We start from the raw sequence: 53,746 nt of genomic DNA on the forward strand, positions 1-53,746 counted from the left end.
AAGGATTTCCGACGCCATGTCCAAAGTGATATCCTTAAGGAAGCGTGGCATTTCAACACTCACTTTAAATGATTCGCCTGCACTTTTTCACACACTTAGCGTACTCCGTGCAGAGAGGCCTCGCATACTGTTTTCTCCAATAAAAAGGCCGGTCACACTCGATATTGCGTCAATTCAATCCAAACGAAACAAAAATCTAGTCCATTCTAATCAATACTTAATTTCCGGCGCTAGTGGCTATAAAGCGAAAGCATTAAGTGCCAAAATAAGAAACGGCCGTTTCGTTGCGTGAGTACGTGGACATCTCGAGGATGGCCGCATGTGGTGAACATCAGGCAACCACACATACGCTCTGAAGGAACCTGCGTCGAAGTGCGGCAAGATTAATGACGCAAGTGACACTCTTTCATGATTTGCTCGCTCACAATAGGAAACGCAAGACGCTCGCACTGCCCTGACACTGCGGGAAAATTCTGAAGTGCTATTAATGACAAATACCTTCAAAAAAGTTGAGACTTCTTCATTGGGGCATACATCTTCATTTGTGTACAAAATTGTCGCGTGTTTCTTTCTTTTGGAAAATTTCTTACTTTGATAATCTATATGTGATCCCCCACCCGCTTCCTAAAGCGGTGTTTGCATGTGCACGACACCGATTCGCCGGTTCCTAATTGAAAAGTTATTTCATTCACTCTTTAAATGCTGTGGATTCTCTGTGTCGGAACGCTCCATTCGGTTGACTTCCTTTTATTTCATCGAAAATTTGAAGAAAAACGCAATATATAAACTTAATCGAGTAAAATTTATAACATCCATACATTAAGGCACCCAATTTCATCGATTAATGGGGCAGCACTGCCCTGGAAAGGTTTCACGCGGAAGAATGAGTTCCTAGTTTTTATGGCACCGAACTGTATTCTTCATTTAGTTGAAAGCGTGCCAGTTTACTTTTGAGCCAGGGAGCGATACATTTCAATTCGATCCTCAACTATCTCTGGAATTCTACATTAGCGATAAGAGTTTTACTATGTTATTGGCACTTCGAGTGACCAGCTCAGGAGTCAAGTGTTCCTGCGGGTGTTGCACCCTGAGAACAGACCATTAAAGATGGCTTTATCGCGCCTAGAGGCCTGTCTAAAGGCATTTATTTCCGTAATGTATGTGTTTACTTTACCATGCGATGACGAAACTTGCTTTCGGAGTTCTCTTCATTTTTAGTTTTTGTTCTCGTATTTTTTTTCGTAGAAGTGTGTAGTGAACTTCACTAGAGCACTCGATTCACACAACCCCTGCAAGTCGTTCCCAACTTGCATGTCCCGACATGACAATGTGTTGGTGTTTCACTATCAGTAGACGAGCGAGTGATGAAGCCTATGACCGAAGACTCGATGCAAAAGTAGACGCCGAAGAACAACGATGCAAAGATGTTTGTTATGTGGCGCCTTCGTAAGGAGAAGAAAGTAAACGTCGTCTAAATTAGCGGTCGAGGTGCGAAACGAAGCCAAGAAGGGGGTAAGACAGTGTCGATGCGCTTTGACGCGTCTGCATCGCCCTGCAAAACGTTCCATGCCGCCTTTTCGTCTGTGATATCAGCCGGGAAACAACAGTATCGGCCACACGCGCAGGTGGTTTGATGTGTTCAATCGGCCTTGCATAATTTAACTTTAAACCTTTTCGTACGCGAGAGCATTACCTGGCTCATTGCGCGACCCCTCCGTCATTAAAAAAATAAGTTGCAGTTTCGCCCGAAAGGGGAAGCATCGATTGCGATAGCAAATTAGTGGACAGCTAGCTATACGAAGTAAGGATAGTAGGCTTATCGGCCGTATAAACTCGTAAACATATTCATACTAACTAAATTGGTGTCACACTCGCACAAGCAAACAAGAACACATCTCACTCAGTGACCGCGGAAACTCGCTGTCCAAACGCTGGAGTGAGGAAAGTGCGGCAGCAGCAGCGAGCGAATTGACATTCGTGCTGTGTCTCCTATCAACGCGAACTAAGCCGCGAAAATGCAGCGCGTGGCGGAGTTTGTCCCCATCGCAGATAGCTTTCAAAATACAGCATCCCGAAGTAGAACGCTGCCCCCCCCCCACCTTCGCTACCCAAGGCGGACCTTGTCCCCGTCGCAGATATGACTTTCAAGATACAGCGGCCCGGGAGGCTACGCGCGGCTTTCCGGGCCGCCCGGCGTAGAATGCACCCCCCTCCATACCCTCCCCCAGATCCTTGTGCGCGATGGAAAACGGCACGCTTCCACCTCGCTTTTTTTTTGTTTTCGAGCGCGAAATTGAGCCGCGATCGCCGACTCACCCTCGCACGCTTTCACTCGCACATACAGCATACGGCGCGCGGCGACGATATTATCGCCCTTGGACTTGATACGGAACCTCACGGCGACGCCGACGGCAGAGATGCGCCTGGAGTGTCCATATAGTTGCTATCGCAGTAAAAGCCGTGCCAGAAAAGCCATGGCGACTAGTAGATGCAAAGCGCTACAGGTACCCGTCGGACAACGACTATGACATCCTCCCAGAGTACTCCCAATATAGCGACAACACTGTGGTGCCACTCGAGAAAAAAAGAAAACTCTCATAACTGAGCAATGTGGTCTCGTCGTGCTGAAAAGTGGTGTCATCGGGAAAGAACACTCCACGCAATGTGCGTGAAACACTAATGAGAACTAGGCAAATAAAACTCAGCTGCGAGATCGCAATACGGCTTGTCTCTCGTCTTACGTTGTTGCGACCTCATAAGCAGCTACATTACACTCGGAAACATAACGCAGCAGCACTAAACTCAGCTACATTTTGCCGCATCGTGACACTCAGTAACATAACTCAGCGGCACACTGAGCGACAAGTAATCGTTTCGCATTTACACATCATAGGAATTGCACAGACGCACCCATAGTTTGTTTAGTTCGCAGCCGAGTTTCGCGAAATTGGTGCCGTTCGCAATGAGAGGGATCAGAGAGGCAAGATAGACGCCAGAGTCACTGGTAAAAGTGATTCAGGTAAACACCACCTGGTAAACCAGGTGGTGCTTAATATTGCGTCGTAGGGAGCGCCGGCGGTGGTGCCTCAGTACGCGTACTACTTCGCGCGGCCTCGCCAGTGCATGCGTAAAAAGCCAGAGAGCACTCGACCACCGGAGATGGGTGTAGTTGTGTAAACAAGAACGCTGTAAAACCTTCTTCGCACGAGGAAAGCATGGCATTCAGATGAACCCCCACACGATCGGCAGCGAGAACGCCAAGTTCAAATCACACCTAACGCTTAGACATTCGCGTTACCCGCTCGTAACAGTCCTGTGAGCTTTTTTTTTTCGTTTTGTAAACCACATCTGCGGTAACGTAGGACTATATCGAAAAAATAAAATATTCGAATTCACTAAATTTATTATATCTTCGATACGTCGAGAAGGATAAAACGTAAAATAGTGGGTACTTGTGCTGACTTTGCCGTAACCTTGATTAAGATAAATACCATATAGAAATGTCTCGCTTTTCCGCATTATACGAATTTCTAATTTCCCTACGAACTTTTCTCATTATGTAGTTAAATCTACATGAAATAATTCTCGTTTAAGAAAGACTATTTCTTGTGGCCAAATTTCATTGCCAATTCATTTGAAAATGCAATCTTGCTATGGAGAACAACCGGGGCCGTATTCGCAAAAACGTCTTACACTAGAATTGTTGGGGAGAGAAGATTTAAGCCAATGCTGATGACAGGCCTAATATTAATGAAGCCGGCTGGCCAATGGCAAATAGCATTTACAAACGAAAAGCTTCGCGAATTCGATCCCAGATTTTCTGTGGTGCTGAAATGTATGGAGCATGTCTTAGGAAACCGGCAAAAAACGAAGTGGTCAAAAACGCTGGCATTCATAGCGGACTGAAGGGTTTCTGACCTGCACAAGAAAGTTAGGTTACTTGCACCACATCAGCGCTAAAAGCTACACGTCAAACACTTAGCTCGGCCCCTCTAGGCTTAGTGACTCACCCTGCCATAAACAAAGAATAAAAGTGACTAATGTGGCGTCTGACCTAGAATGCTTTCTTTTCTCCTTTTATCGGTAGGGTGGACATTCCATAGGCTTAATTTCTCCGATGATACGAAAACGCTAATAAATTACAAACCTCGAAATTGCAGTTTTGATGCATTTCAATGATCACGCGAGAGACGACGCCAATCGAGTTCCAATTTACTCAGCGTCCTATACACAAATGCTGTAAGTGTGGCATATGAACTAAAAAAAAATCTCTAAGTCAAGCCTGCAGAATAATTGTGTTGCAATAGAACGCTGCTTCTTTTGTGCGCCTGCAAGAAAACGCGCCTCACGTGCGTCACAAATGCAACGCAGGTACAGCTGATAGTCAAAACTGCTTAAGATAACGTACACGCTTCATTTTAATTGGTTTCTCACGTCAAGTGTGTGGACTGGAATTGTGCTCGAGAAACACCACCTGAATACGCAACTAGCACCGAAGCCAAACTTAATCGACAAGTTCGTTATTAGGATTTATTTGTTCTATACTGCTCTCCCTCTTTTAACGAAACATATATAGCAATGGCTCTTTGAACGGTTCAGTAACGCTGACCTTGTCTTGTTTGGCGTCGATACTTGGTTGGTCCCTTTTTCCCTGAATTTTTTAAAAATGATCGTGTAGCGTATTATATTCCTCAATATCAACTGATTCGCCAATCTTCATTTTAACGTCTACTATGAGAGTCACGCGGCCCACGGCTCTTCGCTCTCCCCGATTCTCCGGCCAAGCTCTGCTCCGTGTCGAAACCGGGCACTTTGCCCATCTGACGCAGGGCCAGGCAGTTAAGTTAGATGGCACATGGCGGCGACAAGGGACGGGACGGCAGTGGCAGAGGCACTCACATCTCACCCCAGCTATAACGAGTTTACGGATAATTATACTCCCTTCTGATTGCATCCTTAATTGCTGACTGTCGCTTCTTTGCCCGTGTTTGTAGTGCAAAGAAGCTTCTTCGCCCGTGTTTGTAGTGCATGGGAGAGTCGAAGACGAAGTGATTCTTGCAGAGATCACTGCTCCTTCGCGGTGCAGTATTTTCGGCTTTTCCCCGTGTTTTACCGGGAGACGCCCCTCCCATTACCACGGCAATGGACATGACTGCTTCGGCAGGAACCAGCCAGAGGAAGATAAATTGCCCTCCTATTCAAGCTGATAGCGAGGGCACTGTGTTGTACTCCTGCTCGAGCGATGACGCCTCAGATGACGAAGGCATCGAAAGAGTGGTACACCGGAAGGCCAAGAGAAGAAACATCAGCGGACGGTCTTCGTAAATTAAGTTTACCGTAATGGCACAGCGAAGGCCATCGGCGCACACAATTTTTTTTTGTGCCGGCCACACCTGCCGACAACCTCAACCGCCTTAATCAACAAGCGATTTCCGTTTCTCTGGAGGCTCTTGTCCCAGGTGAAATAAAAGATGTCAGAATTAATACTCGAAAGAACGTCCTGGCTATTGATGTCCACAACCGAAGCGAAATGAATGCTTTGATGGAAGTAAAGCACCTTGGCAACATCAATGACCACTACCTCATTCCGCAGGACAAGGAAACCAGGGCTGGTGTTGTTTATGATATTGACCCATCGATTAGCGACAGCGACTTGCCAATTTAATCAAACCTGTGACAGATGGTGTCGCCTTACTACAAGCTCGGTGCCTTGGCAAGTCGACCGGTGTAAGGCTCGTGTTTAAAGGTGACTGCCTACCATCACATGTAAAGGTCGACCACTTTCGGCATGTTGTACTTATTACCTTTCGTGCCCAAACAACTTCAGTGCAGAAGGTGTCAAAGAATTGGACATGTGAGTGCTGTCTGCCGAAATACAACGATATGCTCACGATGTTCCGAACAACACGACACTGACACTTGCTGTACAACAGAGCTCAAGTACCCAAATTGTCAAGACTCGCACGCTGCATCCCCAAAAGCCTGTCCACAGCTAAAGAAAGAGCAGAAAATCTTGAGAAAAATGGCCAGAGTCGGATCATCACACAGAGATGCTTCTGCAACGATAAGGCGACATCGCTACCGCAAACGAAAGTCTACGAAATCATCTTTTGGTTCAAGGCGAATGTCTCGTCCGGCAACGCCGCCTCCTGTTCCGTCTCGAGTAACAGCACGAATGTCAACGAAAAAAGCGGCCATGCCATTCATGCTTCATCAAGTGAGGTGTGGCCAGCACTGCCGAAGACATGCCACGCGTCAGAGGCACAGCACATGACTCACCACTTAAAGTCAAATGTCACTTCAGTTTACCAAATGCGAGACAAGGATTCACAAGTGATTGCTATGCTGAAATCGCTCACAAATGTCATGCGTCTACTTCTGACAAACACGGACACTCCGAGTGCTCGTAGCGCACTGCACGTACTAGACGCACTGACTCCAGTACTTGAAAGCATCGCATAGCACCATAGCCCGTTCCTCGCGGCCCTTCCACAAGGCAATCAAGAAAGCATCTCTATTACTGTGGGATGCCCGTGGTCTCAAATCGAGAATTCAGATTTTAGATACTTTGTGTTCGAAAACCGTTTCCCCATCCTCGTAATTTGCAAACCGAACGTGCAGAATGTTATACACATTTCTGGCTTTGAGGCATTCATGTCGTCTACCTGTGGTGATGTGAGCAAGGCAACTGTATATATTAGATGTGATCTTACATACGTGTTGCACCCAGTCCCACCTCACGACGACAACCAGTACGTTTGTTTAATTGTGTAAACGAATAAGCTTACGTTCACACTCGTCGCTCTTTACATTGCTCCTTCAAGTGGCTTCGACTCTTAACGACTGCACAACGTGCTATCAGCGACACCTGGCCCTACAATTCTCTTAGGAAGAGAGAGAGAGAGAGAGAAAAGGGAAGGAAAGACAGGGAGGTTAGCCAGTGTAAATACCGGCTGGCTACCCTGTGCTGGGGAAGGGGGTAAAGAGAATTAAAGGAGAAGGAAGAGAGCAAATAACAAGAAAAATGCACACAGTAACGCGATGTTACGCGCAACAATAGTCAAAGGCGTTCGCACAATTCACATGTCCTTAAGACCTTGAGCAAAGCCCTTAAGGCCTTGAGGGCCGAAACCCGTCTGGACCAGTGTCCTAGAACTTTTTCTTCTGTGAAGGGGCGATTGTCCAGTTTTTCGAGCACGGTCACGAGCACTTTTCTTTGCACATTGTAACGTGGACAGTCACAGAGGAGGTGCGCGATAGTTTCTTCGCAGCCGCAGGTGTCGCAAGCAGGGCTGTCGGCCATTCCAATATGGAAGGAACAGGAGTTCGTGAATGCCACGCCGAGCCATAGGCGGCACAGAAGTGTTGCTTCCGCTCGTGGCAACCCTGGTGGAAGACGGAATTGCAAACTTGGATCCAATCTGTGAAGACGTGTGTTCGTGAATTCGCTGGTGTTCCACAGAGTTAGCGTAAGCTCGCGTGCGAGGGAGCGAAAACTTGTGGCTACATCTGTTCTTGACAGCGGTATGGGTACAATCTGGGCACCATCATGGGCCGACCGGGCAGCGTCATCCGCACTGTCATTTCCCGAAATTCCGCAGTGACCCGGTATCTACTGGTAGATGATGTTGTGTCCCTTGTCGATTGCGTAATGGTGGAGTAGTCGGATATCTGCGACTAATTGTACATTGTACAATTAGTCGCAGACATCCGACTAATTGTAATTGTAATTGTACAACCGTCCGTGTAAACGTGAGTGCGTTCGCTGTGTTTTTCATGTAAGAATGCAAGGACGGTTTGTTTGAGGGCGATAGATGACATTTCCGTTTTCTTTCTGATGCGGGGAATAACAAGAAGGACCTGGAGTGGATGCAGGCACCACAGCGGTAGAGATGGCCGTGCTGCATGTGTGAAGATTGACGGTAAACTTCCGTGGTTGGCGGCAATAATTCTGCTAAACGCTGGACGAGGTCGAGCGGCAGGAAGGGAGGCGAGACGATGCGATGGAAGTCGGGCAAAGTGCCTGATGTGCACCCGTAAGGAGTCGACATGAATATACGTATTGATAGGGTGGTCATGCGCGATGGCTATTGTTGCTGCCGTTGATACACACCTCGGAAGGCCAAGACAAATTCTCAGAGCTTGAGCTTGTACAGATTGGAGGGCTCGGAGGTTGGTCTTACCGGTCCCACCGAGTACAGGTAAGCTGTAGCGTAGGAGACCCAAGAACAGTGCGTTATAGAGTTGGAGCATTGCACTCACAGACGCACCCCATGACTTTCCTGCAAGAAATCTGAGCACGTCTGTTATCATCACTAGTTTCCTTTTTGGGTTAGAGACGTGAGGACTCCAGGAGAGGCCTCGATCTATTATTACTCCGTGAAAACGATGCATCTTCTTGTAGGCAATTTGCTGTTCATTAAATCTAACAACGTATTATCTCATTGCTTTGCGCGTGAAAGCGACCATAGAGCACTTCTGGGAGGACACCTCCAAACCTCGTGCTCGAAGATAGCTGGATGTTAGTGTGGCCGCTTATTGCAGTCTGGCGCGCACCTGTGGACGCGTCACTCCTGATGACCAAATGCATATATCGTCTGCATAGATCGACACATGGACGGATTGTGGAACGGTGTGAACCAGGTCGATGAGCACGAGGTTAAATAGAGTAGGACTCAAGACTCCGCCTTGTGGTACTCCGCGGTAGGTGCTGTGTTGTGATGATGCACCATCCTCTGTTTGCACAAAGAATGACCTATCTGTCAAGTATCTGAATATCCATCGAAACACAAGTCCCCCTAGGCCGACATCGCCCAAGGCGTCCAGGATGGCTCGATGTGTTACGTTGACATAAGCGCCTTTAACGTCCAGGAACATTGCCGCTGTCAGTCTCCTTTCTGAAAGTCCACTCTAATCCTGAACATCCGTGTTTTAATACCCTTAACGATATGACATATGGTACACTCTTTCGTAATCGTTCCTCTGCAAGACAGCCCTTCTCACTTCGTGTGAGGGAGCTTAGTATTGAAATGGATGTCCCAATCCTCAAACATCGCCTAATGCCTCCAGATAAGCTGCTACCACCTTGGGAGTGGCAGATGATACAATGCGATATATCTTTCATGCAAGTTACAAAACACGCTCCAGAGATTGAAATCCAAATGCATTTCCGGGAACTCCAATACAAACACTCCTGCATGGAGTTCTACACAGACGCATCGAAGTCATTCGAGGGGGTGTCCTATGCAGCCGTGGGCCCATCCTTCTCAGAATCCGATGTACTGCATCCGGAAACAAGCATCTTTACGGCTGAGGCCTACGCACTACTGTCGGCTGTAAAGCATATAAGGAAAACAAAACTCAAAAAATCTGTTATATATACGGACTCCCTAAGCGCTGTGAAGGCTTTGATGTCATTTTGTGAGCACAAAAATCCAGTAATCAATGAACTATATTCCGTCCTACGTAAAGCATATATATGTAACCAGCATGTCATAATATGCTGTGTGCCGGGTCATAGGGGCATCGAAGGTAACGTTCTCGCGGACCAGATGGCCACATCAATTGCATCGTATTCTGTTCATCCTACTGCTGCAGTCCCTGTCACAGATCTGAGGCCCTTCTTGCACAGGAAACTGCGAAACTACTGGCAACGCTTGTGGGACCTGGAAACAAATAATAAGCTGCATGTATTAAAGCCACAATTAGGTTTCTGGCCTCCTGTAACAAAATCACGCCGGACAGATGTCCTATTTTGTCGTCTAAGAATAGGACACACATTTGGCACACATAACTTTTTACTCACCGGAAACGACCCTCCAACCTGTGGCAGATGCGGGGAGAGGCTGACCGTGCTCCACGTCCTCCTGGAGTGTCGGAAAGCCGAATCTGAGAGAAGGAGACATTTTGCCTTAGCATACCGTCAACACATTCCTCTTCATCCTGTAATGTTTCTCGGTCCAGAACCGCTTTTTAATACTAACACAGTCCTAGGTTTCCTCAGAGATGTTCTCCTACACGTTATTAGTTCCATACAATCGTAGCGCTTCCTCTCTTGAGAGGATGCCGCTGTGATAGTCATAATGTATAGAGCATGCCTCCAGGCCCTTGTGTTTCAAGGGCTCTGGCGAGGTAGTAGTGCTCCAGGTAATTTTACCATCTTGCATATCTTTTATAATGCATCATTCTTTCACGATGGATTTCAAGGGGGTCATGTACGGGAAACGAGGATGGTAGACCCGCTACACTTAAACAGAAATCCTCCGCTACGTCGATCTCTCGGTGACCTTGACTGAGAACCAGGCATTTGAAGGGGTGGCGTTGTTGTGGTGATGTTCGGAGACCGCGCACCGTTCTCCATATATGTGATAGAGGTTTATGTGGATCAAGGGAATCTCAAAAAGTCTTCCATCTTACAGACTGCAGGGAGCTGATCCGACGTTGAATCTTCTGTATGCGTCTCGCCTCCCTTAGGTCGTAGATGGACTTGGTGCGCCTGTACCTCCGTTCCGCGCGACGGCGAATTGCTCGAAGCCGCTCCAATTCTGCTTCGAATTCAGAAAGTTTAGGAATAGGCCTAAAAACTCTTGTGGCTTCTCGAGCAGCGTCGTTAATGAGCTCCTCGATGTTGCCAGGTGGACATTGTTGGATATTTTGGCAATTCTTCTCCATGAGTAACTTGTATTTAGGCCAGTCGATGCGTTGAAGAACTGTGGTAGAGTGTGACTTGCGTATGCCATCGATTTTAACGTACGTTGGAACATGGTCACTACCATGTGTTTCGTTGTCCGGAAACCATTTCACACTGGCACTGAGGCATCTTGAAACAAAAGTTAAGTCCAGGGAGCTACTGTATGTCAATCCCCGCAGAAAAGTGGGACTGCCATCATTTAGGCAGCAGAGTTCATGGTCCGACGCGAAGGATAGTACACGTCTTCCTCGACAATCCATCTTCAAGCTTCCCCATAGCGGGTGATGCGCATTGAAATCGCCGGTAAGAATCCATGGCCCAGGTGTCGTTGCTGAAATTGTACTTAGTCTTGTGTTGTCAAATCGACTCGAAGGTGAAATATAGGCACCTACCAGCGTGAGTGAAACGTTCTTGCATTTTATAGTCAAACATACGTACTGATTGTCGTCATCAGCTGCCACTGGGTGTAAAAGATAAGTGAAATCGCATCTAACGTAGACGATGACTTTGCTGCGGTCGGTATAGGTGGCAGACATGAAAGCTTCATATTCTGATAGGCGGAAGGCGCTCTCAATGTTTGGCTCACAAATGACCATGATTGGAGATTTGTGCTTGAAAACAAATGGACGAAAGTCCGAAATGCGGGATTTAAGGCCTCTGGCATTCCACTGGAATAGGAACGCTTCCTTGAATTCTTTAAGGAAGTAGCGCTGAGAAGCAGCCATGGTGCTTCTCAAGACCGGACAGTACCGGATTCAGAGCATTCAGTATTTCAAGTGCACCTCGAGCCGCCGGAGTGTGTATGGCAGTCAGTAGTACTCGTAGCGTGTTCATAAGGACCCGGATCATGGTGACAACTTGTTTGTCGTCTTCTGCGCTGCTGCCAGAAGCTGAAGCATAATTTGGCGAGCGTGCTACATCTTGCTGCTCCGCTGGTTTGTCTAGCCTTGGAAACGGCGGCCACTCCTCGCATGAGGCAATGTTATTCGGGACTTCTCGCCGGAAATTTTTACTCTCACCATCCGCTTTGGGGGTGTTTGATGATGGACTCCAGGGGAAAGAGACAAGCATCCTTCGCCACACAGCACGACCTTTACTGCCTCAACGATGGTAGTCCGACATATTTACGCCGGCTTGCATACAGCAGCTGCCTAGACTTGACCCTGGTTTCTCGGCGTCTTGAAAGAAACGTGCAATGGTTTCCAGACATCGAATCACATCGAAGCGACCACATTCCGACGTACCTGAAGATCAAGGGACTATCTAAATGCTCCTCCACGACCCTCCGGCGAATTGACTGGTCGGCGTTTTGGTCGCACATGGAGGAAGTATGTCAGCAAGGAGCCATTCAAGTCTGGAACACGAAATTCAAAAAGCCATGCAAGAGGCTACGCGTGGTTTTCAGCCTTTCCCGAAATATGAAGAGTTTGAAGTCAAACTGCAGCGACTACGAGCAATTCGCCGGCGGGCTGAAAGAAGATACAGGAGAACTAAATCCATCCATGATCTCAGAGAGGCAAGGCGGATGCAAAAGAAGATTCAACGCCGCATTGATGCACTACAATCTCAAAGATGGAAACCTTTGTGTGAGTCGTCGGATCCGCGTGAGCGATTATCTCAGATATGGAGAACCGTGCGTAGACTTCGTGTGTCAACCCGACAGCGTGTTCCTTTCAAATCCCTCGCTTTGCACCAAGGTCGCAGCGAAATCGACATTGCTGAAGAATTTGCTCAAGACTTGCCAGCTTGCAGCTACAACGCACACTTACACCATGTGCCACTCCTTTGCCACGGGATTCTCGCATGGATGTAATGTTTTCGGTGGAAGATCTTGAAGCCGCTCTGGCGACTTGCAGGTGCGTTCTTCGTCACCTGGGTCGCGTGGCGTTACCTATACGGTGCTCGCCAATTTTGGGCAGAGAGCACGACTCATGCTGCTAAACCATTACAACGAGTCTTGGCGCAACGGTTTGGTTCCACGTGAATGGAAATGCAGCCACTTAGTTCCACTTCTCAAACCTGGTAAATCACCGTTAGATTTGTCATCGTACCGCCCCATCGCTCTGGCCAGTTGCATAGGGAAAATAATGGAAAGAGTGATTTTGACGCGCCTGAAACGGTACCTGGAAAATTACAACGCTTCCGGCGTGGACGCACATCCATAGATAATGTAGTCGATTTGGTCACGTTTGTTCAACATCAAAAACGTCTGAAACGACTCACTGCGGCATTATTCCTTCACATAAAAGGCACCTATGATAATATAGCACATTATGCCATTGTAGAGGCTCTGATTGAAGCTGGAATCGGTGGCCGCACTTTTCAGAGGCTCTGCAGTTATTTGACCGGCAGGCATTTCTTTATGATGACCGAGGATCAATGCTGCAGTCAATGCTGCGGTCAATGCTGCAGCTTTATAACGCCTTGTTCCTCGGTTTTGCAAGATACAGTCTCCCTGTGTTTGGTAACACGTGCAAAACAAACCTGCATGTACTCCAGGGACTACAAGCTCTAGCCTTGAGGACGTGTCTCGGTGTTCCGAGATGTGTTTCTACAGCGGCAGCGATCGTAATAGCTCGAGATCACCCAATATCAACGTACTTGACAACCGACGCTCTCAGGGCGCATATTCGGCACGTTGCCCGACTACGTTCTCACCATCTTGGCGATCTACCCGCAAGAAGGCCACACGTAACTTTAAGTCGTATAATTGCTGCCAATCGTACCTCATTGCCATCAAAATACATGCCTGCAGCAAAACCATCCTGTCCTTTATGGCGCCTGCACAGACCTGAAATACGCCTCACCATCCCAGGAATCTTGAAGAAAGCTAATATTCCGTCGTTTGCGCTGAGGCAGGCCACATTAGAACTTTTACATGAGGTGTACAGTGGCCGCGTACACGTTTATATCGATGGCTCAGTCAAACCTGCAAGTTCATCTGCTGCTGTGGTGATACCAACAAGATCCGTCAAAATACCCCTAAAACGTCACATGTATCATCAACGACAGCTGTTGAACCGGTAGCCCTGCGTGCGGCTCTTCATTTCATTCAGGAGGAACCACCCCATGCATGGTCAGTCTTCTGTGATTCCAAGGCAGCCCTACAGAGTGTACTCTCAACACTGCGCCATGGATCACAAGAGCAGCTCGTCGCAGAGATCAGAGAAGTCCACCATCGCATAGTTGACGAACGACACGATATGATATATCAATGGTTGACTAGGCACTGTGGCATACATGGCCATGATCGAGCAGACGTAGGTGCCCGATCTGCCCATGACGGCGTCAACTGCGCTGCCATTCCTCTTTCAAGAGCCGACGCAGCGAAAAACCCTTCCGGACTTGCGAGTGACCTGACATTAATTCAATGGAATTCGTCCGAGTTCACAAGTGCACGCCTTCATACCCTGAACCCTAATTTACAGCTCCGTATTCCGCCCGAGCTTCCACGACGTGACTGCACCCTTCTAGTCCGTCTATGGCTTGGAGTAGCATTTTCAAATCCATACTCTTTTCTTATCGGAATGGCCAACAGCTCACTTTGGGCCTTCTGCGGGTGCAATGAAACAATCGCGCGCCTTCTTTGTCAGTGCTCTCATTTCAACCCGGAAAGAGAATTTCTCTCAGCCACCCTAGACAAACTTGACAAGCGCCCAAAGACAAAAAACAAGATCCTTGGAAACTGGCCTACGCGAACATCAGCGCGATCCGCTATGAAGGCGCTGCTACGGTACTTAAATGACACGGGACTTTCTGAGAAATTGTGACTGTACACTGTATGACGTAGGATTGTATGGTCATCATCATCATCATCATCAGCCTGGATACGCCCACTGCAGGGCAAAGGCCTCGCCCATACTTCTCCAACAACCCCGGTCATGTACTAATTGTGGCCATGTCGTCCCTGCAAACTTCTTAATCTCATCCGCCCACCTAACTTTCTGCCGCACCCGCTACGCGTCCCTTCCCTTGGAATCCAGTCCGTTACCCTTAATGACCACTGGTTATCTTCCCTCCTCATTACATGTCCTGCCCATGCCCATTTCTTTCTCTTGATTTCAACTAAGATGTCATTAACTCGCGTTTGTTCCCTCACCCAATCTGCTCTTTTCTTATCCCTTAACGTTACACCCATCATTCTTCTTTCCATAGCTCGTTGCGTCGTCCTCAATTTAAGTAGAACCCTTTTCGTAAGCCTCCAGGTTTCTGCCCCGTAGGTGAGTACTGGTAAGATACAGCTATTACACACTTTTCTCTTGAGGGATAATGGCAACCTGCTGTTCATGATCTGAGAATGCCTGACAAATGCACCCCAGCCCATGTATGGTGACACTGCGTAACACTAGGAGCGCCTTTGCGGGCTGTGTGACAGTGCCCACAGAAGCAGTTCGTGTGTACGTACGTGCGTGTGTGTGTGTGCGTGTGTGCGTGTGTGTGTGTGTGTGTGTGTGTGTGTGTGTGTGTGTGTGTGTGTGTGTGTGTGTGTGTGTGTGTGTGTGTGTGTGTGTGTGTGTGTGTGTGTGTGTGTGTGTGTGTGTGTGTGTGTGTGTGTGTGTGTGTGTGTGTGTGTGTGTGTGTGTGTTTTATCCTTCTCTCTCTCACCTATCGCATCCCCTTGCCCCTCCTCCAGTACAGGGTAGCCAACCGGAGATAATCTCTGGTTAACCTTCCTGTCTTTCCTTTGCCTTTCTTTGTTTCTCTTTCTCTCTCTCTCTCTCTGTTGTAGTGCATGCTATAAGTAATAATACTGCAGATGTACCGACTTGCCCAGCTAGCTACCGTACTGGTTCCTGCACCTCTGTAACTCCAAAATGCGTTCTTCAGGATATACATGTGCGTTTCGTATTGTTTCTTCTTTTTATGCACTAATTATTGCGAAGCTAAGTTGACAGTTGGCAGTCGTAAAATATGTGCCCGAAATTTTAAGCTTGTGCCTTCTATTCATACCGGCGCTTTGAAAAAGGTGGCTCGTAAGTGCCTTGAGGTACAGTTTGAAAAACTTCTGTGGAATGTACCTATAGTTCTGCTTTTCTCGCGTTTGGAGGTTATAAAAGTACTTCTCGTTTGTAACTGTACGAATCGATAACGCTCGCTCAAGATAACAGCTGCGGCTTGAGTGCATCGGCTGTGGTGTTATGAAATTACAATATTTGATTACGATCTCATATGATTTAAGCACGTCCAGCGCAAGCGCGAAAGAATTCCGACAAAGCAAGACAATCCACGTACGAAAAAGGTAGCTGCAACTAAAACGCTCGCTTGTCAGGAACATGTGCGTATGGGTTGTTTACGAAAACGGAATTCCCTGAGACTCAGTCACAAAATAAAATTTTTGCTTAAGGGTAACTCGCACTCACTCACCAAAATTGTACTCAGCCAGGCTTATTGAAACTCAGGCTCACGCTTCGGTTTGATTCTCTGTGGGTCTGAGTGAGTCGGCTCTTAAGTGAGTTGGTCGCTCTATGGTTGTGTGTAAGCAGCCTGCTGTCACTTTGCGCTCAGGAAATAAAGGTACATATAAAATATATTCTGATAATACGACAGCAACTAAGTAAGTTTACGTAATGACAGTAAGCGAAATTGGCGTGTTTATTAATTCTCGAGCATGCTTAGAGAAAACTGTTTTTTTTTCTATTTTTCCGCAGCTCAGAGAGCGTCTTACTCCTGCCAGTCTAGGGGTTATGCTTGCGTTCCCTGGTATCGCTGCGCCCCAGGCTATTGGGTATTTGCAAGTGGATGCGGAATCGGATCCGTTTGCTGCAATCTCCGTAAGCCAGCCCTTTATATATTTCTTTTTACTTACCTCTACAACATTGCTCCACAATTGTAGGTCAGTGAAGGTATGAATTTTGTTCTCAGGCTTTCTGACTCTAAAAGTACATTTAAAATTTCTTTATCACAAAGAGAAAGCACCTGTGCGATAATCAAAGTATTCTAAGTATGTTTTATTTGCTGTATGCGTGCTGTAGCTGATCACGTTCTCTTTTGAGCGCTATCTATAGCACTCACATGGTACCCTTTGTTATTCGTGCCTATCCTCGGGTTGGGCTAGGAATTTATTATCATCGGTGAATATTTAGGCTCTGCACACCGTGCCGAACGCTGGCACCTAAAGCCCTGGCACCATCTCAAGCTCATCATGGCAAATCCTTTGAGATGTGTGCAGCAATCCCTTAGTGAGCTGTTGAACATAGGTGCGGGATTTGTTACATCATATACTATACAATGATACAAACTGATCGACGAGACGGCACAGAGGGTAAGAATGAGAACTGACAAGCCCAAACTTACAGCTGAGCATATTGGAAAACCTCGATAAAAAGCTTTAATAATACACGACCAGAGTGTCATGTTATTATCGCGCCTACAAACATACAAGTGCACGTAAGCAGCATCATGGTTCACATTCTTGAGTTATAGTGGACAACGAATAAGCTTGTTCCCTGTCTGAAAGCTTAAGTGAAAGGTAGCTAAAACACATCTCCCCTTTTTACTGGTAGGAAATGTTTCTATGGCACTACTCTCTATGAATCTTCTCACTCTTGACACAATTATTGTGTTCGTTAAATCTGGAGCGCATCCACACTATCGGCATTAAGCTCGCCGAGACCCGCAGTCTAGGCAATAACATGACGTTTTAGATGTGTACAAGTTAAAGCTCTTTTTTTATGTTTCAATAAATTAACATTCAAGTCCCCGCTGCTCTCTTTTCATTCTTACCTTTCCCGTCTTCTCGTGCAGTGTGTACCATTGCATCTGTACAAAATAGCCGAGCAATCAGAAACAATATTTTAATGCCCCCCTTATATCTATTGTCACGGTGCTCACATGCAGGCAAAAGGATAATATAATCCATTTACAACATACTACAAGCCTTTCTAAACAGCATGGCCGACCAACAACTCGTTCAGCGTCTTCTACTCTCTCGTCTTCTTCCCGCTGTGAGGTGCTGCTGCAAAGTCGGCTCGTTCATACGCACACGTCTCGTAACAGTACTATAATATGGCGAATCTAATAGTCTGGAGCTTTGAAAATAGTGCATTTGAGGAGAAAACACACAGCACTTGACATTTCACGCTTCGCAGAAAACTATTTGCAAACTGTCCTGTTGCTGAGAAGGCTGTGAGAAGGTTGTGAGAAGGCTGTGGGATCGTTCCCCACCTGCGGCAAGTTGTTTTTTTCATCCATTTTCATTTCCATTATTTCGTCGTTTCTTTATTTCATTTATTAAGCACAAGTAATTTCTTCTATGTTGTCCTTGGTGTCAGTGTTTGTTGGCTTCTTATGATATGACTAATAAAAATCGGTTCCCTCGGTTAACCCCCTTTCTTCTCATTTGTTGCGGATAACGTAAGACGGTGCTCTAGAATCTCCTACGCACGTTACTATCAAAGGTAAATGTGTCGTTTTCAAGGTAACTGTAGGTACAAACAAGCATCTTTGCCTCACACTACATGAAGCGATAAAAAAAGGAACAAGAATACGTGGCAAAATTACTACTTGTCATTATTACTTGTCATTGTGTTACTGTATGACTATAATGTTGACGCAGAAGCTGCATTTTCATGTGCCTAAAGATTGCCCCTCGTAACCAGCTATCGTCCCTCAGAGCTGTTTCCAGCTAACAGGAGATAAACATTCATATCTTCATACGATTTCGCTGGACGACAAGGCGACCTTCATCGTAGGGGGAAGATATATATTTGCAAGATATTTACAAATTGCGGATTTCTGGAGTATCTACAGACAGTCTGAACTAGCAGTTACCTTAAAGATTTTAAATGGTGGCTTGCGCGTGGCAAGGGTCAATGAGCAAGGTAATTCTTGTCGCAGTGTCTTCAAGAAGTCGGCGCAGTCCCTTGTTTTTCCGGCGCCGCTCGTCGGCTTCTCCGTGCAAACTGCTCCTCTCCGTTCAGTCGACGAGGTGCCATTCATGGCGCGATAATCTGGAGGAAGGAATTTCTTCACTTCGCCGTAAATGTTTCTCGGTATTTCGACTCGCCGCGCCTGGCAATGAAACGTACTGGGATCAACACACGGGTGTGGCTATTCTACACAAATGCAGGGAAAGACAACGAGCGTCGCGTCGGTGGTTGCAGAATCGCGCAATGTTCTCGTGCATGTTGGCTCGCCACTCCTGAGAACGGAACCGCTACGTGCGCCTCACGGTAGGATCAATGATACCTCACAAGAGGTTTGCAGGACAAAGATAGTCTAGGTGCTGGTTGTAGTCTCGCCCCGCTATGCAGAGTCGCCACCACAACCAGAAACTGAATCGATGAGTCTGTCTCACCGTTGAAGGCCTTGAAGCTTTTCCCCGTCGGGAAGGTGCCTCTAGCAACTGCCGCCAAAAACACAAGTCGAGGTACAATGTGTAGCAGGCGCGGCTCGACCAGCTCGACGGTTGCGACCGCGTGTGTTCTTTTAGTCGCGGTGAGCGTGCGAGTAAGTTGGTTAGGAGAGTTTGCTGTTAGGCTAGTTGGTACATCATTTCGAAATACAAAGACAGCGTCAAGGAATGGAACAATACTTGTACGTCTCACTTCCCTGTCCAGATTCCGGCCACTGTTGTTTAAATTTTGGTGAAGGTTTGTGCGCAAATACATTTATTTTGTCCGCTACGTGCTCCCATTACTTCTTCGAAAGCTACAGTGGCCGAGCACTGTTTAGAAGACTGCCGTGATCAGGCTGTGTTGACGTGGCCCATTGCCTGCTTCGTCTGGTAGAGGATGCGAACAATACACGAGGGCAAGGGGAGGACGTAAGGCCACACTTATCGTCCAACTTTCAGCTTCTTCTTATTGTCCTCGTTTGTTGTGTGCTACGGTCCCCCGCAAACGTTTACGAGAGGCGGGATTTGCGAAAGAGCCAAATTTCCGCGAAGCCTGTGCATGCAGCCTCTAATTAAAAGCTTTGATCCGTAGCAATTCTTGCGAACTTAGCTGTGATCCGTTAACTTAGAAGCGCTACGCCTTATCATGGCAGAAATCCGCATTTCTCGTGAAAGTCGTGCCCCGTAGACTTTTGCGGCTGGTTGTACGTCAGGTAAGGTCACCAGTCCATGCCCACGGCACTCATACGTCCTGCAGCAGCATCGTTGCTTTCCTAACAGAAGGAATGATAGCACCAGAAAATATAAACACTGATTCCTGAATGCTTAGTCACGCATTCTATGGCATCGCGTCGTGCTTGCTTTCGTCCGCGAATACTCGCACAGCGGCCGTCGTCTCACAACTCGAAGGGCGGTGCTGAAAAACCCACCTGGAAAAGCGCAACTGGAGAAGGTCCGTTCGGAAGACGCATGTATAGTTATCGGGCACACTGGTGTAAGCCGGCTTGATTCAAACTATCACTGATTTCGCTCCTAGCATTGTCCCTATTCCCGTTGAGTTCTAGTTTTCTTCCTTTTTTTTTTTCTTTCGGAGATATTGCTAACTCAATGAACATGTTTACCTTCCTCTACGCTAACGTGCTTGCCTGTCCGCCATCACCCGTCACTACAATGTGTACGACAGCTTATGGCCTGTATACGGCTGCCTCGTGGGGTCGAAGTGTCCTGCGAGGCAGGCGGGGCGACACAGGCAGGTGCGGCTATACTTGCTTTACGAGACGCACACAAACTAACGGTTTCAAAGCGTTTACAGTATAACTCTCACTTGAATAAATAAAATAACTTGCGAAAAATATGTGCCGCATGTTGCAATACACGGCGTAAGCTTTTTATCTTTTCTTTTAAAGAACGTGTGTATACTGTTGCAGAAATAGACCACTGCACGGCTGCGTATTGGCTTCTTGGTTTGATGTGCAAAACGTTTGTTTCAAGAACTCCACGAAACGTTTTATTGCGCTAGATTCAGCACGGGTTTTACACTTGACAAACTGTCGCCAAGTCCGTTGCCGAACTGCTTTTCATTTACGAATTCCTTGACTAGTCGCTAATCTTTCATAGATGCTTCGTAAATGGGAACATAAGCATTACTTCACAATGTCTCGAATTTCTTTGCACCATGCAGGATCCATGAACACCTGCTACGCAGCTGGCGGAACCTGCCGACGCAAATGCGATCGCTTTGTCAGCGCGAGGGGCAGATGCCTCTTTGGTCTGCAGTGCTGCACCGAAGTGCTCTTCTAGCAAGTTTCCACCAGCAATGTCCACCATGAATTTTTACCGAAGGCTGCTGTCGTGACGAGAAATTGCGTGTCCTCTCTTTTTCTATTACCACGCCAGAAATATAACTACGCCGCACAAAATGCGGACGCCTGTTCTTTAGAAGAAAAAAATTTTTTTACATACGCGGAGGACATTTTTTATTTCTATTTTACTTTATATAAGGAAACCTTAAAGGCCTCTAGGGAGGAATAGGGTAAGGGGGATCACGGTTACCGAAACTCAAAACAAGCCTGTTTCAAAACAATAAAAAAAAAGGCATTAGTTTAACAAAAGCACTTTTCGTACAACGAAATAACAAGCAGCGTCAAGTTGAATTGAACTGAACGTCAAATTGAAGCGAACTAAAAATTAAACAGGAGCAAATACGCGCATAATGAAACGTGTATATATTACATGCAATGTTTTTTTTGTTTTTTTTGCATTTACTGCAAAGCGAGGCCTACCAATAATAGTATCGTTTATTTTTCTCGATAACATGTGTAATTTGCATTGAAATAAAGACTGCACGTATGTAAATTATTAGGTGGCGGAAAGAGAATGTTTCATGAATAAAAACAACTTTCTTATAGCCCCATTCCACATATATAACAAATTTAAGTTGCGTTTTTTTTTTTTTTTTTTTTTTTTTTACGAGGAGTCTAACGTCCTGTATTCCTATTTGTGTATTCTGACGTCCGGTGATTCATAACAATCTCTGGTAAAAAAAAATAACGCAGAGAGACCATCAAGCCAGCAATAAAAAAATATCTATATTGCAAGAAAATAGAAAGTAACCAGAAATTCAGGATGTGGTAGAACGCGGTAGCATAAGAAATCGCCTAAAAATTTCAGCTCCAAAACTTATACATTCTAAAATAGCTCTGTTACTTGGCGTCTCCGCAGAGGTTCTCTATCGCGATAACATTCCTCTTAAACGGCCAAATATTTTACGGGAGTATAGGCCCCCCAACATGCAGGTGAATATGTTTGCAGTGGAAGGCCAACATCCACGCCGACACGTCGGACATTTTCTCCAGTTTCCAGAAGGGCCACAAGCCTTACGAGAACGTTTTGATCGATTTAGCACTTCCGTGGTGGTGTCCCGATCTGCCCAGAAAATAGCCGCGTCGTTCGCATAAGCTAAAAGCCGCAACCACGCACTGCGCTACTTCTTATGGCAACACACTGAAAGGCAACGGAGCGACATGATAGCCATGAGACACAGGGACCTGTACATGGATACGGGCTCTCACCAAGTTATTTATGATTGGCCGCGTCCTACAACCCCTGTACGTCATATTCACACCCTCTTTAATGATACTTCCTACGTTAACAGAGTCCAAACCACTGGTTAAAACATCATGCGACACAAACATTGACTGATGATTACGATACTCTCTAATGCGAAATTTGAGCGCAGCTCTACACGTGTTTTCATTTCGCGATATATTGGCTGGCATAGTGGGACTTAGTAAGGTTAGTTGGGCTTGTGATCGATAGGTTGTGGGGCGTCTATCGGCATTTATTGCTAGTCGATATACAACGAGTGTAACCTGCCGATGGAACACGCTGAGAAATCGAGACAGTTCGTCTCACCACGCAAAAAAAAAAAAGGTATTGAGCGAGCAATGTTTGCGCCTGCTAGATTACCCACACGCCCCGTCACTTATGGGAGCAGTCTCGTGAACTGAGGTGCGTTTGAGCCATCGAGTTCGTGCACCCCGGAATCACGCTCCGAAGTCGTCGTCGCAATGGCGCTACGAAGCGTAACAACGAGCACGCGGTTGTCCCAAACGCAGCGCCGTCCCCAAGCCAAGGAAGACACAAGCTTCTTTGGAGCCCGACTAACCACACCGTTATGTGCCGCTATGGCACTGGAACACCTCGCCCCTTCTTTCTCTTTTTTTTTCTTTAATAGAGTTCAACTACACTGACCTCTGCCTCCACACGTGCTATGCCCGGAAGCCGGATTCCAAGAGACGAGGGGTGCCATGCGAGAAAGACAACTATGCGAGAAAACAACACTTTACACTTTCCCGTTTCCACAAAGGTCAGAAGTTCCAATCCTCGCGGAACGCTTCCCAATGCGATCTCTATTGTTCTACAGTGCTGTTTCCCACTAGCTGTATTTCAAAGCGTATTTAAATCAATAGCAAAATTTGCGATTTTCTGTCCAACAAGCTATATTTACAAGGAACTTCATCAATCCCGAGAACGGAATTATGTTCACTAATTAGGAGCACGTAAGAAACGCAACAGAAATTCGCACATCGCGCTTCATCCACAAACACCGTGAACAATTTACTTTTGAAACAGGTCAGGCATCCAGAAAAAACTTAACGAAGGACTACAAGAACTTTCTAATGACTTCAACACAAACGGAAATATCAGACATACATGAAACATTTCCATAAGGACACGAGTACCAAAACTAACCGAAAGCCCACTTTCTTTATTTTAAAGATAAATTATTTCAGCGTTCTTAACACATATTTGTACTAAATCGCAGGCTCCTATGGGTGCTGGAATTTATTCTAAAATGACAAAAGGCCCCTGAGTCTTCGCTACGGGGTGAACAAACTTCAGCGACTGTTGGTGGTATTTTACGACATTTTTTTGGCGTAAATGCTCGTGGTGCAGCGGCTTAGAAATATTCTTAATCTATCGTTTTCATCACTTCAGTTTGTCAAAGCTAAAGGTTTGAGGATTACCTTTAACACATCGAGGACATTACAAACATCACAAGGTAAGTCGCGAAGCCACGAAAATTTCGTTGTGCGGCATAAGGTGCGACAGATTGGCTTCATCAAAACTGACAGCCGGGCGAGCTGGTGTGTTGCGAGTCAGCGCCTGTGCTTGTCGTTTCTTTGCTCGTCTACGTCTTTCTGACGCAGTTTTTTAATATATAAAAATAATAATTACTTCATAGGGCACTTAGACTTAGAATTGTATCGCTCAGCCCGTGTGAGCTGTGCGTATTAAGCCCGAGACAACCAACTGTTAGTGTCCTATAGTTAGCACCCTCTTAATTCGTAAAGAGAACGATTTAACCTTCAGTAGCCAGTGTGGCTGCGTGCCACAGTTTAAAAACCACGATCGTGAGTGAGATAGAGAGGAAAGGATAAATGAAATGCAGGGAGGTTAACCAGGACTAAGCGCACTTCACTACCCTGCAGAGGGAAATGGAAAAGAGAAGGGGAAGAAGATTAAAAATTATCGCGAGAGAAAACTGATAAAACTGCCCGAGAAATTCTAAAGCCTGTAGAAATCTTAAAGCTCCGATAAACCTGCATCAAGCGCCCCATCCGTTGTCTTATTGAACAAATAACTTCATTTCCAGCGCAGGTCTTGTAAATAATATTGGGCCACGTTCTATAGTAAACGTTGACGTAAACGTGGACTTCCTCTCATCAGCGTCCGCTTTAATCTCTTACCGTCAACGTGTAGTCCATATAACCAAGACAGTTCATTGCAGCGGGAGTGCCGATGAACCACGACTGCATTTTGCCGCTGCTGCCGATTCTGTACTGCCTCCCAGCCAGGAGCAAATCATAACTCTCTCTTCTACGGACATCACCAATGGCGACGTGTTAATCCCTCCTTACAGCCGCTGTCTTGCTCGTGGGATTGTCTTCGCTTCTTGCCTTGGGCGGTTCAAAGAAAGCTCTGCAATAATTGTCGCTTTAAACACGACCACTGAGACAAACCTCCTACCTCAAGACTGCAGTGACCTGTTATGTGGACACCCAACCAATCTCCCATCTTCCTCTGGCCGCCTCGCAAGCTCTACCTAAACAGGCCCACTCTGCTTCATCTGCCTTTGCTTCTGTAATAAGCCCTGACCTTACTGCTGCTCAGAGTGAAGCGTTTCTAAAATTGCTCACGAAGCATCAGGCCTCCTTTCATATGATATGATATGATATGATATGAATACTTCGTCACTCGGACAGACCTCCGTTGCTTCCCATCGTATGGACACCAATAGCCAGACTATTGTACGCCATCATCCGTACCGAGTCTCTTTGGCCGAACGCAAAATTATCGAGGAGAACGTCGCCGATATGCTGAAAAGAATCATCATACGTCCCTCCGCCAGTTCTTGGTCATCACCGGTCGTTTTAGTGCAGAAGAAGGATGGATCGGTACAATTTTGTGTTGACTACCGCGCACTCAGCAAGATCACCCGTAAGAATGTATACTCAATGCCCCGTATCGATGACGCCCTCGATTCTTTGCAAGGCGCGCAATACTTTTCCAGCGTTGATCTTCGCTCCGGATAGTGGCAAATTCCTATGCACAAAGCCGGCAAAGAAAAGACCGCCTTTTCTACTCCGCACGGTCTTTACGAGTTTAACGTAATGCATTTCGGTCTATGCAATGCTACCACTACATTTGAAAGAATGATCGACACTGTTCCTCGCGGCCTCAAGTGGAAAACTTGTCTATGTCACCTCGACGACATCGTCGTGTTTTCTTCGACTTTCGCTAGCACAAAGATTAAAGCCCTGGGTCATCTCGTTAGCAAAGATGGCATCCAGCCTGATCCGGACAAAATTTCCGCAGTGCTCAACTTTCCACGCTCACCTAGTGCAAAATAACTGCGCAGCTTCCTTGGACTTGCCTCATACTTTCGACGTTTTATTCGCAACTTCGCCAGTATTGTCTCGCCCCTTCACAAGCTCATTGCTAGTTCCAGTTCCTTCGACTGGAACGATCAGTGTGAAGCCGCGTTCCAAGAACTCAAGTGCTCACTACCATCCCCACCTGTTCTTTGTCATTTTGATGAAAAGGCGCCCACATTACTGCATACTGACGCTAGTGGTCAAGGAAATCCTGCCGTACTGCTGCAGTGCGACCACACATTTTCCGAAAAGGTTGTTGCATATGCAATCCGCGTTCTGACTTCCGCGGAAAAGAAGTACTCGGTAACCGAACAACAGTGTTTGGCTGTTGTCTGGTCCATTCAAGAATTTCATCCATACCTCCACGGTCGACATTTCACGGTTGTGACCATGCCCTATTTTGGTCGTCGACAATCAAAAACTTGTCTGGACGCCTTGGCTGCTGAATATCCCAATTACAAGCATACGATTTCGATGCAATATACAACTCCTGAAGGAAACACCAAGATACCGATGCTCTTTCACAATGTCCATTGCCACCATCATCGCACGGGGGACGCATCGTCTATTGCATCTGTTTCCTCCTTGATTCCATCAAACTACTCTTCACTGCTTTCCACTCACCAGCACGCCGATTCTTATTGCCATCGTATCATCAATCGCCTTAGCAGTGTTTCATCTCCACGCAATGCCAGGGTACGGAAACTGCTCACATTGTTCAAGTTTGAAGACGACGTGCTCTACCGGTACATTTTTCACCCGAAGGCCATCGATGGGTTCCCGTTCTACCGCGCTCTCTTCACACTGCAGTTCTTCAGGCCTCACACGATGACCCTACGACAGGCCACTTGGGTTACCGCAAAACACACGAGCGCATACACAGCCGATTCTTTTGGCCAGGTCTTTCCACGAGCATAGCTAGGTATGGTGCCTCGGGCATGCTTTGCCGACACTGTAAGCGACCTACTATTGCCCCGGTCGGGACGCTAAAACCACTTCCTTGCCCAGCAGAACCCTTCCCTATCGTCGTCCATTGACCTTTTCTGGCCACTCCCAGCTACTCCAGACGGCAACAGATGGATTGTCACTGATGTTTACCCCTTGACCCGGTACGCTGAAACAGCCTCAGTACGTTCAGGAGCTCAGAAGTAGCGGCCTTCTTCTTGCAGGCTATCCACTTACGTCCCGGGGCGCATCACGTTCTTTTGAGCGACCTAGGCAAGGCATTTCTTTCAAGCACTCTTAATCAAGTTCTGCAAGCGTCCAACACCGTGCACAAGACCACGACTAGCTACCCCCCCCCCAAACCAATGGCCTAACAGAGCGATTTCATCGCGGGCTGTGCGACATGATATCCATGTATATTCAACCTGAACATAGCAACTGGGATGTGATTCTCCCATTTGTAACATTTGCATACAATACGTCTGTTCAACGGACCACGAGATACTCTCCGTTTTTCTTAGTATACGGCCGCCACCGAACCTCATCACTCGACGTTTCTTTCTTCTCTGGCCCTGTCAACGCTTCACCGCTCATTTGCGAGCAGTTTGTGCTTCGTCTTGCCCAAAATCGTCGTCGCGGCCGTATAAACACAGAAGCAAGCCAAGAAGATCGCAAACATCTGTACGATGCCTCCCACCGCGTCGCTTCCTGCCACCCTGGTGACGATGTGCTCCTATGGACACCTGCACGAACACCCGGTTGATGTGAGAAGCTTGAGTACCGATATATTGGCCCCTACAAACTCATAGAGCAGACCTCGCCTGTGAACTATCGCGTTACACCTGTTGATGCCCCAACTGACCGACGCTGCCGCGGAACCAATATTGTGCACGTTTCCCGTCTAAAGTCCTTTGATCTCCGTTCCACTGTCTAATGTGCGGCCAGGCTGGCCGCTTCCGTTCACAGGGGAAATTAGTGGAAGCATTTATGTGGACTTCATCTTCATCTGTACGAAGTCATCATCAATCATCGGCTCGTGCTCGTTTTTAGCGTTGGCGTCATTTTTCCTTTTTGGAAGAAAGCGTCGTCTCGATCATGGTGTTTCACTATATATATATATATATATATATATATATATATATATATATATATATATATATATATATATATATATATAAATATATATATATATATATATATATATATGTGTATATATATATATATATATATACACGTGTGTGCATGTGCGTGTGAAAATGATGAAGCGCACAAACGGCAGTCTGTATATCTTTCTCCCCTCTGGAAAGCAACCAGCTTCGAACAAAATGTAAGATTTTTCAAAACGATAAGATGCTTTGAGCAGGCACACGTGGATAACGTCAGTAGTGCGACAGAAAGTGTGCCACTACTGAACGCACATGAGCAATGCAAATGTTTTGGCAAGCGTTTTCTCTACGAGAGCATCCAGGCCGTTGTATACATAAGGAAACTTCTCACACAGCCGAAGCAGTGCTGTGGCCTCATAGGGGCCACACATTTCCTTTGTGTGGACGATATAATACCACACGTCATTTTACATCGCAGCAACTTTCTGCCGGTCCTAGTGGTATTGGCAAGGGTGCGCAACGGACAGTAGTCAAGTAGTCCAGAATAGACATCGTCTAATACACAGCTATAGACTGAAAGGCAACGCCGAAAGGCAATTATAAATTTTCCGTCAAAGAGGAACAAAGAGATTTCACTACGTCAATTCTGAACGACTCAAATTCAGTGTCATACATCGAGATAAACAAAGCGGAGAATTTCCAGCTTTCAAGTGAAATTTTAACAATAACAAGGGCGATAGACAGTAGCAAATGGCGCAGTACTCGGTCATATATGCCCTCTAAGCTAACCTTTACTAAGTCTTAAAAAACCAGCCGTACGCTACGCCAATGCGAATCATTCAATAATGTTTCCTTTATTTTTGAGGAACCTATGCATTGCGTTAAACACAGGGCCTTCCATGCAGGGGTTGTAAGGACTATTTTTAAATCTGCAATTTACTTCTGTGCATGAAGACTGCTGTGGTTTTAATTTCTCGCTAAAACAAGCGCAATCGCGGAATAATATGTCCCAGGTTTACCAGCATGCCAACCTGAATACTGCTTCAAAAACGATTCACATTACGCGTTTTCCACGCACAAGATACATTTCTCGAGATACACAAGTATTAATTATCTAAAGTGCAAGCCTCCTTTAGAAGATGCCGAGCCAGCAAACCTGTGCTGTTCCAAATTTTTAGGTCCGACACACAGACGTTAAAGGTTGTCTGTCCTTCCTGAGGCGGCATCTAAATAGAGCCCGCTTATAAGGAAGCAACATCTCATCGCTGGTGCGCAGATGCTGCAGATCCTTTCACTGTTTTGCAAGCATAGGCCCTGGACGACTTCCGGTTTTGCCCGCTAAATCTAGCGAGAAAGAAAGGCATTGGCCGCTGTATCGAGTAGTAGTAGTGCGCTAAAATCTAAGCCCGCAGACTTTCAACACTTTTCCTCTCTACATAACGACAATTTTACAATTCAACATTACCGCAAGTTATAGGACAAATTTTATGTATTAGTATTAAGGCGTAATGCGCATGTCTTTTATCTCAAAACTTAAGAATATACTTTGCGCAAAGTGGAGCCTAAAAACACGCTCTGTGTTCTGGCGCAGCAGACTGATGAGGCCCGTGACCGCAAGTTCCTTGGGGCCGCTCTCTCGCTGCTGTTATCGCGCGAGTGAAACCGTCCATAGCGCTGGTTGTCTCCTATAGCTCCGGAATCTCGGGTTTCTGTATAAAAGATTGCACTATTGTTTATTGTGAACGCACATTCCTAAAGCAACAGCAGGTGCAACCGGCAGCTGAAGCTTGGCCGAACTATGCCCGCTTATACATGAGCTCAATTCGAACATGTCGATGTACCGGTACAGCGCTGTGTATAACATTGTCTCTGAAGTACGCAACGGCTACATAAATGTTTGTTTATGTGAAGCGTCAGCAACAAAATAAAAATTAGAGTACTGTAGTGAACATCTCTTAGCAAGGCTGTTTTACTGAGAGAGAAATACGGGTTATTTTTTTGTGCCAGGTTCATCGGTGCCAGTGAATGAGCGAACTCAAGGGCGCTTTTACTGGCCGTATCTTTTAGTGTCTATAATGCTGCCTGCCACAAAAAAACATTATGCTGTATGAAACCGTGAAGTATAAGGCATATCAACTGCAACAGCCGCAAATTCTAACTTGCCTATGTATGCTGCTTGCTTGACGAAAAGTTGGCTTCTGAAAGCTGCTCTACTCCGGATATGGGCAAGCGCTTGTGCCACAAAACTTGGTACCAAACATTCCGCAGCTACATACCGCGACAATAGGTAGTCACGACGCATAATGAATTCTTGAACATGTGTTGAGTGATTAGGAGTAGTTCACATTAAAAAAAATATTTTAAAAAGACACCAACAAATAGGTGCAAACTTGCCGAAGGTGCCATACTAGCATGATACAGGGCGTTTCCTTCTTTTTTTTTTAGCCGCACGAAATTGTTAAAACACTGTCTATGGCAGATAACACAATTCTAACCCTTGACCCACATTACTAGATTAGGGGGCATTGCTTCTACGAGAAATCAAAATGTACAACTGAATAGTGAATGCATTTACACTAATAAACTTTTCTTAATTAATTAGCCGCTGAGCTCGCACGGCATATCCACTTGGAAGGAATTATCTGGACAGCACCAGTTCCAAGATATTAATCTTCAAAATGTTCCTCGAAATGTATTGGTGTTCCAGTCACCTTGTTAAGAAACCGCTGTTTTATGCAATAAAGAACAAAAGTGACTGGAACAGCAATGCATTTCGACGGACACCTTGAAAATTAAATCTCGGAACGCCCTGCGAATTCAGCCGCTATATTTGGTAGATTGAAATATGTGGCGTAAAGTAACTAATTAAAAGCTTATTTAGTGTATTTACGTTAATTACTCAATCGTACATTTTTATTTCCCGTATATGGCCGCCTCTTCGAGTAATTTTATCAAGAGTTAGAATTGTGCTATCTGCCATAGGCAACCTACAAAACACTTGGTGTTGCTAAAAAAAATCCTCTGTAAGAGGAAGGTAAACATTTCTGCGCAATCTGAAGTCACATTTAAATGAATTCATCCATACCTTGCGGGATTACTAAAGTGAGGCGAGGAAGACCGTAAAATACAATCAGTCCCATTTGCTACAGATCGATACAAGTGCACAACAAGCCGAAAGCCACGAAAGCAAAATGCAAATGCCGGTCTGGTGCTACTGGATCGACGTACGTTCAAGAATACAAAGGCAGCGGTGAACATTGGGTCAGTTTTCCGCATTAATATGCTCTAGAAATGAGTCACTGGCCAGAAAATAGTCGTCAGATCTCGACTAATATTAAAAATAACTTTAAAACCCATAGTACTCGGAAGGAAAGGCGCAGGACTCCTCCAAAAATTTACTTTATTATACGAGGGCTATTCAGAAACTAATTCCTCTAAGCCCACTACTTTGCTAGTAGTACTGCAAAAATTTTGAACTCTTCATCATTAATGCACTGATATTCAAGCTATAGAATGTCACCTTACCTTCCTATCTCTTCTCGTTCCAGAGTAATCGAGCAATCCATGGCATCCAATGATGGCGTCCCGTTGAAACAGTGGGATGTAAATGAATTTCTGACTGCGGAAGTTTGTGCGCCCATCAACATTCATCGCCGTCTGACTGCAGTTTATGGGGATGCTTGCGTTAACGTCAGCACCGAGCGGAGGTGGACAAAGACTGTGAAGCACCAAAGTCCAGCCGCATCGAATCTCTAGGATCAGCCCCAAAGTGGGCGACCCGCAACGGCCTCTGATGAGGATCAGGTGGATGAGTTTATTCGGCGCAATAGAAGGATCAAGCAACACGACATCGCAACAACACTCGCGATTTCCGTTGGTTCAGTGAACCACATCATTAAGGAGCTCCTGCTTTGCAAAAAGATTTTCGCTCGTTAGATACGCTTCCTCGACTCTTTCCCGTCCGTCGTCAGTTGCCGTGGTGCCCAACGAGCGCAAATCTTGCAACGGAGGAGGCCCTTATTGATGTGGCTCACTGGAACCATGGAAATGGCGAGTGTTGCTGCCATGTCGTCTTGCTTTATCTTGCGATTCCGTAAAGTGTATGATGTACCCTAAGAATGCTACCGTAACTCATTCAAAATTCTCCAAACGTTGTTTACAGCAGACGGTCTGAAAGCTTTCTTCATAGTCTAGGGAGTTCACAATAAAAACGATATCAAATTCTACCTCAGTTTTGCGTGACTTGGTACCTTCGTTTTCCATTGCCTAAATGTATTACATATTCTTACGCGCATTCCAGATAATTCTATTATTTTTGCTTGCTCAGCTGACATAGTGTGCCACTTCATTAATTATCCAGCCTTATTTTCGTCTCCATCCTATAAAATTAGCATAATTCATGAAATTGCTGCAAAAGCACTAATGTCTTCATGCAATTACTACGACAGTATGACCACGCCCGAGAGCAAATGCGGTAATATCATTAAGTAGCGTACCCTGATGTTTGGCACGGCTGCTCAAGGATATTTGAAAGGCACGTGATGGGTAAATAATGAGGCGAGCCATATGGCTAGGATATTCTAGTGGAAAAAATTTTCCGATGAGTAAAGCTTTGTTAACAAAAAAAAAACATATGAACGATAGCTTCGCCTCTCATACTCGTTATCCAGGCATAGATTAAGTTTGAGTCCTTTCGTTTGTCCGCAAGGATATACTGTTCGCTCAAGACGACAGTGGTCTGATAAGTGATATATGCGGTTTTGTTTAGTTTTCTCTTTAATACAGCAATAGCAAGGGCGCGGAGATCGATTGTCTATAGTGCGAAGTGGCGAGGTCCGCAACCGCAAGGAGCAGTAAACATCCTTTTTTGTTACCCACCGCGGAAGCCCGGCTGCACCTATTATGCTGCGCTGCTGAGCGTGAGGTTGCTGGTTCGATTGGGGCCGAGACGGCCGCCTATTGATGGGGGCGCAGTGCAAGAACGCGTGGTACTTCGATTTCTGAAAGAAAAAAACTGACATCCGCCCGTGTGTGTAGACCGAAGGTACCAAGGAAACCCACGCGGCTTTCTGAGAAACATAGCTTCACAGTTGAAGGAAAAATTCGTGCTTGTCCGGGATTCGAACCCCGGGCAAAAGTCTTTTCGAGGGTGGTCACTCTACCATCAGGCCAGTAGAATGCACCGCGAAGGCGAATTAATCGACAACTCGAAGCAACAATGAATTAAAGATTCAAGTGCGGTGCTAAAGAAACTGAGGTGGTCAATATTAATCAGGCGTCGCACACTACGGCGTGCCTTATAATCCCATCGGAGTTATAGCGTGTAAAACTCCAGAAATAGCATTGTTTTTAAGTTTCTCTTCAATGTGCTTTCAATAATGCTTTCACCATTGTAGCTGAGCGCCGCTGTTTCCATCTTTATATACCAGGTGTTTTTGAGCGCCTGTCCACGCTCGTTCATATCGTGTTTCCTTTCTCTCTTTTTTTTTTTTGGCGCTGTAAGTACGTCAGAATACTGAAACCAACTAGCCAAGCTTCTTCTGTTTGCCATGAACAGAGCTAGTCGCATTGCTTAGAAATAGCGCGAGTGACTTTGGAGCAGTATCAAGTGTATTTGCTTGAACTAGCTCGGCTGGCGTTAGCTCTACATTACATCGGCCACGAACTGTGCTCTCAAATAAAGGATCGCTCTATTGTGCGTTCTTGTACCTCGTCACTGCAACTACTGGCTGAATGCACTTGAGGTTTGCGCAAGCTGTATTCGCCTCGACCAGAAGCGGTGGCAATCCCTCGTCCCATTTTCATTGCACAATGTGTTACACAACGCGCCGATTCCCCAGCGCTTTCTAGGCACCGTGGTGAAATTTTATTGTGAAGAAAAGAAAGGCTCCGAACAGACATTTCTTAGAGCTTCAGACCCTGTAATCATTACTGATATTGAGGATAGGTGCGACATATAATCGTGATGGTATCATTTCGTGTGCTATGCGCATTCTGCCTTGTCTCGGGCATTATCGGTGAGTGCAAACTATGTATTTGAAGGTGGAGGACCAAGAATTTTATTTTCTGTGAGGGGTGAAAGCTGCGCAGGAATAATGCGATGATTCTATCCTAGTTATTCTTTTAAATTAATACGGTTCGTCGGTGGTCAAATTGGCCTTTTGGTTTGTTATCGCCTGAATAGGGTTATTCTTAGTTGCGAGTGGTGTGAAAAGAATAGAATTGAACGAAATGAATCGTCACATTATATTGGTCCTAACTACCATGTTTGCTTGAGTCTGCAATGTTTTATTTTTGTTGATCATGTTGGACATATGCGTGTTTGCCGTGCTTAAAGAAACGTCTGACAGCATTATGTAAACGCAAGCGACTGCATTTGATGAGTTGCCTATATTGTCTAATACTTCTTTATTAGGGTAAAAAACACAGCATAAAATCTTTCTATATTATTTTATTTTTTGTTGTTTGCGTTAGAGATTTGTTTTCGGTGCCCAGAGAGCCACACGCGCGGACGGATGGATATTTCACGCAGCTAAACATAAGATGTTTGTTCTTTGCAACCCCTCTCTGCTCAATCAAAGCTGTTTGTCAAGCATGCTGCAGCGAAATACATCATTTGATATCAGTGTTGCTAGAAATTTTGTTCCTCCTACTTCAGAGATTTTTGCTAAAAAGGAATTACGGCCATGAAAAAGAAAATATTAACCTTTGCTGGCCTGAGATAGCACAAGTCCTGCTCTTAAGAGGGGCGTAGGAAGGTTCACCTAAGCCAAGACGGCAGCATCAGTAACAGCATGCCAATAACCGCATGACAAACGGCGAGAGCTTTACGATCATGACGACGATAACACTGGCTGCTGAGCCATGGATTATTGGTAGTGGATTCGTAGCATTACACTAGATACGTTCCACAAAGAATCAACGATTTGATAAAATCAGGAAACTGAAAAAGAACGCAATACTTACGACTGGTACATAGAAAACTTAGTGAGCACGCGTGAGCTTATTGCTGTAAAGAGCTCTCCAGAATTAGGTTCCAATTAAAATTCTCTCACACTTGCTTTCGAACATAGATACCGATGAATCAGGTGCATGCGACTAGGAAAATGTAGAAGAAAAGCATGCGAAGCACTAAAATGGTAAATGACAGAATATTAAGCGCGGTTACTTTTCCACTATTTCGTGCGGCATCAGTAGGAGGAAACACACGCAAATGCGTGTTGAACGCACGTTCGAGAAAGATAAGCAGACTTAATGCGCAATCCGCGACTGTCGTCGTATGGCGCCGACGTCTGAGCTATCATAAACATAGTCAGTCATTCTATGGGCGTTGTTGCCACGAGCGCGCTCACTGCAACCACAACGTGCACACCTCTAGGATGAACAGAGCTGAACAAGTCGCGACGCTCCAGGAAACTGCTGACATATTTAATGACAAACTGAATACTGCGTGCAGGAGGACCTCGTCCGGAAAACGGCACAGTAATCGCCACCCTTAACACAGCTCGAGGCTCCAACGTCACTCTTCTGCGGACATCAATGTCACTGTTCCGAAGATGACCGTCTCGAAATATTCGGCGCCTAATTTAACAAAAACAACACGGCAAGCGTATAATTGCACGAATTGAAGCGGCAATGGAAATCAGTGGTGGACCTTATTAAACGGTCACTCTATCGCGGCAGAGGTGCATTGACGCAGGTTGCACGACGGCTTACAGCAGCAGCTGCAGCCGTCACGATAAGTCACGGAGCCCCGCATTACGACCTGACGGCTGCCAACTAAAATGAATTCGGCAAACTGCACGGAGCGCGCGGTACATAATCTGGATCTGAGACCAACCGCCGGTCTACCAACACATACAAACACAGAACTTCGCAGACAATGCTGCTACCCATCCGTGCAAACCATGGTAACGACACACAATATTAACCACGAATACAAACTGGCAAACATGCAAAACGACAAGTTACTGCTATGCAGATTGTTTAGCATGGATTAGCCCCTACCAGAGGAGAAGCAACTACCTGCACCCTTAGATCAAATCCGCAAGACTAATCAGAGGTCATTCCCTACTAACAACCAAGACGAGCGGAAAAAAATACACCAGCAGGAAATATTATTTGACGCTCTAGAAAAGCACCAAAGAACAAAAGTTCATACTGAGACCGCCGAACCATATGAAACCCAGGCAAAATCTATACAGTTACCGTTTATTACAGAGAAAACGGGCAAGTTCAAAACATCGGTCACAGCGGCTACAGCCAGTGGACAGCCGCGGAATTCGAGACACAAGCAATCGATAACACCGTTCAAAAGCTCAAGCAGGAGGGGCGGCTCACATCTAAACCGGCAGTAAAGAGAAACCAGAGAAACCTACTGTCGATGCTACGCAACATTCAATGAAACCGAAGAAACCTGTTGTCATCTCCGAGATAATAGATTTGAATTCAAATTTACTGTATGTAATTACCAGAAATTTAAAGAAAACGTGGAGGTTAAGGCCGTTGACTGCATGAAAGAAGTTGGTCGTAGCAATAACTTGAAGCAGTACATTCCTCAAATGCAATCGAAAGGTTTTACGGTATAACCAATCTTAAAAAATTTATTAAAAACAAATACTTCGTGCTTACGTTGTCAGTACAAGTTATGAGAGTACAACTGTCAGCACAACAGTACATTTGGCAGTGGCGCTAACAAAGATATGCAGACACGGAGCTGCAATTCAAAAAAATGTTTGTAAGATGCCCGCCATAAAATGATTTTCAATTGGATACGGCACCCGGCTCGCCTGCGCGAGGTGCATGGTTCGATCCGCAGCGACCGACAGTCACCGTTAAGTAGGATGGGAACAAAAAGCGTCCAGCAAAGCATCCTCATGTCTGTGTATGCGTTGCTTGATAGATGTTGACACAGGCTGCAGTACCTACTGTACGAGAACTAAAACAAAGTAAGCAACCCACACATTTCCGAAAATGTACACAGTGTAATGAAGATAGCACAAGCGTCGCTGCGGCTGCATGCCTCCAGATATGAGAAAGGCAGACTAGAGGATCGGTGTCGCTGCTCTCCAGGCGCTGGAGCTTGGCTGGAATTGCTCGACTGCTCTCAGCGCTGGACCCGACGTGACTGGGATTCAAGCTAACCGTTAATAAAGCACCTAGCAACAGCAACATTTTTGACACACTAGCGTTAAGATCCCCGGAGGCGGAGGAAAAACTTCATTTTAGCAGGGCACTTATGACGTCCCAGGCTCCCTGAGTCCCCACACGATCCCGCTGGACTCAAACGTTCATGTTTAACAAATCCATGACGCTGACGGCACGGCGGGCGGCGATCTTCGGCCCTGCTGGGTCCGTGGTAGATCTCCGAGTGCTCCCAGGTTTGGAGTGGTACCGGCCCGCCGGGGGGAGGAGAAGCAGGGCAGGCCAGGAGTATATGGGTGACGTTTGCTTTCGGCGCATTGCACAGAGGGCAAGAGAGTGGGATAGGTCGGAAGTGGGAGAGGAGGGATGGGGTAGGTATGGTGCACGTTTGCAGATGGCGCCGAAAGTATTGCTCCCTGGTAGTGAGAAAAGCGGGGGGAGGGTATTCGCCTTTCGGCGCAAGAATCAGCGATGAGGTCAGCGAAGGTACAAGCAGGTTCCCTCAAGAAACCCCCCATGAGGTCCGCCTGTGCCCGGTCATCGACCCTCGGACTAAATAATCAGCGGTCTCATTGTTCCCGCGTGCGCGGGCACTCGGATGAGCTCAGCGCTGCGGGAGAAGTGAGAGTTCTGGGTCAGTATGTGGAAGGTGGGAGGGTGAACTCTGCCCCTAGCATAATTTATCAGTGCAGTTTTATAATCACTCAACACATAGGTTGCACTGGAGGTGCCGAGCGCTAGCGCTATAGTGATCTCCTCGGCTTCCCCTGGGTCTGTTCCCGGCAGTAGTTCCTTTATCAAGGAAGGGGTGTTCGCTCTGTAAGCAACTGCTGTGGTTCCGTGCGGATCACATGCATCATCTACCCAAATTGAACTATGTTCATCGCCGCACCGTTTATGAAGGTCTGCTGCTATGGCTTTCCGTCGCTCGCGGTTTTGGTCAGGGTGCATGTTACGGGGGAGCGGTCGAATGCGTAGCGTTTGACATGGGAAGTGCTTTTAGGGAATCATGATTAGTAGGGATGCGAATTTGGAGTTTAGACAGTACATGTCTTGTGGTAATTTCTACCAGAAAGCTCGCCTTCGTGCATAGCCTTCTCGGCCAGCACTCCCCGGTAAACATTACGGTTACATAAGCTGCAATTGCCGGGAAGCCTGAGAAGCAGTCAGGGATCTTCGAATGCTATCGCGTTCCGCTCATAAAAGCGAAGCTTAAGCGCCCTCCAATTTCTTTCCAAGTGGAATCCGGGGAACCACCTATTGAGTCGGGGACTCCCTAGGGTTGAATTGTTATCAAGGCGTTGAGGCCCTGTATTGGCCTAGCAATTTTTCGGGAGCGCGTTTGTGCCTATCTTACCGACAGTTGCCCAGCCGCCGCTCTCGTTGGTAGCGGCGGATACCGTACAGTAGGCCGTCGGTAGTTCAACAAAGGGCAATCGGAGACATGGAAATTTCTATAGGGCCCTTTTTCAAAATGAGAATCCCCACAAGTAGCCAAAAACGAGACCGGGTAACATGTGTATCAATTAGAAAACTAGAGTGTTTGTGGCAGTACCCTAGCTCGAGCACGACGTTATTTTGGGTTGGAACTTTCTTGCTATTAACCATGCCGTTGTTGACTGTGCGCGTGCCTAACTTGAGCTGTTGCTGATGTGTGACGCCTCATCTGACTAGCCACCTTCTTCTCGATTGGTCGTCACCGCGGATACTGACATACCTCCTTTGTCTTCTGTTCTTGTGCCACTTTCTTGCGGCAATGCTCCCTCTTCCACCGCCCTGTTTGCGCCCTCCGAAGCATTCACGTCTCGCAAAAACTTCCTGCTCCTTTTTGCAGTTCTGGCGGTCGGAAACTCTTGCTGTGCCATCTGTGTCACGAATCCGTTTTCTTCCACAGCAACCTTATTCCATGGCGAATGCATCGATTGGCTTTACGGTATTGATTCCTTCTACTCTACTCAACAGCCTGACGATACGTTAAGTCTTCTAGACAGCTGTCAGGTGTCTGACCAGCGCCAATTCGTCCTCCTTAGAGGCCTTCCTTCAGTCAATTGTCTCCGAACTTCCGCTTGCCCAGCGTACCCAACTCTTGGAAAGCTCGACCGCCTTCGGATGTCATTCGATCATAAGCAGTCTTCCTTGGGCTGCACATCCGCCATCGTTCACCACATAGACACCGACACTCATGCACCCCTTCGCCAGCGTCCATACCGACATTCTCACGCTGAACGCCGCTTCATTGATGAACAAATCAACGACATTCTTCATCGTGGCGTTATTCAGCCCCCACACAGCCCTTTCGCCTCCCCAGTTGTGCTCGTGAAGAAAAGGGAAGGTAGCATCAGATTTTGCGTTGATTATAGGTGCCTTAACAACATCACGTGCAAAGATGTCTATACGCTGCCCAGAATTGACGACGCTCTCGACTACTTGCAAGGAGCAGAGTTACTATTTAGACCTTCGATCTGGGTACTGGCAAGTCCCTATGAATGGAGCTAACCGTCCCAAGACTGCGTTTGTAACTCCAGACGGTCTATATGAGTTGAACGTGATGCCGTTCAGCCTTTGTAATGCGCCTGCCACCTTAGAACGTCTCATGAACAACATACTTAGAGGCCTCAAATGGCACACGTGTCTTTGCTACCTGGACGACGTTGTAGTCTTTTCCAAGGACTATGACTCCCATCTGGCCCGCCTCGCAAGGGCCCTGACTTGCCTTTCGCACGCTGGACAGTAGCTTAATTTAAAGAAGGACCCCTTTGCAGCCTGCCCGCTTGCCATCTCAGGCCATGTTGTCATCAATGATGGTGTCCTTCCCGACCCTGCAAAGCTTCGCGCCATCGCCGACTTCCCCAGGCCGTCTACGCTGAAACAACTCCGTAGCTTTATAGGCCCGTGTTCGTACTTTCGCCGATTCGTGCGTAATTTCGCGTCCATAATAGCCCACTTAAAGCAGCTGCTTGCCAACAGTCAAGGCATCTCGGCATGGTCTAGCCCTTGTGAAGACGCCTTCACCACATTATGCCATCTTTTGATATCCCCCCCCCCTATCCTATGCCACTATCACCCGGGCGCTTCTACCGAAATCCACACGGACGCTAGTAGACTAGGCTTCGGCGCTATTCTTGCCCAGCGTAAACCTGGCTTCGAAGAGTGCGTCGTCTGTTACGCCAGCTGCACTCTCGCCAAAGCGGAAACGAACTATTCGGTCACCGAAAAACAATGTCTTCCAATCGTTCGGGCAATCACCAAATTTCGACCTTACGTATATGGCCGTCCGTTTGACGTCGTGACCAATCAGCAAGCCCTGTGCTGGTTGTCGTCATTAAAAGATCCATCTCGCCACCTAGCTCATTGGGTGATTCGAGTACAGGATTATGACTTCCGTGTTGTCTACCGGTCAGGCCGTAAGCATTCGGATGCCGACGCTATTTCGCGCTCATCACTGCCCGATGAGCATGGTACTCCGTCTGTCTCCAGCTACGATCGTTCGTCTCTTCCCTTTGCCGACATGCCAGCCGAACAACGCAGGGATCCTTGAATAGCCTCTCTTCTAGAGTACCTATCTCAAACGTCACCTCGCACCACTGACCGCTCGCTTCGTCACACTGCTCGCCACTTTGCCATCCGCGAAGGGCTCCTGTACCGCCGCACCTACCTGCATGATGGCCGTAAATGGTAGCTAGTGATTCCTCGGCTTTTGCGTTCCGACGTCTGTGCCTGTTTTCATGCGGATCCGCAATGCGCCCATGCCGGTGTACTAAAGACCTATGCACGCCTACGGCTTCGATACTACTGGTGAGGAATGTACAGTTTAGTTCGGCAGTACGTCCACTCGTGCTCCAAATATCAACGCCGCAAGAGCCCACCTCACAAGATAACACGGCCGCTCCAACCATTGCCTTGTCCCTCCCGGCCTTTCGACCGTATCGGCGTTGATTTGTAGTGCCTCTACCGTACACCCCAGATGGCAACCGCTGGGTCATCGTCGCCGTGGACCACCTCACGGTCTATGCCGGAACTTCAGCGCTCCTGGCGGCCACAGCACGTGAAGTCGGCCTGTTTATCCTTCGCAACCTTATTCTTCGGCACGGTGCGCATCGCGAGCTACAGAGTGACCGGGATCGTTAATTTCTACCCGAAGCTGTAAAGCCCTCCTTCGCGAATGCACCACTGTCCAGAGAACTGCAAGTGCCTATCATGCGCAAACCAATGGTATGACTGAACGCTTTAATCGTACTCTCGGCAACACGCTCGCTGTGTACGTCTCCGCTGACCACACTAACTGGGACCGCATCCTCCTCTATGTTACGTATGCTTACAATAGCGCCACTCAGCCTTACCACGGGATTCTGAGTGACTGAGTGAAGAAACATTATTGCAGGTCCGGCGAGGACGCAAACTCGTCGCGCAACCGGCTAGTCCCACGACGGGACCGGCAGGTGTAGCCCACCGGACCTGTCGCGGGCACGCCGGACAGCCAGGATTTGCTTTTTTAGAGTGGGGCTACGCAGAAGCGAATCCCACTTCTCCTTGATGAACTTGGGGTTTGTCGACCCGCACTCCCAGAGCATGTGCCCTAGAGTGGACGTCTGCCTGCAGGACGGGCAGGCGTCGTTGCGATACACGTCGGCGTAAGCCTCGTGGAGAACGGACAGACACGGATATGTGCTGGTCTGTAGAAGTCTAAGCGAAGCGGCTTGCGCCCTATTCAAATTGGGATGCGGGGGTGGAAAATTCCTTCCAGATATGTAGAACAATTTAATAATCTTGTTGTGAATAGCGGGCGCGTCCCTGTGGCCGTAGGGAGGAGGGGAGTCAACGCTCCTTGCAGAGGAAGCGTGGTCGGTGACGTCACTCTGCAGCCTCGTGAGCAGACTCATTGCGGTTCGGGGGTGCACGGGATTATCTCGCTTCTTTCTTCTTTATGGTGACAAAGTTTCCTCGTTCATGGACACAATTCTCTTGTATCGCCCCGACGCGTCCGAACGTACTACTCTATCAGAAGCCGCCACTTATGCCGAAAAATGTCGCAAGATCGCTCGCTCACTTACCGCGCAAGACCAGGCCAACCAGACCCATGGCCGTGACGCAAGCTTTACTTTTGCATCATATTCTCCTGGAACGCTGGTACGGCTCCGCATTCCTACCTCTACTCCTGGCTTTTTTACAAAGTTCAGTTCAGATACAAAGTGTATCTGATCTAAGAAATGCAGTGTAACGGAGTGCGATATCTCTCTCTAGAGTTGATATAGGGATGTGTAAATTTCATGCTTCAACGTTGTTGTTTTTATTATGATACAAATTATATGGACACTCAAGGCCCATTTCCGCCGTCACCGGGTTGTTCCTTAAAAGTCCAAGGGCGATAACATCGTCGCCACGCGCTGGATGCTGCATATGTGAGTGCTAGAGTTGACAGTCGGTGCTCAACCTGGAGCGCGCGAGGGAGGAAGGCTGAAAGCAAACGCGCCGTCTTCCGTATCGCCAAAGGCCGCGCGGGAATAGCAGGGAAGAAAGGGGGGGCTGCGTCGGGCTCCGGTAGCAACTGCGTATTTCGCGACCAGGCTGAAGGGGAACTGAGGATCGCGGCTCGATCTCGCGCGCGAAAGAGAGGAAAATGCGGAGATAGTGCGGGAGGGAGGGGCGCCGCTTCTACTCTACCAACAACTGCATACTTTATGCGGCGGCCCGCGGTGGCGCGCGTCGCATCTTGAAAGTAACTTGAAAGCGATCTGCAGGCGGCTCATACCTTTATGCGTGCTGATTTCTCGCCGATGTTCACGCTAAAGCGATAGACAGCACGAAAGGCGCTTGACTCCGTGTTACTGCCGCGCTTGCTCACGCCAGCGTTTTGACAGCGAGTGTCCACGGTCATCGAGTTTGATGTGTTCATGCTTGCCTGTGCGCGCTGACACCATGCTTGTTAATGCAGTTTGTAAACGAAATATTCCAAGCTTATACGGGAGACACAACTATTATCCTTACTTCGTGTAACTCTCTACTAATTTGCTATCGCAATCGATGCTTCGCCTTTCGGCGAAACTGCGGCTTGCTTTTAACACTTACCAATTCTCTACAGCTTTTCTCTACAGTTCCAAGACTTAAATAAAAAATCTGCTTTCTGTGGTCACTACAATATATCGTTTTCTCTCAAGTGTGAAAAATTTCTATCCATTTATTTGAGTCGTTGTGTGATAAGATGTCGCAGTTTCGCCGGAAAAGAAAAGCATCGATAGCAATAGCAAATTATTAAAGGGCTATATGAAGTAAGGATAGTAGTATTATCGGCTGTGTAAACGTGCACACATTCGCTTATTATCTGTTAAAAACATGGTGTCATGCGCTCTAAAGGCAAACGTGAATCACATTTCACTCGATGACAATGGACATTCGCTGTCAAAATTCTGGCATGAGGAATAGTGGCAGCAGCAGCGAGCGAAATGCCCTCCGTGCTGCCTCTGTATTCCACGCAAACTAATCTGCAACACAGCATACACGAAGACATCAGCTCTCGGCCCACCGAGGCTCCGTATTCACCGCATGCCGCTTTCAAAATACAGCCCGCGTGGCCGCGCTCGCCGTCGCCCTCCCCTCTAAACCCCTCCCCACCCCCCTTGCTACCTGTGTGCGATGGAAGACGGCGCGCTTCTTTCCCACCTTCCTCCCTTGCGCGCGCTAGATGAAGCCAACATCCTTCTCAGCTCGCCCTCGCAAACTTACACTCACACCCACAGCATACGGCGCAGGGCCGCGATTTCATCGCACCTGTACTATACGAAATATCACGGCGACGGCGAGAATGCACCTGGAGTGTCCGTATCATTGCTATCGCTATAAAAGCAGTTGTGCGTTTAGCGTATATTATGCGGCATCGGAGTTGGCCCCGAGATAAAGCTTCCTCAATCTAACGCTCAAGAAACACATACTAGCTGTCACTGGGATAACTGTGGTTCTCTCTATCACATCCTTCTTTTGCAGTTGGAACATATTTACTTACAGCAATCGTTCATTATTTGCTTTCGCAGCACACAATGCGAGCTCCAACTGCAAGTCTAACGGCTATCAATGCAAGCTGAAGCTCTTGTGCCCGAAGAAAGACAGGGTAAATCTAGGAGGCTGTTGGTTTTGGAGTACGTGCTGCAAAAAAAGTAAGGATACATTTTGCTATTTTGTTCGTACAAATTTTCCAGTGCCAGAGCAAGAAATTCACTTGGGGCAAATTAGTTATTAAAAGACTGTAAGGGGCAAAAATTTTGGAAGAATAGATAGTCAAGCGGTGTATAATTCGCTGCTTTTTTCTCACCATACCGAGTTTGTTTGTATTTACAAACTGAAATAAAGACTTGACGACTATAAGGCGGGAATTGCACGTCAGGAGTTTAGCAACCAGAAATAAAAAACTTCAGAGCCAATTTAGGAGTAAATGCGAGAGAACTTGGGTAGCATTACGTGCCACCTCTCTGAGGTCGCGGATTCATTGTTTAAACCGCGTTCACCTCACTGCAAAGCATAGGCTCATACTTTTCATTTTTCTGGGTAATTAGGGGGGGGGGGCAGGGGGGAGGCGACCAGTCTTTTCCGAGTCCCACCCATATATCTATATATGTAACCTTTAATAACAATTGCACTTGACAAAACTTTATGTGACCTTGAACTCTTCCCTGAAGTGACGGCCCTATACGAGTATTTACAAGACATGACAGTAGGATGCAGTTCAATTTCAGTCTGAGTACCCCAGCAAAACCAAGAGACTCGCGTCCCTCGGAAGAGTCATGCGAAGTCATCATCGTCATCATCATCATCATCGTCATCATCCTGTTTACGCCCACTGCAGGGCAAAGGCCTCTCCCATACTTCTCCAACTACCCCGCTCATGTACTAATTGTGGCCATGTCGTCCCTGCAAACTTCTTAATCTCATCCGCCCACCTAACCTTCTGCCGCCCCCTGCTACGCTTCCCATCCTTTGGAATTCAGTCCGTAACCCTTAATGACCAACGGTTATCTTCCCTCCTCATTACATGTCCTGCCCATGCCCGTTTCTTTTTCTTGATTTCAACTAAGATGTCACTAACTCGAGTTTGTTCTCTCAACCAATCTGCTCTTTTCTTATCCCTTAACGTTACACCTATGATTCCTCTTTCCATAGCTCATTGCGTCGTCCTCAACTTAAGTAGAACCCTTTTCGTAAGCCTCCAGGTTTCTGCCCCGTACGTGAGTACTGATAAGACACAGCTGTTATACACTTTTCTCTTGAGGGATAATGGCAACCAGCTGTTCATGATCTGCGAATACCTGCCAAACGCACCCCAGCCCATTCTTATTCTTCTGATTATTTCAGTCTCATGATACCGATCCGCGGTCACTACCTGCCCTAAGTAGATGTATTCCCTTACAAATTCTAGTGCCTCGCTACCTATCGTAAACTGTTCTTCTCTTCCGAGACTGTTAAACATTACTTTAGTTTTCTGCAGATTAATTTTTAGACCCACTCTTCTGCTTTGCCTCTCCAGGTCAGTGAGCATGCATTGCAATTGGTCCCCTGAGTTACTAAGCAAGGTAATATCATCAGCGAATCGCAAGTTACTAAGGTATTCTCGATTAACTCTTGTCCCCAATTCTTCCCAATCCAGGTCTCTGAATACCTCCTGTAAACACGCTCTGAATTGCATGCGAAGTGGATTGAGTTAAACACGCTAGGGATATACAGGGTATCCCAGCTAATTTTGGCCCGAGATTTAAAATATGCAAATCCCACGTAGCTGGACAGAACAAAAGTAATATTGTTTGCCGTCACCTGGAGATACTCAAACTGTATTTCTTTTTTTGCATTCGGCCTAATGAGATAATTAGTCCTAATTACTTATCATCTTCTCAAATATTATAGTTAGATGAAAATTGCCAATGATAAAATTGTAGAGCGACATGAAAAACTCCCGATGCAGCTTTCTTTTACTCAATACGTGCCACATAAAAGTTTTTTCCGGGCGTGAAAGCCGCCCGCAAATAGACGCAATGTTCCTCGGGTGGCAAGTCGCATGGCAATTTCGCGTGTCATTTGTCGGCTTCTTTCACACTCGGAAAAACAATTTTATGTTGCATGTATTGAGCAACATAAAGCTGTATCGGGAGTTTTTCATGTCGCTCTACAACTTTCTCCTTGACACTTTTCATCTAATTAAAATATTTGAGAAGTCGATGAATAATTAGCACTAATTTTCTAATTATGCAGAATTAAAAATACTGTTCGAGTATCTTTACGAACAATATGATATTCAGGAGAGCGAATATTGTGGTTCAGGACGCAATCATCAGCATAGAGACGTGTGTTAGTACTTATATTTTGGGAAAGTCATCAAAGTAGAAAGAGAATTGGCCCGAGGACTATACTGTACTATTTGTCGAATATTAACTCTTAAGCAGTAAGATTGAACAACTTTTCAAGAAAACGATATGTTGTGCAGTACAGACCAAAGCACCGAAGGCGAACGAAACCGCAAACGCCCGGAATAGCGGGTGTCGCAGTGCTCTTCGTGCTAATCATGGATTTTCGTCTTTGCAGAGAAACATGACACCTGTTCGTCAATTCATGGGACCTGCCAGGATATCTCCAAACCATGCCGTGGACTTGTACACTCAGGAATGCAATGCGGGAACGGCCAGAGGTGCTGCGTCCCCGTTTTGCACTAGTGACCTTCGGGAGCAACAAGTACGCCGTTTTTCCTGCGGCTTCCTGAGAGCGACTTACTCGGCGTTTTCCTCATGGCCTATTTTCAGAGTATTTGAGGAATAAAGCTTCCTATATTCAGTGAATTGGATCGAAGGTTCGGATTAAGAAAAATGCAAATGTTGCGCATATTGTGCACATGATGCCCAATTTGTTACACGACAACTTCAACGCAGTCCTTACCTACGATGGTCAGTTTCATCGTCGTGCATCATCATGCGGCATTACGGTCGTATATTACATTATGTTGCTGTCGTCAAAATCCGCGACAGAAGCGAACATACTTTCGTCACATGCTATGCTGGTTACTGCTCCGCTCGCTGTATCATATTGCACATGATGTGTATGGATCACAAGCCAAGAACGCTCGCCATGATGCCGTCCTTAAAACGTGTCTGGACGGATCAAACGCGGAAAGGTATTTACGATCAGATAGTAAATCTCTTTAAAAAACGAAGTTTAATAGCCTGGAGACACAATACCAAAATACAAGGGCGATTGATAAAGTAATGTCTCCATACTTAATACTTCATACCTGAGCATTTTTCTTATTTTCCGATGTTCAACCAATCTTCTTAACAAAGGGACATAAAAATATGCTGACAAAAGTCGCTGTATTTTAAATACAACAAAAGCAACAAAGATATGTACTGCACGGTTGCCGAGGAAAACAATTTCTCCGTTCCCAAATATTTAAATAGGAGCCCCTGAGCTAAAGCTTGCACTTAAGGCCATAGGCTACCTATAATTTCTGCTAGCCTCAATTACTGAGGCCTTCCCTCGAAAAAAATAGTAACACTGTGACAGTGAAGCAGCTAGGAGTGCAGAAATAATGCCGACAAGCGCGGCAAGGTCGAAGTGATTTCATACATGACATCAAGTGTCACACAGGTTAAAAAAGAAACATAGGATTATGTTTGGAGATTCGACTGGTTTTTGAAGACCACAAGCTGTTTGCTGACATCACAAAGGGCTGGCGCATCTGGGATCTGGCGATCTCGTAACGGCTTCCAGAAAATACGGCCAGTTAGGTGACTTTTACATATCGTATGAACATTAAAATAGTATCAAACGATACCTTTCTATGCCGCGAACACGTAGCAATAGTCAGCTGCTCAGGATAAAATCAAAAGTAAGTATAATTAGCTACTTAAACGCTGGGAATATGCCTTTTTCTTAAAGGGCAGAAAAACCAGTGCCAGATTTAAGGCCAGCTAACGGCACTCGCTCAACCTTTACTGCCGCCACTTCTATGGACAGAATGAACGTAAGTTACACTTACTGCTTTTCCCCCAAGTTCAATAGATAACTCGTGACATATGTTTTCCTCGCGGCCATGGGCACGGCGGCTTAAATCAATTGCTACCGACGACGTGCGCGCGTTCGACCAATGCAATGCACTGAAGCAATTCTACGTTTCCAAGCCATGCTAGAATATTTTTTTTATTGTTTCGTGACACCCCTATGCCCCAACTTTTGCACGCCTTGTGTACAAATTCTCTCGGTTGCCCCACAATGAACCCGCAAAGTGTACATATTTGTAAGTTTAACATTTCTTAACCGTTATAATGTGCACAGAAAAGTGCTCGTAACCATGCTCGAAAAACTGGACAATCGCCCCTTCACAGAAGGAAAAGTTCTAGGACACTGGTCCAGACGGGTTTCGGCACTCAAGGCCTTAAGGGCTTTGCTCAAGTTCTTAAGGACATGCGAATTGTGCGAACGCCTTTACAGTGTGCATTTTTCTCGTTTTTTTTCTCACTTCTCCTTTTATTCCCTCTACCCGTTTCCCCAGCACAGGGTAGCCAGCCGGTATTTACACTGGCTAACCTCTCTGTCTTTCCTTCCCTTTTGTCTCTCTCTCTCTCTTAAACGCAGTCATTTGTGCATAACGTGCAAGATAGCAGAAAGTCAGCAGCAGGAAGTGTCTCTATTGCAATATAAGCTCGGTAGTATGTTTCCTCGTAGAAGAGATGAAGTTTATTATAAACACGGAGACTACTACTATTACTGCTCTAAACAAATAAGTAACACCGTACAAGCAAACTCGCTGGACAATAAAAAAACTGACTTTTTAATTTCACGCGTAGCGTAACTCTGTTTACAAAGACTGACTGATCCTGCTCAACGCACAGACAAGATAATGCGTCCTATCACAGCGTCGTGTTCGCTGCTGCACCTAGCGTTATAATGCTTCCAACGTCAGTGTGCAGTGATTACCGTTCTCCACAAGTTCTCGCTATGACTTTTGCCATGTTTGTGCTCTACGAGTTGCAGTAAGCACCAGCAGAAGTGTTCCAGCAATATACGTATTTTTTGGTGGTCAGAAGGCGATAATTCAGTACCTTATGGCAATCTGACAAAATTCATGCGTTCTGAGAACGTATCGGGCCACGTGTAATAAACAGGTGATTTTAACACACCTGGCTCGAGGGCCGGGCCGCGTTTTCGCCTTCGTGGCACTGCGATCGCGTATTTACCGAGATTTACCGAGATACGTGGGCAGAGTGGCCATTCTACGGTTCGCTCGCTGGTAATACCGAGAAGGAAAACTGTTCATTGACCGGCATGCACTACTGCCTTAGGCGAGCACAGGCGAGCACAGGTCCTCCGAGTACTGCCTTAGACGAGTACAGGTCCTCTTTAGATGGCCAATATAGGAAACAAGCGGCACCCTCTGGGCTAAAAGAAAATCCCTCACTTTGTTGCAGCGAGCAAAGACCGTAAGGCAACCTGCGGGAAAATCTTAAAAGAGGAGCTATGCTACTGCAGCAGCAATGACGCGACGACGACTGCAGTAGGTGTAGTCCCATGTTTGTCGAGACTTTTCACTCTTAATACATGTAACTACGCCAGAAAGGCGGTGTGAGTTTTGCTCGATTTCAGCGGATTTATTTGTTGGCTTCGCTACACCGATAACGCATCAGGGACTGTGAAAACGCGTCTGGGGGAATCAGTGAGATCCCCGCACCTGGCAATTCTATCAAAAATATTTTTGCAAGGAGACTTGCGGTTATTCAGGTGTTCCTGACCAGCTTGATTTTCTTGTGTTTCTTTCGAAAGTAAAAATGAATTTCGTACACTTAAAGAAGAATAAATTTCTTTAGTTGAAGAAATTTGAAGCTCGGCTATGGGTTATATTTTAAGTAAAATTATTGAAGCCTGATAAAATACCCTAGCCAACCATAGCCGTTTCAGACTTGACGTTGTTTCCTTCTTTAATTATCTGGCGTCTCGCTTTCTCCGTAACGCACACGCTTATATCACATTTACATCGGTTTTGCATTGCAAAACTTACTCGATAATAGAAGAACTAATTGGAAGAGAAATTATTTGGATCAGGCACGTACCCAAGGGGGGGCCCGGGGGGGCCCGGGCCCCCCCCCCCCGCTGAATTAAGACGCATACCTCCCCCCCCCCTCCCCGCCCACGCCACCATTTCTCACACACATTCTTAAAGCGCCGCCAAATTAATGTTGAGGCTTGACAGCTATTCGGCGGTCAACATTTAGCTGCCTTTCTCACTCCTTTTGGATGGCGGCAGTTATCGGCGTCTCCTGGAATGTGATGGCCAGTTTCTTCATCAATTCAGTGCCCGCGCGATTAACTCGAGATGCATTTAGTTGTCACCGTCTATTCAAAGGTCACGTCCATCGTTGTTGCGTCGTAAATACAACCTTCTTCGTTTAGACTTATCCAGGGGCCAGGAAAAGGATTCAGTTCGTGGTCAGCTGGTCGGTACGCACGTGTAACGAGTTGCGGCCAGAGAAAATGCCAATTGCCTTTAACTTTCTTTTTGTTTCATTATTTCCTCGGGTGAGGGCTCGCCGCGACGCTGACAGATCCTCGGAACCATATACCCGTGATATGGGTCAGATAAGGTGGAAAATAAAATGATGCGAGACAGCATCCATCATCAATCCCTGCAATAACCCTTGAACTCATAGGCAATATGACTGTCACCCGTTAATTCGCCTGGTGTTTCCCTAATTGTAGAGCTCTTTTCGTGCAAAATTGCCAACTGGAAATAATAGTCACTAGGATTTGAGAAATTAAGCGATCTACTAAGGGGAGAGAGCCAACGCAACAGCCAAACAGGAAGGAAAAGCGAAAATTAACAAATGTAACTGTTCTTTATGAAAATATTTATGGATCAACATCTTTTTATTTAAAAAGGAAGTAGAGAAAACGCTGCCGGAAGTGGAGGACAATTCCGTGTGTTCTGAATGATGCTTCTAGAGTTATCATTCAAGCCGCTTAACGTTGCCACTTCTCTGCTGTGGTTATGTAGATGTTTTTCTAACCTTCCGCGGTGGGCGCAGTACGTGTAGAATCGCAGCTTCCTGCGCCATGCGCGGTTGTACGCGACTGGCGGGCGCGCATCGTTACACAACATCCCAAATAGCAATACTAGTCGGTTTGGGCACTTGTTAGAGCAGTAAACGAGGGGTCCAAAACAAGTGTGGTTGTTCCGCAAATATATATTTCTGTATATTCCTTCCAGAGCTAATTCAAAAAACGCTACTATAGTCGGATACAACTTAGGGGGAAGCTTTAGCTTGGGCCCAACTCCGACGTGGCCTATTCAAATATATGTAAAATGCAAAAACATTTTTCTGAGATAACCCCTGGACCGATCTTAATGAAGTTTGTTGCACTTGAGAGAGACAGGTAAATTATAATGACTGTTGGAAGCGGAATTTCGATTTAGGGACTGAATTTTGGTAAAAAGATATTCACATATTCGACAATCTGAAAAATATAGAAGCACGAAATTTACAAATCCATAGCTCTGCATCAAGAACAGATATCGCAGTTCTGTAAACGGCATTCATCAGACCATTCAAAACGGACAAACGTTATATGTCATTTGACATTTTATGTGGATTTGTTACGTTATTTACAAGGGTTCTGCAAAAAGCTTTATTTCCATATTACTAATCTTTCTTTTAGATTCATGTGTAACATATCACTGTTGTACGCTTTAGATATACTATTAGGAGCAATTCACAGAAATGGGATATCATTTATCGCTGTCGAAATATAGCGTTGTAAACTTGATAGTCTCGTTTTCTGAAAATTTTCAACTTTTGCCAATTTTTAATAAAACATTGACAACCTAAAGGAAAAATTCGAAGCCAACAGTCACTAGAGCTTAAGTGTTTCTTTTAAATGCAACAAACCTTATCAAATTTGGTGCAGTGGTTGCTCAGAAAAACGAATTCTCCTTTTACATTACATGTATTTAGATAGGAGCACCCGAGCTAAAGCTTCCACTTAAGTCTGCAATGAAGCCCCGCTCACGCCCTCATAACCGCCAGCCACTGCTCCTCCGCGAGGCTGCAAATAATTCGTACTTCAAACTTTTTCTGTTACCCGAATGAGGCGGTAACTACAAAAATAAAATTATTAACGCGTAATTTTATACCTTTCCCCTCGCCTATTATAGTGGAATGGCGAATGCCCAATTCGTTATTGAACTGAAATAACATGTGCGCTTCACTACAACTATTTGTTGTGAAGTTTCACTTCAGTTGACAGTGAAGTTTCATGAGTAAAATGGTTTCAGCAGTGAAATGAACTGCACAGCAGATTTTGAAGAGTGAAATGCTCAGACTCTATAAATTTTGTCCATGTCTATTGCACACCTCATTGCTTCCGCCCATGAAAAGACTCTTGAAGAACAGCAGACGCTCCGAAGGTATCAAGTACGACGCCATTTTGAAAAGGCCGCTTGACGACGATTTTGTTCGCTTCTCTAATTGGCTGACAGAGTAACACAACTCCGCGCGGTCCATGTGCCTTTGTTTCCAACTGCAATTTTTTTAAGTTCTATTCTATTAAAGTATTCTTTATTTTACACGTTCGCTTATTTACTTGTTCTTGGCAGTGTTATTCCTGCGCTTATTTCCTGCGCGAGTCCATTTGACGTGGTTCTTTGTTTTGCCAAGTAAGGGAGAGGCATATCGCACAGGCGTACCTGTAAAATACACCTTATTTCATTTCTCTTTTGTGGGTTTACGCGTTTTTATGGCCAATGGTGGGCGTTATTCACATTTGTACTAGTAAAGTTACCCCCCCTCTCCCCGTCATTTGCACAGAAAAGTTACCTTGGATTGGGGGGGGGGGGGGGCCGAAAAAAAATCCTGGGTACGTGCCTGATTTGGATAGCTGTACCACGTGCACCTAATGACAGCGTTCGGAACGCCACGTGAAGATTTGTGTCATGTTCACAAAGCAATTTGCAAGACCGAAAACCTTGTAGATATATAGGAAAATGTAATCTAGTATTTGATCTGGACCCATGTGCTCCCATTCTGTCTTTGAAGCTTGTGACCAATTAAAAAAAATATTCCTAAGTATTATTTGTTTTTCTAATATATACGTTTTCGCAGGAGCATAAAACTATGAACCCCTTCATTTGCAAATTCGGGTGTTTTGTAACGTAGTGGTTTTGTGAAATTAATATTACGATCCGGCACATCTTCACGCCAACTCTCCAAATAAAGACTCCGTGTAAACCAGTATTATACATCTGCTTTCTGCCTACTATGACACTGTTGTCTTGACATTTTAGATTCTCATTTTGCCCAGCTATGCAGGTCGTTGCTTACTTACAAATGAAAACACCTTTTCATCCTTGAATAATAAAGGTGCACTTGTTTAACCTTCGGTCGTACGATTTTTTTTCATTCCTTTTCTGTCACACAAAAAGATAACACTAATGGTGAATACATGATTAATTTTTGTATCGGTATTGAATTCTGCAAATGTGTCGATTTGCGCTTCGCTATATCCTCAAGTTGCCTGAATGAACCTTGGAGACACATTACATTTCTCGAAGCGAAATTTGCTGGTGAACGACATTGATGAACGTATAGTACGCACGGCTAGTTAGAATTGGTTTGTTTCGCCGGATATTACTATTCGTACCGTAGATACAGCAGCTCCTTATAGAAGAATTTCATCATTTTCTTTGCGAACTTGCTAAGAGGGCTCCCTCGTAGTTGCCAGCACAGTGTGCGGTTTAACAGGTGCTTCAGTCCTTTCGCTGACAAAACAATGCAATTGTCCGGGAGCGGCTTCGAAAGGAATGTTGAGCTTCTTATACAAACTGCGCTGCCCGATATACTTTGATATTAGAAAGAGAAAGTCCTGCAGTCTGTACTTCGTTATATGGAAGCCGCACAAAATGGTGTATTAGATGCAAGACAAACAAAACCTGATAAGCGCCAGTTATTCCACCGAAGTTATTCTACCGTAGCTAGGGCGTTTACTGTGCTATCATGTTCGCCCGCTGCTGAAAGCTGATAAAGCTTTGTCGAAACACTGACAAAAGTTGCAAGAACACGGTGGATTG

At 46.2% G+C, this 53,746-nt stretch overlaps 1 long non-coding RNA gene across 1 annotated transcript; it reads left to right on the plus strand.

Annotated features, from left to right (window-relative positions):
• Positions 1–33,314: 33,314 nt before the first annotated feature.
• Positions 33,315–46,477, plus strand: LOC142577959 (uncharacterized). The gene is made up of 3 exons (XR_012827116.1): positions 33,315–33,533; positions 43,686–43,808; positions 46,222–46,477. It is a non-coding gene; the product is annotated as an uncharacterized LOC142577959 (long non-coding RNA).
• The last annotated feature ends 7,269 nt before the right edge of the window (positions 46,478–53,746 follow it).

The sequence above is a fragment of the Dermacentor variabilis genome, chromosome 4 (genome assembly GCF_050947875.1).
Source record: "Dermacentor variabilis isolate Ectoservices chromosome 4, ASM5094787v1, whole genome shotgun sequence".
Lineage (NCBI taxonomy): Eukaryota > Metazoa > Arthropoda > Arachnida > Ixodida > Ixodidae > Dermacentor > Dermacentor variabilis.